The 55,394-nt window shown below is 45.8% G+C and overlaps 1 protein-coding gene across 11 annotated transcripts; it reads left to right on the forward strand.

Moving 5' to 3' along the window:
* The first annotated feature begins 12,628 nt into the window (after positions 1 to 12,628).
* Positions 12,629 to 53,264, forward strand: IRF2 (interferon regulatory factor 2). Of its 11 annotated transcripts, none has more exons than XM_084286140.1 (10): positions 12,694 to 12,820; positions 28,191 to 28,317; positions 29,265 to 29,372; positions 34,804 to 34,903; positions 35,526 to 35,702; positions 38,200 to 38,246; positions 41,837 to 41,948; positions 45,821 to 45,985; positions 50,517 to 50,563; positions 51,917 to 53,264. In XM_084286140.1, exons 3-10 carry the CDS (start codon positions 29,286 to 29,288, stop codon positions 52,226 to 52,228), a joined length of 1,047 nt encoding a protein of 348 aa, XP_084142266.1. In that variant the 5' UTR covers positions 12,694 to 12,820; positions 28,191 to 28,317; positions 29,265 to 29,285; the 3' UTR covers positions 52,229 to 53,264. The 11 variants fall into 11 exon arrangements, with proteins under 11 accessions (XP_084142269.1, XP_084142266.1, XP_084142265.1 ...); XM_084286141.1 differs by lacking the exon at positions 12,694 to 12,820 and adding an exon at positions 16,799 to 16,818; XM_084286145.1 differs by lacking the exons at positions 12,694 to 12,820; positions 28,191 to 28,317 and adding exons at positions 21,706 to 23,214; positions 23,534 to 23,590.
* The last annotated feature ends 2,130 nt before the right edge of the window (positions 53,265 to 55,394 follow it).

A 55,394-nucleotide genomic window follows, 5' to 3' on the forward strand; every position in this document is an offset into this window, starting at 1 on the left:
GGGAAAGCATCCAGCTGCAAAATGCAAACCAGGCTCTTCCCCTGCTTTCACTTCTCACTGTATTTTATGCCTGTTGCCCTCCCAAGGGCTGTATGTGATGTATAACCCCTCTCTGACTGGCACCCAGCTGTACTGGAGCATTCTGGTCCAGCTGTAGACCAGTTCTAAGAGGCAGCTCTTGCATTTCTCCAAAGGACCATGGGTTTCTAAAGCCAAGCCCAAAAGGTGCCTAGACACCACAGGGAGACAATTCATGAGCTCAGCTGGCTGGATCAGCTTTGGGACCGATGCTCTACCTCTCCCCCATCCCAGGAGCCACCACCTCCACACAGGACTGCCTGAACCCCACAGCCCTCAGCTGACGGCAACCTGCTTGCTAAGGCCAGCTGGAGTGGTATGGCTTCCTTGTGTTGTGCTGGGCTTGGTTTCTGCAGGGCTAGGGCGAGTGGCAGGGGCAGCCCAGCTATATTTGCAGCAGGGGTGGTGAGGAGGAGGGTGGCCAAAGGGACAAGGACAGTCTTTTCTGTGGCCCATGTGTAATTGTTGCTTGCCATGACAGAGATACCTTTGAGGGCCTCGGTTCCCAGTCTCACTGAGAAACAGCAGGGTTTGGGGTCGTGCTAGAACTGGCTAAAAAAGACATGCAGGGAGCTGTGAGGGCACATCGGGCTCTGCTCCTGGGTTGCCCATGCCCCCCTCGGGGACAGCATAAACACCCCTTGCTGGGGTGTATGGTGTGCAGACCATAGCGCAGGCTTGACCTGCTGGGCATGCCAGCATGGGTAATTTTAATCAGCTTTCCCTGAAGGTACCTCCTCTTTCCACAGCCCAGAGCCACCAGGGGAGATGCAGTGGGACGAGCTGGGGCAGTGAGAGGGGGGACACCGAGGGCGAGGTGGCACCTGGGGCTCCAGCAGCCGGGCACCTTGCAGCAGCTCTGCGAGCTCTCCCCAGGGGGACGGGGGGCTCTGCAGCAGCCTATGGGCTGCTCCAAGTCTTTCAGGCTGGATGCTGACCTTAGGAATGTAATCAGAGAGCTGATTATAAATAGTTTGTGCAGTTGTTGATGAGATTAAAATGTGCTGTGGCAGGCAGTTGGAGGCAGGGGGTTACTCCAGTGTGTGCCCAGGATGCTGCGTGCTCGTTAATCTCCGGGTGCACGTCAAGCCTGAAAAGGGGAAGTGGATAAAAAAATGCTTAGAAAATGCTCCCAGGGAGGGGGGGAAGGAGGAAGCAGCCTGGCTTACAAAACAGGGGGTGCGGGACAAGGGGGAAGAGGCCAGAGAGCAGGGAAAATTGAGGAGGAGGGAGGGTGGTTGCTGCAAGCCTTCAGGGTGGCGACCATCCTGCAGGTATGGGGTGGGCCGAGCTCAGAGCCAAGACACACAAACCTGCAAGGAAAAAGGAGCAAAGCCATAAAAACAGGGGAGTGCACTAAATAACAGAAGTAAAAACCTCCAGGTGTGTCCGTGCTGGTCTGTGTCCCCCTGGCGGTGTGTGATGGGGCTTGGGAGAAAGGCAGGGAAAAGGCGGAGGGGAAGGAGAAGTGCAAGAGGTGGGCGATGGAGCAGGTCAGGGCACAGTAATAGCTGTGGCAGCATGCGGGACAGGCGCAGCAGGGCTCTGGGAAGGGCTGACTGTGAGTTTGGGCAGGAGCAGAGGAAAGCTAATGCCTCCTGGAAAGGCCCAAACCTTCCCACGTTGCAGCCTCAGAGACCTCACAAGTGAGGGACTCAAGCCAGGTAGGTCCAGAGAGAAAGGAAAAGGGATCAGGGAGATGGTGCTGGGCAGTGCAAGAGGCAGTAATCTGCCATGAAGTTTTCTGTGAAGAAAACACTGAAGAGTTTTAAGGAGAAATTAGAAGGTAGCCAGGAGCTGCGCAAGATGCCTCTCCACAGCATCTTCCAAGTGCAAGTGGCAGCTGGGAACAAAGCGGAGGAGCAGAGGTGGCTTCACTGGACAACAGGCACCAGGAAAGGCCTCGAAAGCCAAGAGAGGCATCCTGTGTCAGAAAACCATATTCAGAATGGTGAAACTGGGTGCCGAAGGGCCAGAGTGGTCACTGAGCAGGCACAGAGGAAGCTCTAGAAGGAAGACAAGGACTCATATTTTATCAACATTAAGCTTTTTGCTGACAAGAGGAATCATCGGGGAGACTGCCTGTTTTATAGCATGGCAGGAGAATTACGTCTGGAGCAGACAGTGGGTCCATCAGTAGGGGATGGAGCTGAATCTGTGGTTGTGGATGAAGGAATCCTGGAGATGAGATGTGCAAGGACAACGGGAGGAGATAAGTGGCTCATTTACCATGTAAAGCCTGAGGATTTGGGGGAAAACTGCTCATCCATGTAATATATAGATGCTGGAATTCTGCTGAGAGAATAATGAAAACAAAAATATGAAGGATTAAAATGAGCACTCTGAAAAATACCACAAAGCTCATATTTTCTCCCCCTTACTTCAGAACAAAATAGCAGTTATTGGCCTTGTCCTGATGACTGAAATGCAGGTGAGGTGTGCCTTACTGCTGACCCCTGAGCACACACAACAGCAGTGACAGCAGCAAATTTCACGGACATCCAGCTCTGAAGAAATTGGCTCAAATACTGCCACGGAGCCAGCGCAGTACTCTGCTTGGAGCTGTGCCTGGGGCAGGATCTCAGTGCCCCTGATGTGAATAGATAGGGATCGGGGTTACCACGTTATAACACTGTGAGGATCAGGCTGGAAAACAACCCAGCACCTGAAGGGACCAATTTTTTTCTTTCCCAAGGCCTGAGCAGAGTGAGAAGTCGAACGCTCTCTCCTGACACGAGACATGGCAATAGAAATATTAAAAATAATGCTTCTATGAACAGTGAAACTTCAGTAGTCTAATTTCCTGTGGCTTTGTGCTTCCTGTTTATGTTCCTTTCATGCCACGTGTGGTGAGTGGTGAGCTCTGAGCAGAGCTTGCTCGGGGCTCTGCATGCTCCCTGGCTGGGCTGATGCCTGCATCCCCTCAGTGCAGAAGCTGCCCCCCACCTGTTATAAGGCGAATCACTTATAATCAGGCCTGCAGCTGAATCAAGACAGTAGAGGAATAAAACTGTTGTGTCATCAAGCTTAAATTGGGAAATTAGACTCTAATGTGGATGTGAGTGCAGGCACTGGCACGGAACAGCAACCTGTCTGTGTGCAAGGGCGCTGCACCAGACGGGAGCAAAACGGCACAGACCCCTGGAGCCCCAGGATGGGATCTGGAGAAGTGTAAAAGTAAAGAGGCAAGTTTCTGCTATCCCAGGCCTATTGTTCTGGCTGTGTCTCAATCCATGCATGACTGAAACGATAGCAGCGGAATTCACTGTTTACCTCCTTCCTGAAACAGAGGATCGTTTGTGTGGCCGCCCTGCAAAGCACTGCGGAGCACTCCAAACACCGATGGCAGACGTAAGCAGACTCGATCGCAGGTGCCGCCCATTTCCAGGCTGCTTTCACTTGAAGCCTTTGAGGTCTAGATGAAAGGCGGGCACGGCCAGAGCAGCACCAGCACAACGGGCCTGCTGACATCCCTCGGGGGTGTTAGCAGGAAAATGGAAAACCTGCAACTCAGAGCTAACGTGATTAGAGACCGACAGAGCTCCTCCGTGCTGCTGGTGAGGCAGGGAAAATATCCAAAAAAAGAGAGGAAAAGAGTTGGGTCAGGTTTGCAGAGGTGGGGAAAGGGTAGACGGACGAAGATGCTCGCCTATTTCTGGTGTTGCTATGGTTCATGTGGCTGTTTGCAATAAACACAGCAAGGGAGATGGTCCCAGGCTAAATGGAGCCCAGTGATGATGGACGCTCAGGAAGCCCTCCAAGTTCTGTGGCTTTTGTCCTCTGGGCCTTTCCTTCAAGCTAGCAAAACAAACAGCAGCCTTGCACATGAGCAGCAGCATCGGAGGGCTGGTGGGAAGCCAGAGAAGAAGGACAAGGGCTCCGCACAGGGCTCACAGGGCGCCTTTCACCAGCACCACCAATAACACAAGGAAGAGGGACAGCTCTGAGCAACCTGCCTTCTTTTGCCTTTGTCACGTCCTCAGTTAGTAGGGACAGCTTCATAAAAACCTGAAATACGGATCGGAAAGAGAAGAGGAAGCTTGCAGGAGCCTCACCGGCATAGCTGCTAATAGCTTTTGTGTAAATGTTATTTGCAAGTATTCCACAAACTATTTATGACTGTTTTATGTGCGCTAAGTGTTTGCTCGCCAAGAAATGACACATTACCCTTTCTTTGAAGTTGACTGGGAATTATTACCACCTGCTTATCAGGCTTTTACATATCTAGCCCAAGGTACAATGCTATAATGCTTTCCAGCAAAGAGAACTCTTGACTCCACAGCCAGATCCGCTCCAAAAGCGAAATGGTGGTGTGGGAGCAGAAGAAATGCAAGAAAATTATACATAATTACTTTTCCTCCAGCTCTTTTATGCAGGGAACAGGTGACTCAGCATTCCCATAAAGCTACCTTAATGGGAGAGGAGGAGCTCTGTCTTGAACTGGCAGCTGTCCGCCCTTGCCTTTGCTTCTCATATCTGCCTACTAAAACTTACCTTCAGGGCCGGTTGTTGCTTATCAGCGCAGTAACATGCATACTTGTGGAGTGCTCCTTTCTTCTTTCATTAAAAGGAGGATTTCCCACCCCACATGCAATTATTTAAAGCAAGGTGCAAATAGGCAAATAATAACCACAAGCATCTGAGCTTTTTTTTTTTTTTTTTTTTTTTTTTTTTCCCAAAAAATAATCCCATTAATTTATTCTACTAGTGATGTCTATCTGGGTTCACAGGTTCCAGCTGCTGTGCCATGTCTTACAGAGCTAAGGAAGTAAGCCTGCCCCTGTTTGCTGTCTCCTTGTTTTATGTGACTGAAGTAGCTGCTTTCTGGTTGCTGTTGTTGTTTCTCTAAGGTACTGAAAACACACGGACAAATATAACGTGACACTGGAGCACCACTGCACAGAGCAATATTGCTATTTGCAGCACTGCACAAGAGCAGGGGTCCTGAAAAAGCAGGGCACATTTGTGCCAGGCACTTTAAAACTGACCAAGACGAGACTCCTCAGCAGGTGAAGCACACCGCGAGCCTGACTTCTGCGCTGCATGGTGCTAATTAAATAGGCCCATTCAAAACAAAGCTCCCACTCATATTTGCTATTAATAGCCAACAGTTTTCCTCCTCCGTCCCCTCCCACAACCTCTCTCTCTTCCAGTGATAAAGCAACCCTACGTGGGGGGCTGAGAGCTCTCGCACACCAACAGGAGGAGTTCAGCACCTCGCCAGCTGGCTCACTGCTGCCTTCCCCAGGCTGCTTTCCCTGTAAGCCCACCCCGTCAGTGATGGCAAATTCTGGGAACAGGTGGTTTGAAGTTGGTGTTGGGTCTTGTTCATCCTCTGAGACTGGTTTTCTGCTCGCCCCTTGTATCCCTCCTCCGAAGGAGTCCCTCCTTGGCTGTGCCGGCTTAGCAAACCTGAGAACAGGGCAACGGTCAGAGCGACAGAAATGACTTGGCAAAGGAGCAGTGCAGCATGATGGGCTTCAGGAGAGATGAGTCACCAGCGATCTGCACTCCAGAAACAGCTCACCAGAGCCAGCTGCTGCGTTTCAGAAGACGATCTTACTGGACTCTGCAGGCTAGCAACAAAGGTGCAGGAGGGGAGCTCAGCCTCAGCTATTTCAGCGCATGCAGGAGCTGATGCATCTGCCTGTGCCTGGGGAAGACAGGCAGTCCGGGATGTGGAGGCTCTCCAGAGGTCAGCCTTGCTGCTTTGGAGATGCACAGGCAGTCAGCAGGCCTCGCTACTCTCCCATTGATCATTAAGCACTGACTAGAAAAGACAAAATAGCCAAAGCTTCAAAGAGGGTTCTCACTTGGAAAAGGCCCTGTAACTTTCAGTGACCATTTTTACTTAAGGTAGAAGAGCCTAAAATTAAATGTTTATAATTGGATCATTTATTTATTTATTTATTTAAGGGTCACATTCGGCCATCACCCAGTCTGTGTTGCAGTGTGGGGACCGCACCAAGGAGGAAAGACTCGAGCTGTATTTAAGCAGTCCCACAGGTGTGTGGCCTCCGAGGCCGCTGCGGGCACGGAGCACTGCCTGGTTTGCCATCAGGAGGCACCCTGAGCTGGGATGCTGCTCCATGTTGCACCCTTCTGGCACCCTTTCTCCTTTAACACAGCCTGGGCACCCACTTGTACCAGGCAGAGGCCAGAAATGAGCTAAAAAGACTTGAAAGTCTTCTCCCTGTGCTGGTGGGGTAGGAGCTGGTGGGGCGACGGCCCATGCTGCTGCTCTGTGAGGCTGGTGAGGGAATAGGTCTGGTGAGCCCTTCTGTGATGCGTGCCCCAGGAAAGACTTCCTTATACATGAAAATCCACTACAAACAGAAAGCGAAAAGAGACAAAAAAAATCTCTTCCCCATCAACAAAGAGAATTGGCCTGATTTTAATAACAAATAAGTTTTGAATCCATTAAATCAAAGCCTGTGTTTACACATGATGTGAAGCATAGCTCTTAATATCTCATCATCTTCTGGAAGAAAAGAATTTGTTCTGCTTTGTCAAACCAGCAGACAATGCATCACTTATCTTTTATTCTACCTTGGTTTCACTGGGAAAAATGCCACAAAAGCTTCCACTTGGGTGAAATGCGCTACTACAGACGGGGTGAGCGGGACCAGTTTCAGGTAGGATCTACTGAAGCAGCTTGGCTGCAGTCCATGCTTTCTCTGCCAAGCTCCGCTTCAGCCCTGAAATGTCAAGATGCTGTACCTGTTTTTAAAGAACTGCTTTCCTCCCTAAAACTTGCTCTATGAGCCAAGAGACACGAGTGAGTAAAAAAGAAAAAACTCCCTGTTTTCTCCCTTCGCCCCTGTTAAAGGAACAAAACTGGGCACAAGCTGGAATGGGAGTTTCTGTCTAAACACCAGGCAGCACTTTGGTGCTGTGCAGGTGATGGAGCACGGGCACAGGTTGCCCAAATTGTGGGGTCTCCCTCCTTGGAAATCTTCCAAAGCCACCTGGACGTGGCCCTGGGCAAGCGGCTCCGGGTGGCCCTGCCTGAGCAGAGCCAGGGGCCCTGCCAGCCTCAGCCATCCTGCGATCTTGTGAAACCTGTCAAGGGGCATTATTTTGGCTCTTTCAGACAGAATCCCCTAACGGCTAGATAAGGCAGCACCTCAGTGAGGGCACCTCAGTTACAGAAAGTGTGAGAGGCATTGTGTTGCAATGGAAAAGTTTTATTTTCACATTGGTCTATTTTTTTTCCTTTCTCCTACTTTCTCTTACGCAGTATTGGCACGCTTTGAGAACTGCACACGCTGCTGGCTAGAGAAGACTGTGTGTTTACAGTGTTGATTAAAAATATCTTACTCAGAGCACTTTCTTTAGATAATTCAGACATTCCTGTTCTGAAGTCACCCTGAAACATACTTGCGCAATCCTAAAATAGCAAAAGATTTTTCCATCTTGGAATGGTCTTCTGTAATTATGACTGTAATTATTACCAATAAAAACAAAACAATGCTCCGATCATCTACTTTCTTAGCAATCAGGAGATGAGCACAGCTGAAAAATACGAGAGCTGAGGAGCACTCCGTAATATAGACACCCTGCTAAGACTCTCGGAGCAGGTCTCCTCACCAGCATAACCTAGCTGAAGACAAAGACGTCACATGGATGAGTTTGTACAGAAATGCCTTAAAAACCTCTCTCTGTGCTGTGAATCGTGCTGGGGTGGTGTTGCTGGCACACGGTACTGCTGCTGTCAGCGGGTTCCTGCTGTAGCTGCCTGGGGGCTGCTCAAGCCAGGTGTCTGTCCCCTCAGATGGCAATGACAGAGCCCCACCAGGAACAGGCAGGGGACCACATCCCAGCTTGTGGAAGCATCCCGAGCAAGCTGCATGCCACCCCGCAGCCAGGGGAGCATGAAAAAAAATAATAATAAAAAAAAAAAATATGAGGAAAGACCACAAAAAGGCTGAGTTAAAGAATCCAGACAAAATCAAGGCAGGGAGGGTGAATGGAGAGACTTTCCTCCACCCATGTTCTTGTGTGCGCACATAACTTCAGGCATGTGAGGAATCCCTCTGAGCCCAGTAGGAACTGTTCATATCCTTACACTTAAGCCCACACTGGAGTATGTGCTCAGGTGGCACTTCAGTAAGTTAGTCTTTTTTCATGCAGTTGTTGGGCAACACAAGAAGAAAAGCAGATGTCTCTCCAGGTGCATGCTGAGCTGTGCAATGATTTCCAAAGTCTTCCTGATGGCCACTGCTGGGCCTGTCCCCCTTCTGATGCTAAGGCTGGGACTGCAACTAAATCAACCAGGGAGCACCCTGCCAGCTCCATCCTTCTGTCCCTGGTGAAACTTTATTTTCTGTTAATTTTAACACGGTCATAAACACTTGTAGAACACTGCAGAAACACCAACGACCAGACAGTCCTTTTATTTATGACAGTATAAACACCAAGTAAATAAAGAAAAAAACACCCAATGAATAAAGCTGATCTCAGAGAATAAAAGCATTACAATAAGTTATTAAACAGTTAAACAGTTAGCCAGCTTTTTTTTTTTTTTTCATTAAACTTGGAGTGATTTTATGTGTTATTATAATATACAAATACTTTTAATTCTTAACTATAATCAGAAATCTGTTGGGCTTTCTTTTATTACAAGTAAGATGGCATTGCTATGCAGTATCTAAAAATATCTGTATTACAGATTACATCAGCATCAGAATGTTTTCCACAGGACAACTTAAAAGTGCTAAGAAATTTCCCCATGCATCAAGATGAAAAATGGGTGTGGGCACTCAGGAAGGCATGGATGTGTTAAAGCAAGAATTATGGGAGACTTGCAATTAGTTTCTTCTCTTGCTAAGCACTCACCTGTACTGCAAATTACCAACACGGTTTCTGCTGCAGAGCTTTCCTACTTTAATATACCAGAACAATATGAGTACATAAGCTTGGGACCCAACTCCATGAGAAAATTCAGCTGTTCACCTGCAGGGCTCGTGATAGAAAGTCACAGTGCCCATGTGACAATGGATCTGAAAAACTGAAGTGATGCTATAGCCAGCTCCTCTTAAAGGCTGGTTTACCTTCTGGAGCTTCAGGAATTCCCATTTTCAATTTTGTGTTGGTTTTGTTGTTGCTGCTTTCTCACAGAAATGAAGGCCAGGCCAGAACAGTTAATCTTTAGTGAATGAAAGGCAGGATGCTAGTGGAATCAGCTGATTCCCTAAGGAAGATGATTAAATAGTGTGAGCTGCAAACTTTGGCAATTCTGCAGAGGAAAATATCTGGATTTTTGATGCTTCATGGTTAAATTTTCTGATTTTAAGGATGTCAGTTCTTACTGAAACAGCAAAGCTGTGAATGGTAAGTCTCTCTCTCTCTCTCTCTTTTTTTTTTTTTCTTCACATGGAATGAGTCACTGTTGACAGCTTTGTTTAAAAACCAGAAGCTGTCCATTCCCATTACCTTTCAACATCACCACAGAATCACAACAGAAGATTTAACTTCTAGTACATCCTGTAAATTTCTCATCACAGAAGACGTGGAGAGAAATGTCTTTGTTAATGCCTTGAATGAGCCCAATCTAGATCAGCTGAGGGCAGTGGGAAGAAATGGAAAGTGCGGGCCGCAAATTCTACTAAATGGCTTGGTTATTGTTTTCTCCAGTAAGCCACTTGTGTTTTCTGTGACTGAACACAATTAGTGTCATTCACAGCGTTGCCACTTTGTGAATAAGTAGTCCTCCGAGTGTGAGAGTGTGAGACTAAATCATTAATACGATTGTAAGCATTTTTCCCATAGTATATGCTAGTACCTAAACTACAGACTTTCATAGCTCACTCATTCTGTAAACGAATTAAAAGTATATTACTGGAAATGACAACAGCCACAACACTGCAAAAAGCAGCCTGGGCTGCTGTTCCCTTTGCGAAGAGTGAGCTGTGTGAGTGGCACCGGGCAACTCCCATCTCCTGAGCAATTTGCAGGCATTCACAATTAGGCCTTTTGTAACCCTCAGAACAAGGTGGTTGCAACAAAACTGTGTCTTATTAAGTTATTCCTTCCACACTGGCGTGTGCCACAGGTGTAAACCTGTGAAGCCTTTTGCAAGTCGGCAGGGTAACGTGGCAGATAAGCCTCTGGTCCCTAAGACACAGCCCGTGTTTTCAAGAGAGCATTTTGTCAGCTGCTATACATTTGCAGAGCCCTGATTTGCCAACAGGTCTGCCAAGACACGTAAGGCTACTGCTGCTTGCGTATGGTGTTGATACACAACTGTATGACCGCAACAACGACTCTGAAGTACATGAGTTAGCTCGGAGACCCATCCTGCTGTGACCGACACACGTCTATGACAGCACGTAGCATGGCACGGATGTACCGAGGCACCCACAGAACGGCTTCCAGCCTCTAGCAATCTGCTGCTTAGGGGACAGCTTGATGCAGAGGCCATGTCCTTACATTTAAAGCACCTCTTTTTTTTTTTTTTTTTCTTTTTCTTTTTCTTTTCTTCTTCTCTGAGTGTGCTCGGGTGCTTTTTTTGATTCCCTGTGAACTTTTGGCACCTTAAAGCAGGAAGTGCCACCGTTTAATTACCTGCTGTGTGAGGAACCACCTCCTCGTGTTTGCTTTAAATCTGCCACCTGCTAGTTTCACTTGATGCTCTCTAGTTCTTATATTAGAAAAGAAAGCAAATAATCCATCCCCATTCTTCTCTATTCATGACTGTGTATTTTCTCTCGCATGACTTTTTTGCATTGGCTCATTTCTACAGCCTAAAAAGTCCTGGTCTGTTGAGTCAGTCTGGGTCATTCTGTACTGTTAATTACCTTTGCTGTTCTCTGATTGTTTGCCATTTCTGCCATGCCTGCTGGGGAGTGGAAGGGCTCCTGGTCTCATTCCATCCTAACGTTTCCCAGCCGCTCTGCAGCAGTTTTGGGTCACCAACCTGACCTGTCTCAGGGAGCTGGTACTACCATCTTAATCCTTCCATCTTCCTATGGAGACCTTAAGTCTTATAAAATATTTATTTTAGCATTTAGAGTTAGCTGATCTGACAGCTTCTTTTGGAGCATATAGCCCCCTTCCCTTCAGACACAGCCCAGCCTGACCCTCCTACACAAGTGTATCTTGTTATTACAGCATCCCCCTGATCTCCTCTCCAAGCATACCCATTCTGTCGATGCGCTGATTTAAAGCTAGACACCCTGGGCCCCCTTCTCACTCCTGAGTTTGCTTATATGGCACTATCTTTTCTGACAGTTTTCCACCACTCTCTCTTTGGCTCTTGCCAACTTTCATCCTGTTCTTTACCCAAGGACACTGAATCCTTGTGATTTCCCTGCCAGGGGAAACCCAGTGTCCTTGGGTAAAGAACAGGATGAAAGTTGGGATGCACACTCCCAAGTGCTCTTCAGTACCTGTCTACTTTCCATCTCCTTGGTCTAAAACTCCCCTGTGACCTTCTCAATTTGAAGGCCAGCCACGCAGTCCCATGAGGGCTTCATGGAAGTCAGCCTGCCTGGGCTCTTTTCTCCTGGAAGTACCTGAAAGTGCCACGTGCCTCCAACCCTTCCTTCCTTGCAGCTCCTTCTCATCCCTCCTGGGACCTGTCCCTTTCCCATCGGTGCTGACCTCCCCATCCTGCTGTATTTCTGCAGGAGACACAGAAAAACCATCCTGCCTAGCACTCTAAACCTTGCTCCCTAAACCTCTCTCTTGCCCTTTCCTGCCACATATGTACAAGTGGTCCACAACCTCCTGTGAGGCCCTGGTGGTTTTCAGGAGGTGGTGGATTCCTGACAGCCTAAATGCTCCTGTGATTGCCTTCTCCTCAGTGTGAAGAGATCACACCCCGGCGAGGAGGGCTCATCGCCTACAAGGGCAGACACCTCAGGCTCCTGTGTGTGGCCAGGGCTGCGGGTCCTTGGGGCACCTGCGCGCCCAGGGAACACCTCCATCTCCTTTTGCCACCCCACTGGAGCAGGGTGTGAGCAAATGGAGGTGTCTCGGCATGCATCCACACGCGTGTGCGCCGCTTGTTCACCTGGGTAAGTGTGCAGAGGACACATGTAGGTATGAATGCATGAGGGCAATGTTTGCATACTGTAATTCTGTGGGACCAGATCTCCTATCTCCCAGTGTCCCTAACCCACGGGGCCTTCCCTCCATCACTGGGGTGGCAGCCAGCGATACCAGCCCCCTCCCCTGGGCCGCTGTGACACCCTGCAGCCCCTCAGCCTGCCCCCAGCCACCACCGCCGGGGGCGGCTCTGCAAAGCTCCGGCCGCCCCCCGGGGGCCCGCTGCGGGGCTGTGGGAGCCGAGGGCCGCCCGTGCTGGCAGCGGGGCCGCGCCGGGCCCGGTGTCGGGTCCGTGCTGGGCTGTGGGGCCGAGCCCAGCCCCGGGCCCGGCGCTGAGCCCTGCCCCGAGCCCTGCCCCCGCCGCCTGCGCGGCCGCCCCGGCCCGGCCCGGCGGGGAGGGAGGGAGGGAAGGAGGCGGGGGGATTTCCAAGCGCCGGCTGCTCGCCGCTTCCTCTCCTTGTTTTGCTTTCGATCTGGCCCTGCTCGGCGCCCGGGCGGAGGAGGAGGAGGAGGAGGAGGAGGAGGAGGGAGGCACTTTTAGTTTTGCTCCCGCGATTATTCAGCGCCTGTTTGCATTTCCAGCCCGCGTCCCCTGGCAACCGGCGGTAACCTTGCGGGAGCCGCGCCGCGAAGGGACGGGGACGGCGACGGCGACGGGGCCGGGGCCGGGGCCGCTGCCCGCACAGCGCCGGTACCGCCGCGCTCCCGGATCGCTGCGGGGCGGGGGGGGCGCTGCGGGAGGAGGAGGAGGAGGAGGAGGAGGAAGAAGGAGGACGAGGGGGGGGGGGGGAGGCCGCGGCGGCGGGGCACGGGCCGCGCTGCCGTGGGGTGTGCGTGTGCTTGTTTTATTTGGGGGGGGGGGTGCATAAACCCCTGGCACTTGTTGCGGGGCTCGGGGGGCCGCGGTGCGGGCCTGCAGCGGGCGGGCGGGGGGCGCTGGCGCTGCCCCGGCCCCGGCCCCGGCCCCGGCCCCTCCCGGCGGGCCCGCGCGTTACACAAGCGGCGGCCGCGCCTCCGCCTCCCCCCGCCCCGCGCCGCGCAGCGCCGGGCGGCGCCTCCGCCCCTGCGGCCTCCGGCAGCGCGCAGGCACCGGCACCCGGCCCCCGGAGGGCCCCGCCGCGACCCCGGGCTCGGGTGGCTCCGTCCCCGGCAGGGGGGGGGTGGTGGGGGCAGAGCCGGGGGCTGCAGCGCCCAGCCCGGCTTCACGGCACTGCCCGCAGCCCTGTGAGCAGCGAGGGAGCCGCTCCGCAGGGCTCCTGTGTTTGCACTCATGGCTCCCGTGAAGCAGGCAGCCTGCTCAGGGTTATCGGGTGGCTGTCAGGTGCTGCCCAGCCTCCTGGACGCAGGGGCGGCGTGGGCTGGGACCTCCCTTTCCCGAGATGAAGCACCCCGATTTATAGTCGCGGACCCCGCGCGGATTTGCATGCGGTGTCCTTTGCAGGGTGCCCTTGTTAGCACCATAAAAAGGGAGCTGGATGTGGCAGCAAAAATTTACATTCTCCCTAATACGGAAATGGTGACATAATTGTAAAACTAGCACGATTGATCTGTGGGGCAGATGGTTGCTGTCTGAATCACAATCTTTCCGTGCCACTGGCCTCTTCTGGGGCTCCTCTGTCCCACGCTGGTGATGCCCCGCGGGGGAATTACCCCAAGTGCCCCCTGCACGCCGTGGGCCCTTTCGGCTGTCAGAAACGCGGCGTGGTTGGTGCGGGAGCACGGAGCCCTGTGAGGTGATGGTGCCTCACAGCACAGGCAGGTAGCAAAACAGTCACAAAACAAAACAAAACAGGGATCCCAGCTGGCAGGTACGGCTGTCAGGGTGGTCAGCCGTCACGTTTGACGTTCCTCCCCGCGCGGTGTCTCTATCAGAAGGTGGCAGGCCGGGCCTTGGGAAAGGCTGCACGTCACAGGCCATGCTGCATGGGGAGAGGCAGATAAGAGGCTTGAGAAGTAAAATAGAGCTGTTGTGGGGTAGAGACCCAAATCTACATCGCATGGAGGCCTCCAGCTCTGTGGTGGGACCAGGTGGCGTTGGAGAGAGGTAGAGTCTTAATGCACAGGAGAGAAAGTGATGCAGAAGAAAGGGGCTAAGATTCAAGAGGAAATATATTTGGAGTAGAACAAGTCTACATTAAAAAAAAAAAAAGGTCTTTATCTAAATAAATTTTCCACCAGGCTATGTATACTTTAATTTAAAACATAAACTTACATTGTTTTATACATATTACATATAAATAAGTTTTAAATCAAAGCTTTAAACCTATAGGAAAGACCTACAGGCGAAGAACATGGTTTGCTGGGACACATCCTATCTTGGAGAGGATCATCCCTATTTAAAAATATTATTAAAATTACATAAACGTTGCATATTAAATATTATATAATATAAATACTGCCTATTGTCTTAATAAAGACCCCTGCCGAAACATCTCCATGGTACAATACTCGGAGTACCAGAAACTTTGCAGGAGCTCAGAGCGTGTGGTGACAGACTACAGATGGCGTGAGGAGGACCGAGTAGCTGCCACGTGCATGGAGCGGGATGCTTTTTGTTAAAGCCTGTAACTGTTTCAGGAAGTAACACAGGATCTCATGAACCGGTGCTCCAGGCCCAAATAGGAAGAGCATAGATTAGGGCTGTGTGACTGCCTGCCCAACCAAGGTGTCGACAGCGACTGTCAGACGTCAAGGGAGATCAGAGAGGATGCAAAAGTAGGAAATACAAAGGTAATGGAAGGCTTTGGTTGCCCCCATGCCAGTTGTCACGTTCCAACATGAAACTTGCCCAGGTCCTAAGTTTTTAGGGTGTTTTCTGGGTGTAGCTTGTCAGGGTACTCTGCGGGTGGCAGCTCTGGGCAAGGTCCTAGCCAGCAGGAATTAAGTTTGGGATTTTACGTTAAAAATGCTCTGATGTGACAGTGATCCTAATGTGCTGAGATTCAGTGTCATTTCAGGAGGAATAAAGCCAGGGGCTATTGTGCTGGTGGTTAATTTTCCAGAGAAAATCTTCATAAGAGGAGGGGAAAAAAATGAGTAAAATGGTGAGAAGCAGTCAGAAGTGTAAAATACGTGCAGGTGGCATGTAATGCTTCAAAGGCGTTGTAATAGGGGCTCAGAGCAATTGCATGGCATCTGTCAGAAATGCCAAAAAAGCTGAACAGGCTGAAAAGCAAAGTGAAGGAGATCAGCTGAAGTAAAAAGGCATCTTTCAACAAGCTAATGCTTTGCCTTCAAACGAGAAAGATGGAAAAGAACATAAAATCTGCGTTAAACACAATAAGGTAGGCCAAAAAGAGTCACGGAACAAGTTGCTAAAAGCATGAAAACAAACAATAAATCCCCTTTGAAGTGCATCAAAAGCAGGAAGCCTGCTGATAAATGATCCAAGTGTAGAAGGAGTGCCCAAGGAAGATAAAGTCATAACAGAAGAGTGAAACAAGTTATTTGAGTCTTGTTTCACTAAGGAAGAGTTTAGGAACATTCCCTTGCTAGAGGTTTTTTTTTCCCTTTTAAGCAGGAGTGAGCCTGTTTGAGGATTTCTCTCAAACTGACGTGTCTGTAAGAGGAGGGTATCAGAGCAAACTGAGGTGAGGGATAAAACAGATGGGAAGAGGCGATCCTTGTTCAAAACTTTTGGAAGAACTTAGACGATGAAAATTGCTGATACATCGCCTCTTGTGTAACTTGTGGCTTAGACTTGGCCTTGGTGCTCCAGGAATAGGAGGTGACAAATCAGACGCCAGTTTTTCAAGGTTTATGGGGAGACTGGGAACTTACGTGTGGTTGTTTTTGTGTTTTTTCGCCTTTTTTTGTTGTTGTTATTTGTTTGCCAGGGTTTGGTGAACGGGATTAGTGAGCAGGAGGTACAAGTGTGATACACCGACAACAGACTGGGCCTTTGAGGAGGAGAAGCTGTGCCTCACGAGGCTTCTGGGGTTGTTTCAAGGCATCGCTGAGCCGTGGTGGAGGTCTGCTTAGTACAGCCCTCCTCAGGACAGGGCTGGTTGCAAGGTCTGCTCGATGAGAGGAGGCTCAGCTCGTCCCCCAGGAGCTGGTCTAGAGTCCCTGCCACTCAGCAGGGGCAGGAAGGGATATGTGGTGATGCAACAAGTTTGCTCATGGTATTGACTCGCTGTTTGGAGTGGTAAAACCTCTGAAAGGCTGCAGAAGGACCTCATTGTGCTGAAAGTCCAGGGGTAAGATTGCAATGAGATTTGGTACAGACTGATGAAATGTAAGGCACATGGACAAGAATGTAATCTTAGTGTTATACACAAAAGTGAAGTTTGAACTATTTTTACTTGGGAACAAATCACAGAACACAGTTAGTCCTGTGAAAAAGTGAGCTCTGTGCTCAGTAGTGACTAAGAAAGCAGAGGGCAGCTTAGGAATTATCAGGAAGGAGTGCAACATGGAATAGGAAACACTGTCATGCCACCCTAAGTCCATGTTACTCCCCTCTCCTGAACAGCGTTAACAATTTCTGTTCCCCCACCTTGGAAAGGACGTAGTAAGACTTGACGGCCTGCAGAGAAGGGCATCAAGGACGATCAGGTGCATGGAGCAGCTTTTGTGAGAGAGTCAGAAGCCTTAGCTCGGAGAAGAGGTGACAGAAGAGGATGTGGGAGTGTTCCTTGAAATCATTAGCATCCTGAGGCAGTGAACAGGCAGCAGGGAACAGCACAGGTAAACACAACCCACGTAAAAGGAATGGGAGGCAGCCTCACTAGAGGAGGAGGTGTTTGTCGTGCAGTAAATAAATCGCGGCGCGCACTGCCTCACGTGTCACGCATGTCACAGGCTGACGTAGGCTGACGAGCAATTAGGCAGTGTGTGGAAGAGAAACTTGCTGCACGGCTTAGCAGTCAGTGCGGTTCAGTTTCAAACGCTGAGCACTGAGTATCCGCAGGTCACTGCAGGCCTGAGCAAGGATTCTTCCTGAAAACTGTGAGGGAATTTTCGCCACAAGAGTAAGAAGCACAGGCATAAAAAATGGTCCATAGACTGATTCCATAGACTGTGTGTTGGCCTTTGTTACGTGAGTTTTGTGCCATAAGTTCTCAGGAAACTTCTTGAGAACAAAAATGTTTTCCACGATGATCCTGTTCAGTCTACGCATGTTATCCCTGGACTTGTTAACAGACACAAGTTGCAGCCAGGTTAAATGCACCGTGTGTGCACTGACACCGTGGTATTCAGCAAAATGCTGGTTTCAAGATTAGAACCTCATTATTAGCTCATTAGAACCTCAGTTTATGTTTCGTGGATCTTAAGTATTGAAAGGCAGGATCCGTTTGTAGATAAAGGAACAGAACTAATCTCCTGTTGCTCTTTTTGTGGGACACTGACTTATCTCTGTGACTTGTTAAAGATTGACCTTGTAAAGCTCCGTTCTTCAAAGGCCTACCTACACTGATTGTGATATTGAGGATATAAGCCATAAGGTAGTGTTTACAGAAGGTTTATTACTATAAACCGTGATTAGTGTAATACATTTTCTGTTTTGCTCTTTGAGATCACAAGTGCGAAAGGAAAACAAAAAATTAGCAAACCGAAAGGATTCTGGGTACAGTTCATGAGAAGAACAGATTTATTACGTTGCATATTCCTTATGTAACAATAACATTATGGAAAAACAAACAAACAAACAAAAAAAAAACACAAAAAACAGTCAATATAGTTATATTTCCCCTTCTGTTTCAGAAGTTTTGTTGAATTATTACTTACAAACTGGCTGAAGGTTCTTCCTTGCTTTCACCATGTGAGCTCGTGTGTTAAGATTAAAATAGCCAGTAGGAAAAACGAGCACTGACTATTAGCAATTCCTGACAGGTAGAGGAAGGGAAGCATGTTAAGAGTTTAATGTCTACATTGGTATATATATAAAGTTACATGTTTTGTGTATAGCACAGTTGACACATTGTACAACACACGTTGCTCACTGATAGGCTGTAAAACACCCAACTTGCTCTTTCAGTTAGTGCTGGTTATGTTTTCAGCTTCTTGGAGCTGACGAAGAATGCTTGTTTTTTTCAAATGAGCTGGGAAGAAAATGCAGAAGTGGTGAATGAGGGAGTAATGTTCGGTTTCTTGTGTGTAATACGCTGCAAGCCGGTGTTTGTGTGTGTTGGAGATCTTCTGGCCCCGTTGTTTGCTTGGGGCAGACTACACCGAAAGTACAGCAGTCTATAGCACAAAGCAGACGTTTTATCTTGTTGCAGCTTGGACACAGGCACTCAGGAGCAAATCCACCTGCATGTGACATGTTTTTTCACCCAAGGTACAGAACTAATTCTGACTTTAAATGATTTTAGCATTCTGTTGTTGCTGTACAGGCTACTGGCTTTCATGCTGTGCTTAGAAGCACTAATTTCCCTTACAATTTCCCTTACAGAATAGGGCAGATTATGAGTTCAGAGGTGTTCAGGTAACCTTTACAGGTTTGATTTGTAGCTATATCTGGTGTTAGGAATGGAGTTAAGCTGTGGCAAGAGCATTTGCATTTGTCCCTTAGTTTGAACCGCAGTTGACAGTGGATGTTGTCTAACCATTTCCGTTCTGCTGTGATATTATTTTAAGCAGCCTTTAAAGACCTGCGTGCCTAGCACTGACATAGCACAAAAGAAGGAAGGTTTGCTTACGGTTTGTTTTAGGAAACTCTGAAAGCGTGGCTAAGTTCTGCTTTCTGATGTGTACGGAAGGGTGTCTGCGAGTGGAGGGGCTTGATGAGCACAGGGAACATGAAATCGGTATTGTAATAGTTCTGTTAATATTAGACATTGCTTGACAGTGCTACAGGCAAACCTCTTACAGCTTTATCTAAGCAAGATAATGCCCTAATTCATCAATGAGGTGAAGTAGCAGCACGTTTTGGTCTGTATGCACATTCGATGCACATATGTAACATGCATTTCTGTCCGTGTGGTGCACTGGCTGCTCCTACTTTTAAGGTGTTATTCTGAGTGGTACAGATGTGCTTTATGTTAGCGGGGAGATGAATCAAGTGGAAAGTACCGAACTATTGAATTAAATTGGATGTGGCATATGCATTTGTAAAAAATCAAAACAGTGCCCCTACCACAAGCATTCCAGAATTGTGACAGCATCTTAAAAAGTTTATCTAGAATAAAAATAATTCCAGAGAATAAAAAAAAGGGGGGGATAGGAGACAAATACTTTAAAGCTACTGAAAGCTTTCCTGCAGGATTTGAAATCCAAACATTGTTATGGTAAAAACATGAAAGCAAAACTTGAGGATAAAATTGAAACCAAATATAAACAAAAGTGAAACTGACTCCATTGGTTTTCGTTTCCCAGTTGGCAAAAATGAGAAAATAAACACAGAGCAAAGAAGCACAAGAGCTGAACTTTATGAAGAGGATTTCAGTATTATTATTTGTTTTCTCTGTTAGTAAATTTGAGCTCTACAGGGCAGCATTGCTTTAGCAGAATGCACAATAAGGAATAAGAGCAATTTTCCCAGGTTTTCCAGGTAACTCCTTTCCCGTCCAGCGGTCAGTGTGATGACCCTGCAGTGCTCTGTGCGGTGTGTGTTCGTCTTTCATGGAAGTAACATTTGGAAACGTGGCAAGAGGGTACAGAAAGAGACATACAGGTGATAACATCAATATGATGAGGGGGTCATTCAGATGGCAGGTATGCTTGAAATGTATTCGTGTTGAGATCTGAGTTGTTAATAGGATCAGGTATAAAATGTATGATTTTTTTTTTCTTTCATCTTTGGGGTCATCCACTGAGATCTGGGCCAGATCAACAGTAACACAACAATGCTATCTGCTGTCAGCTCTGCTGGTCCCCTGAAAGGGCTGGGAAGGGGACTTGCTCAGTTCCCATGGATCAGCCAGCAGTTAGAAGGTCCTGTGTGACTTTGGGAACTTGTTGGTAAATTAGTCAAAAGACGGCCACAGGAACTTGAATGAGTATCCTTCTCATATGTGGGGATGTGTTCCTGGCATGTGTTGAATAAAATGTTGTCTGGGTACTGGGGAGAAGCGTGGACCATCCCTGCCCTTCTGAAGCTGTACGAGGGTAAAAGGAAGGGCTTCAATTCCAGAGATTTAGTTCTCACACGTTTGACAAGCGTTATGTTCAGGCGTATCAGAACTAAATTCCTTGGATGCCGAAACTGTTCTGGAGGTTTGAGACTCATGGGGGAAGCTGGTGAAGACAAGCTTTGTTTAGTTTAAAACACTTACCTTTCTTAGAAGCGAAATGAAGATGAGTTCAGTGGTCTCACTCTAACTCAGTAGTATTTTAGGAAACTTCCAAGATAGAAATAGCTGCTGCGGATCAGGAATTGAGGCTGTCTTGTTGCCGTTAGCCTGTGACCAACACAAAAACATCAAACCAAGAACAAATTTTGCAAGGGAGCCTATTAACCATTCATAGCTCAACGTGAATGAATGAAGAAGTTCCTGCGTGCCCTGTGGTGGTGGGAAGTAATGGTTTTGTGAAAAGGAAGCTTACACCATACTGTTTCAACAAGTGTCAGCATTAAGCATTTAGTACTTGGTGCTCTGTAAAAGCAAACCTTTAAAGCGGGCGAACAAAAGAAAGACATTTCTCTGTTAAATTCTCGGGTTCGGGCCAATATCTCTGTAATAACTAACTCAATTTAAGTTAGTTTTTGTGCTCACACATCTGCTTCTTTCATGGTGCTATTTTTGTAGGCATAAATAAGTGCATGTGACAGACATGTTTCCAGCTTGCAGTGTGGATGATTCAGAGTATCCCAGCCCCCAAGTCTGTGCCTTCTGTGGTCTGTCTTTAAAGCAAGCATGTTAAGTGAGTGGGAGAGATTTTTTTTTTTTTTTTTTTTTCCTAAACCGAAATAGCATATACTTCTCTTTAATAATTGCACTGTCGCAGTCAGGGATTTGGGATTTGTCCCTTCTGGTGGAAGTGAGGGAGAAACTGATTTGTGGAAGGGACTGGCTTCGGTGTTCACCACAAGGTTAAGCAGAGGTGGTTTACGTCTCCTGCTCTCTGGATGCTGCTGATTAGAAGTTAGGGTAGCAAAAGTAGGTGTGGGTTAGCTATTAACTCCGGTGGTAGAAGCTGCCTTTGCCCAGACAATAAAACGAAAGCTTTGAGCAAATACTAAATTGTACTTTAGTGTAGTGTGCAAATAGTTTTTGCTGTGTGTCGCAGAACAGTATGTTATCCAAACAGAGCTGGCGGTGGGAAACAAGTCAAATCTGAGCGAGGTGGATTACATCAGGTCCAGGTCATGGCCAGTGAATGTGAGAACTCTTCCTTGAACGCGCTTCTCAGCGTTCGCTGTCCAAAATCATTTTTCTGCTTCTCCGAGTGCCTTTAAAGAGTAACCATCTTTTCTGGAGGCTTGCCACAAGCCGCCAGTGTGGGGACGTTGTGATTAAGGACTTGTGTTTTACAGTGGCTGCTTGTCTAATTCGTGGTGTCCTGTACAGCTCCGGCCGTGTACTTAGTCAGAGAAGTGCTGGGCAGGACGTGGAGATGGTGTCTGCCCAGGCTTTAGAAAGGGTTTTTACAGTTCAGGATCCCGATCTTGTAGATACTTGTATGTATGATTTTGTGTTGCTTTCAGAAAAAAACAGCTTTGTGTAGGAAACGCAGTGTGCTCGGCAGTGTTTTAGGGCTGGACGTCTACTGTAAGTCTCCACACAGCGCACTTTGAGAGAGCATTGGTCTGACAGAGCCATGGAAAGACTTTAAAAACGCTGTTGAGCTGCATTAGTATGATAAAAGAAGTGATTCTTGGTAATTGTTTGAGCCTTAACAGCCTCCTAGTTTTCATAGGCCTGGAAAATTCCTTATGAATCAGCTGTCAAACGCTGCCTTTTCCTGACAGCCCTGAGGAAGGCGCAGGGTTTGGCTGCGGCGCGTAGGGACCGGCACGGCTGAGCCGCATCAGCTATTGTATGTGGGTGTTCAGGAGTGAATCCGTGTGTGAGCAGTTAATTCCAGATTAAAATTGATTTATTTGGGGATAACTGCTCCCCAGTGCAAGGAATTAATTGCTGCCTGACAGCCGTGCCAGCGGTTTTCTTGCTGTAAACAAGCTGTTCCCAAACTCGGCTGAGCGAAGGAGGGATCCACCGCCGAAAAACGACCACCTTTTCTTCTGGCAGCCTGCGGGGGAAAAGTCCTTGGCCATCCCAGATGCTGGAAACAAACCCCCAGCCGTCACCAGACGTAAAACAAGAGCTGAAGAAGTAAATAAATCAGGTGAAGCTTGTGGCTGTATTTCCGAGGTGCCGGGGAAGGAGATTTCTGTGATCACACGCCGCTTGTTGGCTGTCGCTTGCGCAGAGCTGCTGTCATCCCGACGCCATGTGAAGCTGATCATCATCTCCATCTTGAGTCAGGGCAAGACCTGGGAAACAAAGGAGAAAAAAATCAACAGGAAACAAAGTATTCCCTTGAAGTTGGAAGTGAAGCAATCACTTTGTGTTCTCCCCAGCTTTGCAGACACCCGTGTGTGTACAGATGATCCTCGTGGCACAGATACTGCAGAGATGATCGCTAACAATCTATTTGTTGGAAGGCTGGGCCAAGTTCCCAGCTGATGTAAGTCACTGTGGTGCCAAAGAAGTGAATGGGCTCAGCAACAGACGTCGTGTTATTTAATCTTACGATAATGTTCAACATAAGAGCCAGTGGAAGGGAAATTTATTGTAGGTATTGGGAAACTGAAGTGTTATTTCATAGCAGCCCTATCCAGAGGCACTGACCAGGCTCCTGGTTCAGTTGAATTAAAATGCCGTGGCTTTTTCTCAGTGCAGCTGGAGGCTGTAGGTCCGAGGGCTACCTTCGGCGATGCCTGAGATCACTGCAAAATAACAGCTCACGTCCTTGCTGCCGAGGGAAACTCAGCTGTGCATGGAAACCAAAGGAAAGAGTCTGTTTTGATGTGTAATGTCTGAATCCCAGCCAGGACGTGTTAACACCCTTTGGGTGGAACAGAAATGCTATAGGGCTGATGAAACACACTCTCTATACAGTATGAGTTCCCATTGTACGTTTTCCTGGGCATGTTTGTCATGCAGTCTGTGATGCTGATTGCTGTACATACTGGAGGTATTTGCTGCTTTTGTTTTGTTCTTTTGCAGGGAATGGTGGGTTGGTTGGGGTGTTTTTCACCCTCCAGCCCTTGAGGACACAAGGGCTTTTTTTATCCTTCTACCTTCCTGCATCTCCCTTGTGTGCAGCAGCGTGCCGGGTTGATTCCTCTGCCCCTATTTAATGGTGTCAGTATTCGTAGGGAGCAGAAGAGGCGCCATAAATACATGAGATTAAAAGACCAAAGAAGGAAGGTTTGCTGTCTAACTATCCATGAATCTAGATAGTCTTTTCTAGGCTTCCCTGTACTTTCTTGCCTTGTATCTCTATTTTACAGCTCCAAGAGCTTCAGGGTTTTATTTGGAGCCCCTAGCCCAGGCTACTGTGAGAATGGGTATGTGCGCTTTTCCTCATTTACTAATGCTCCTTTAACTCAGTGTTCTGCTGGTGGTTCCAAGGAAGATATGTGTATTTGCATAATGTGGGGTTGTCAGAAAGCAGGCACGTTAATTCTTCCCGTGCAGTGTCAGTGGGAAGGCTTTCCTTCTGCTTTCAGAAGGTACAAAAAGCTGGGGTCTCCTGGAGGCCACAGCCAGGAAGATTTCAGGTGCACGATGTCAGAGTAGCTGCAGTTCAGTGGTGTGTGTTTCAGTTTAAACCTCAGTCACGTTTCAAAGTATTTCTGACCAGGCCACATTAGCAGGTTTTCTTACCCAGGAAAAGACACATGGTGGTCCTGTGCACAAAATCCTGTGTGAAGGCAGAGTCCAAGCTGTGACCGAGGGACAGAGTTTTGCTGTAAGTACTGTTCCTTCGAATAAGATCATGTTTCTTTGTATCCTGGAACACTCTTGGCACACGGACAAATACAGAATCCAGTTCCCTGAATCCTAAAATTAGCGTATGGTCTCATTTCAGCATATCTGTTTGGTTACACAGGGTGATTGATGCTTTTCTGAAGTGCATCAGCATTAGGAAACAAAGGGAGTAATTATCAGCAAAACACAAACACGAGATTACTTCCCTTTTTTTTTTAATATTTAGAATATTTTTTAATATTTAGAATAGTTGTCTATTCACAGATAAAAGAGAAATAGTATATTTCAATATTTTGCACAAGTCCTCTGGGGAACAGATGTTTTTTCACAGCTCTGGGGAAAGGCTGTGACCTACTTCCCAAATGCACCTCTGAGTATCTTCTCCCACCTTACCTTCTCACAGCCATGGGCTACATTTCCATCTCCAAATCTTTTAAATGGGTACTTTATAACAGGGAAAAAAGAAATGCTTTTTTTTTTTTTTTTCTTCTTCTTACTTCTACAGAAGTAAATTTCAAAAATATCCATGATGTAGGCATAGAGTAGTTTGTGGTTTTGAGATAACCTACGTGTCTTTTCAGTTATCCAGATGCTGACAGACAGAGTGAAACTGAAGGGAATGGAACATCTTGTACTGCTCAGTTTTAATACATGCTGTGCTGTTGCTTTCACTTTCTCTCTACAGCTGCCATAATTCTACTGAAGAGCCCTGCCTTCTCCAAGGCTGTACTTTCTGTATGGCAGCAGTGTTATCGAGGAAAAAACAAACTTGCTGGTACGTTTTAGCAGACAATAGGGAGGACTACAAGCTCTTTATTGAACATTATTGAGTGAAAATATTTAAAGCTATATGTTTATATAGAATCCAACCCAACCATCATTTACAGCTTTTTAAATATTTCTTTGAAGGGAAATATCTCTTGAAAATATTTTCATAACTTCTCTTTAAAAACAAACGAGTACTCTGGGTTTCCTTTTGAAGAGTTTTACGTAAAGAATCTTGGAAAAATACATTTTTCAGAGAAGCACGGAGCTAAAATTCACTATGACTTACTACGTTTTAAGGGTGGTGTAGTGACAGCTACTTGCCGAATGCCCTTTGTACTACTACTTGTAAGAATATTGTTATGCCCCTTAACATTGTTGTGACTCTTTTCCTTCAGCCGTGTCCTTTAAGAGATCGGTTTGTACGCCTGAGCCCAGGCTGCTGCTAGGATTTCAGTGCAGAGAGCTCATTTTCAAACCCAAGACGTGGCAGCAGGAGCCGTGCTCTGGCTGGCCTCCTCCAGGTTTGTGTGTCTGTAACTGGGTTGTGCTGGCCTGACTTCAGAGCTCCCGTGCTCGCTGTCTTCCACAACGCTTTTCCTCTGAGTCACGTCTGCAGGATTAGGACAGTTTATAGCTTGTCAGGGAGGAGATTCCACCGCGTTTCTGTGGTATCTATTTGCAAAAAAAAAAAAAAAAAAGACTGAGCTGACTGCAGAACTAGCTCAAACCTTCAAAAGTGGTCAAAATACTATTATCGTGCTATTGTAGTATTAATAGTGCTGTGTGGTATTTGGTACATCTACATGTCTGCTGTGCTCAACGCTTGTCCTTCAAGGGGGTGATGTCCTTCATCTCTTAGTGCCCGTCAGTGTGTTTCTGCTCCCACAGCCACTGGTTTTGACCCCAATTAAGAAGAGGTGTATGATAAAAATGGAGCAAGAGAAGGGAAATGATACTAACAGAGCTGTCAGGCTTCATACATTTCTCTATGTGTATGGTTACAAGTTGTGGTTCGTGACAACTGGCTTTCTTGCTAGGAGTGGCAAGCCTTTGCAAAGCAAATTCCTGGTAGGTGGGCCTCCCTTCATGCCTAAAGGAGTCCTCCCCTTGTAGGACAGAACAATGTTTTCTTAGGAAAATTAGCAGTTGATTGTGTTTCTTGGCGATTCTTCTTTCCCTCCCCCCACCACGGGACAATTATGAACCAGAATTGAAAACAAACAGAAATGATTCTCGACGTGGTGCCAGAAAGCTTGATTTCAGCACGGGTCTGTGGGAGCGCTGAGCATTTTCCTCCGCAAAGAGATTCTGGAGGCTGGCCTCGTGTTTTGTGTGGCTCCCCTTCGTTTCGGGCTTCATTAATGTGTGCTGATCTAGGGCGAAGATGGCTTTATGTTAAGCTATGGCCGGTGAAACTTCACGTGCCTTTGCTGCCTGCTTCGGAGAATTTCAGGGGTCTTTAAAAACTGGAATGACTTTGGATGGCAGAAGGCGTTTGTCACTGAGAGATGGGCTTGAGGTTCTCCCTGCAAAGCCAACAGTGGAGGCTACAACAAGAGAAACAGCACAGAAAGGAGCCATCAGCTCTGCCTCTTAACCACATTACGCGTACCGGGAGGCAGTACTGAAACACGGAGGCTCCTTCAAGGCCCGGCAGATCGTGGCGTTTCTTCCTTTACGAGCAAACCACAGGTTTGACAGCTCTGGAGGGAAGACGTGGCACCTTCATTTCACACAGAGGATTGCTAGAGAGAGCTGACTCGTTATTTTCGTTGCAGAGATGTTGCTGACGTGCAACTGCTAAAAACCCCGCTACGTTTTAGTGCCGTTGTGGTCGGTGCTGTCCCAGGGCACTGTGTCTGGGAGTGTCTTCTGGCTGTATTTTCTGCCTCACGTGGCCGCAGAGGAGCAGGGGCTGTGTTTGGGCTACCAGCAGCACGCTGCCTTCGCCCTTCAGCGGAGCATGGCTCCCCAGAAGAAGCCCACGCTTCCTTCCAGCTGGACATCGCGCCGGGTTTATTTTTAGCCAGGTTTGGTTTTACTTTCAGATAAACAGATCCCGGGAGCCGCTCGCAAGCCAGACGGCTTTCCTGACCACCTCTGATTAATTTGGTGCGGGGCGGGTGATGGCTGTGAAGGGGTGAGCTGACGGCTGCAGGTGCCCTGCTGCTCCCGGAGGCCTCTGAGCGCTGGGAAGGAGATGGACCCTGCCACGTCTGTGGGGAACAGCAGGGCAGCCCCTGGGGACACGGCACGGGCGAGACAAATGGCTCGACCTTGCCACCCTGGGCAGGACCTGCTTCCCTGTAGTAACGTTGGCAGCTTTCTCCTCTCCTGCAGTGCACTGCTTGTTCACAAATGCAGCTTTTACCTTTTTTTCCCGTCCCAAGTGGGATTTGCTGCCTTCAAGACGACTTCCTCGCCTTTTGCCTAATTGGTTCGTTCAGACAGGCTTGAAATTTGTCTTAGAGGCTCATTAGCCACAACACGAGACGTGTCCCGCTGCAAACGGGAGCGGTCAGACTGAGCTCTGGAGCTTGTACATGGGGTTTCCAGGAATTATCTCAAAGCTCACATATATTTAAAGAAATCTCAAGAAGCAACGCATGTTGCATCTACATGCTCCTTCCTTGGCAGATGAATAGAAATGTGCTCGCGTTTTTAGTACAGTCATTTGCATTTTTTAGCTTTGACCCCGCTTTGAGTGGGAGGGAGATGATGGTACTGTGTGATTGAGATAAGGCAGTTGGTGCTGGAAGGGCTGCTGGGGCCTGCGTGCATCTGCACTGTAAGAAGTGCCCGTACTTTTGCATATCTGAAAAGGGTATCGTGCATTTTAGGAGCATGCCGCCATCACTCAGAAAACTGCTTTGCTCCTGCACAGGCCGGGGCTTTGCAGCGGAATCCGACCATTGCTGGGCTCTGGGGCTGGCTGCTTTTTCATATCTGAAATGAATCTGAAAGGGAGCCGAGCAGTTGCAAACATTTTCTGAGCTATTTTAGACATTTTTGGTCATTGGAAAAGGCTGAGGCTGAAGCTATAGTGACCAGCTCTGCACAGCAATAAATAAAATGCCAATAAGTTTGCTAAGAGATTAGCGTGAGCGCTGCGGCTGGTAAATTCTCTGAGCATATCAGGGAGCCTTATTGTTGCTCTCAGGTTTTAATTCCCTGTTAGTTTCAGGAAATACATGTCCTCAGAGCAATGAGAGGAAACTTTGAACGTTTTTCTTCCTCTTGTGCTGGGTGTGGGCTTGGTACTGCCTAATTGTTAGTCTGCCTGATGCCTGTACTCCCATAGGAAAAAAGAACAAACCCATTTACATTTGTGTCGTTGCTGTGTGCTTTCAAATATGTAGCCTAGTCTTTTTGTTTTCTCTCCTGTGTTTTCGTTTTTTTTTTTTTAAGATCAAAGGTGACAAGAATAGCAGAGCAGAGAAGTTACGGATGATGCAGTGAGCACAGATGTAAAGAACAAAGGGGAGAGGAAGGAGCTGAGCCTGGTGTAGTGGGGGAGAGAAGAAGAAGCCTAAATGCAAGTACTTGCACGTGGAAATGATTGATCGTAGGCTGCTTAACAGGAGTTTAATGCGGTGCTTTCATCTGCATCTAGTGCTGGTTGGCACTTTCGGAGTGGTGCCTGAGATAGGTTAATGTTTTTTAAATTATCTGTCTTGGCTTCAAGACTTTGGACTCTTATGTCAATAATTTACCGTTCTAAACAGGGAAATGGCATCAGGGTCACGTGCACGTGTGTGTGAGAGAGAAAGACGTCGGTTTGAGCCCTGCTGAATAGTGTGACACGGCCTGGTGCAGCTAAGGGGCTGTGGAGCGCCCGCTTCCCAGCCAAGCAGTATCGAAATGTAGTAAAAAAATCAGTGGCAGGGTTGATCAGAGAAAGCTGGAAGGGGTTGTCCTGTGCAGCCAGAACCAAACTTGTCTGAAAATAACTGCAATGTGAATATATTTTTCATTCTCTTTATCAGGTCTACGGGACAGAAACAGCCATCTGAAAACACTCGAGTCAGTAGATACATCATTTTAGCTAGTACAGCGGTGTTTCCTGTGTTTTGTTTTGTTTTGCTTTCCTTTGGTTACTTTTTTTTTTTTTTGTAGCAAAAAAAAAGTCTTCTGCAAGTACAGGTACACGGGCCAAAAAAAGAGGGCTCTTGGAGCATAACAGATTTTCTTTGTGGCTTCTGGTGTCCTGCCTGTATAAGCAGAAGAGCTGTTGCTATTGCCTTGTGTCTTCAGGTGAAGGGTGTACTAATACAGGTGTACCGAGACTGTTTTCTTCTGAGGAGAAAGCTTTACGGTTTCTGTTACTCCGAGGGGAGGCTCCTACACAGATCCAAAGTCTGCATAATGTTTACAATTGTTCAATGCCTGCAAATCTTTAATAAGTCTGTGTTTTGTACTGGTAGATGGGGGAACCACGGTTTTGCCAGGAAAACAAGTAACGTTGTCCCTTGTTCCCTTCAGCTCCTTGCAGTGCAGGTAACAATGCCTGTCGAAAGAATGCGGATGCGCCCATGGCTGGAAGAACAAATAAATTCTAACACAATACCGGGGCTGAAATGGATAAATAAGGTAAGGTGTGTGTGCACGTGCACACGTGTGTGTGTGTGTGTGTGTGTGTGTGTGAAAAAGGTGCTTAATAGCAGTGTCAGAGGTTTGCATAAGTAAATCAGTGTTCCTGGTTTTCGAGGGGGCAACATAAGAAGGGAGGGCAAAGCTGAATGCTTCCTGCTGAACCTGTTCTTCTGGGCTCACATTCCAGATCTGAAGCTCTCTGTATTTGCCTGCTAGATTTGTGGCTTGTTTGTAAGCATTTTCCCTCCTCCAACTCTTTTGAAAAAACCGTCCCAAAGACTCCGTTAGTTTTTTTTTGTTTTTTTTTTTTTTAAGCTGGAACAAATTGCTCACCAAGTAGCATCAGAGAGATTTTGAACAAAATGCTCTTCTGAGGTGGAATAGTGTATTTTGCATTAACCTCCGAGTTGAAATGATGGCCTGTTCTTTCAGAATTGGGTGAATGCTCTTACACTTCTCAAAGCAGCGAACCTGGGAAAAAATCAGATAAGTTTTTCTGTACCAGGCCCCCAACTACTATTCCTTGTCCAGGACTCATAGTGATACTAGTTCACTAGTATCTAGTTCACTAGATACTCTGTGAACATAACTCCAAAATGTTAGGACCCAATTAGAACTCTTCTTAATTGGCTGAATAAAACGGTGTATTTGAGACTTTGAACAGTAATAAACCCCCAAAATACTACCTGTGTTCTGCAGTATGCAGAAGTGCAATTCACCATACTGAAAAGAATGGAGCAGTTTTAACTACAAAGCCCACATTATCATCAAAATGAATAGAAATGCAGTAAAGTGGGTGCAGAACCATACAAACTGCCATTCTGATTAAGACACTAGTCTAGTTTGTCTAGTATTCTCCCTGTGATAGTAGATGTTGGGCTTAGATGTTAATTTTTAACACTGGAGAATGGCAATTAATATTTTTATTTCAGCTTCCAAAGCTAAAAACACTTGTGACTATAAAATTATCAGCTGCCCTATAAGTTTCGACTGCAATTTTTTTTTTCTCAGGAACATCCTGCATCAGTAACTCTCACATGCTGTGACTGGGTAAATAAATATTGCTTTATCCATTCCCAAATTACCTGCCCTGTGAATTTGAGTAGGTCCTTGTTCTTGCATAATGGGGTCATAGTTGAAGAGGAGGAAGAGAGCAGCTTTTACTGTTGTCTTTGTAATATGAATACCGTATTCAGGTCCCTATGGATTCTTCTCTTTTACTATCTCTACTTCTGTGTCAGGTCTCTCCTGCTAATGATCCACCTCTGCTGTCCTTTCCGGAAAATCTCTGTTTGATTCCAGAATAATTTCTCCATCAGGACACAGTATTTCAGATTGGAGCAAGTTACTGTTAAATGTAGTGGTGGTGTTTGCAGGTTATGTTCGTGTAACCTTTCTCAGTACATCCTGGAAACATACTTGCTCTGCAGTGTGAAAACACAGCCTCTGTGCTAAGGGATTCACTCTTTAAGTTCAGTCCAGTAGCCTACAAAGGCGTGTTGCAAGGCATGTCATGTTGTTCAGTGCTGGCAGCTCTCTGATTGTGTTGTTGCAGCGGTTTCTGCCTTGTGCTTCTGGCGTAAGCTGTTTGCATGCAAGAGTCGGTAGGGGATTTTGTCCTTAGTTAGCATATTCTACATTGATCAATGCTTGTCTCACAAATAAAGCATTTTGAAATGGAGTTGTTTTTTTTTCTAGAGCAAAGCTCTGGCCCCTATCAGGAGGAGTGCACCAGGCTACGTGGCCTGCACTGACGTTTGTTAAACTCCGATTCCCCACTCTACCCTCAGATTTGGTATCATCCCAAGTTGCTTTTATTGTGCTCAAGCTAATTGCACTTCTGAGCGTTTCTGTTTAAAAATGCTTAAAAATCCATTCCAACAATGAATCATTAAACCAAAAATATTTCTATTTTTACTGTAAATCCTGACCGTAAACAAAGCCATGCATGGAATCTATGATAAAGTGTCATGTGTGTCACAGCACGCTTGGTACAGACAGAACTGACTCTGGAAGTTGTAGGATTTCAGGGTTTGTATATTTCAGTCAGTTTGGCAAAGGACAATTCACATTAAAGAAAAGAAGATGGGGCAGATTGCAAGAGAATGGCACTCACTTGTGTGCACAGCTCTTAAGGAAATAAGATTTAACTAGTGAAGAAATGAGTATGGCTCTATGTTTGTCATTGGCTGCCTTTTCTTGGGAATTTTTTTCCAGACCGAGGAAGGAATTAAACCTCTCTCATTTAAAAATGACAAGTCAGGTAACAGCTGACTTACCTAATTCCTTCCTCTGCTGTCAGTTAATCACATTATACCTCCTGCTTTGTTCTGCACTGCATTGTTAATGTTTTCCCCACCAGAACAAGCCCTTCTCTACAGGGCGTAAAAGATAAATCCTTGTGCACCTCCCTAGTGAACATTTTATCCTGCTGAACAGCGTAAGGGAGAAGGGGAATTTCTTTACCATCCCTGGGAGGCAAACTGGAAGGTGTGAAGGAAATTACATAGTTCAGCAGAGGGCAGAGGTGGTGTGAGGAGGGGGATAATGGGAGGTCAGCGTCCCTCATGGATCTGGAAAAGGAAATTAGAGTGAAAACATGCAGAGTAGCTGTAACGGGAGCCGAGAGGCAGCCAGCTGCTTTGATGGCTGCTTGGAGTATTACCGTCCAAACGGAGGTCACTGTTTAAAATGTGTCCTGTGACTTTCTAACTAATCTGTGATCTCATGCTCATTCACCTGCCTGGAGTGTTTTGCACTGTTAGGGTTTCAAGTGTTCAATACCGTTTTCCTCTTCCTGCTTATTTCTAAGAATGTGACACCTTTTCCCTTTCGATATCCCCACTGGATTGTGGCAGCAATTGCTGTTATGTAGCAGCAGTTTTCTGGGTTGTGCTTTTGACTTTGGGTGAGCCTAACTTTTTATACAAACTCAAGACTCCTACACAAACGTACGGTGATGAAGTGCAGCATTAGAGAGCTCTTGATTTTCCAAGTCTAAGAAAAATCAGTGCTGAGCCTTTTCCTATTAATCTCATTGTTAATAAACATTAACTGGAAAAGGATTTGTGAAATAAAAAAATAATATTTAAATAGGGGGGATCTAGGTGAACTAGAGCAGAACGCCGTGGAACCACAGCCACATGGTGTCGTTGCAGTAAGCAGTCTTGTGGGGCTTCAGAGAAAATCAGATTTTTTTCATAATTGGTCAGAAAATGTTTCTGTATGTAAAATTATTTATATTTTAAAGTTATAATACGTGTAGATTCTAAGATTTTGTTATTTGTATTACAATTTGCTGTAAGCCCTTGTGCTCCGAGACATCAGGAATTAGGAAGAACTTTCTGTAACGAACACGTAGACTGCAGTTGAGAAGGTCTTTGCACCTTTGTTGAAGCAGTGAGTACCACTGATGGTGACATGGTGCTATGTCTGTAGTCTTATTCAGTCTGCAAATTCCTAAAGAACTTCTTGGATGTCATTGCAGAATATGAAATCAATTGAATAACCTCCGTAGCATCGTGTAGCGTTGTTGAAACTTCTTCCTGTCACCAAACATGAGAAGACTTTTTAGTCTGGTCTATTCATGCAGTTCTTTGTAGATTTTTTTTAATGGGCCTGTATTTTTTTCCAGGCTAATCATTGTCTGCAGGAGAGTAAAGGCAATAGAGCTTATTCTCATGGTGATGAACACAGTAGAGCTGTGGACCACAGGAAAGTGGGGTTGAAACTTTCTTTAGACCAACTGTACTTGGGGAAAGAGGAGAGCATATCTCTAAGATGTTTTAAATATGTAGAGGGGGAAGAGATAGGAGGCAAAAGGCACGTGAGGCAAATGATGAAGAATGGATGAAAAGGAAGGAGTGTGTGAGAGTGTGCAGGAGAATGGAGAACACGTTAGATCTGTGATTTCACCAAATTAAAAGATGAAGCGAAAAGGGAAGAATGCGGTTCTGAACAAATGAATGTAAATGGGAAGGGACTGGAGAAAATAGTTGAAGGTGACAAAAAATGCAGGCTCAAAAAAGCAAAGATCACCCAGAAAGGAGAGGAAATAAGCCTTACCTTGACATTAGTGAAATATTAACCTGACAGACAAGGAAGAAAAGCTGTTGTTGGAGGAAGGGGGGAGGGCAAAGGATTTATCTCAGCCGACCTTAGACATCTACAAAGCAGTCATTTAAATAAGGGCTGCTGTCTAAAGTTGTTTGCACTTAATGGAGAGAAAGAGGCAATTTGGGGTTGTAATTCAGTTGGTGAGTTGAAGGAAATTGTGCCCTGAAAGTGCTTTTCTCTTCACTAGCTGTGAAAGAAATCTAAACCGGTAGGGGTGGCGCTTACAGTGTAAGATATCTGTATTTAAAGCCAGGTAAGGTGTATCCTGCCCAAGAGGAGGATTTTGTTTGTGGAACAAAACCCTTTTTCATGGCTTTGCAGACATGAGTGTTCTTATACAACCCCCTAGGTCATTACATAGCAATTCTTTCCTGTGTTACATGATATGAAAGCACATCTGACCCAGCATCCATCTGGCCTAGTATCCTATCTCTGATGATGGCCTGGGTGAAGTGCTCTTGGAAAGAGTACAGGAGACACCACAGGGGGAATATGATTCTTCCCACTCCCGTGCTGTTTGAGCTCTGAAAGGCATTGTGCTCCCAGAGGTGGAGTTGCATATGAGCCCATCATCTTTGACAGTCACCAGTGTACTTATCTTCCACAAGTTTTTCTGTTCCCTTTGTGAATCAGTTTATACTTCCACTACATAAGGCACACCCTGGTTTAACTATGTGTTATGTAAACAAACAAACAGGCCTTCCTTTGGATTGCTTTAAATCTACTTTTCTTCAACCTCAAGTTTCTGAGCTAAAAGAAGTGTGGCTACTTTTAATTCCACCCCTGCACATGGGTGTTCTGTATCTTTTTTTATCCCACTGCAGAGAAGTCTACATTTGATACACGTCCTGTTTGATTAGCTCATACATTTTAGATAGCCCTTTCTTTCACCATGCTAGTTTTACTGGCTGAATTCTAAATCCCTTGAATTAGCTCTGTTCCTATGGTTGTTTACTTTTGTATCTGATTTTTTTAATCATAAAAATGTCCGTGCTGCAAAAACTAGCCCTCGTTTTGAATGTTTAGAAAATGTGTAGCACTGAATGTTTTATCCATGTGTCAGCTTGGAAAGCTGCCAGTCTCGTAGTCCACGAAGGGGCATCTGAGTATTTCATATACTTGGGGCTGTATTCTGCTTTCACTGACGCCAGTGGATGTTTTCCTGTTGAGTTCAGTGACAGCAGCACTGGGTTAGAAGGAAGCAAAACATTTGCAGATGCTGGAAGTGCATTTTTAAATGGGTGACTTAAAGTCATCAGAAAATCCCTGAAGTCAATCAATATCGGCATTTCCTGTTTGTTTTCCCTTCCAGGAGAAGAAGATTTTTCAGATTCCATGGATGCATGCTGCAAGACATGGGTGGGATGTTGAAAAAGATGCTCCCTTATTTAGAAACTGGGCAATTCACACAGGTATTGGGACTCTCTTTTTGCAGGACAGGTTTTCACTTTGTTTTCCCTTTAAGAGTTGTATTTTCCTCCTTTCATGTCTTTGCTTTTACTAACACAGTAAATGAATTGAAGCTTCCAGATCTGTGGGAGGCTAAGTGCTTTTTTCAAGGTCTGCAGTACTCCCCGGCTTTATTGAATGGCCATAAGTCATTTGCATTTTAGGTACACAGTAAAACTTAATTGATTTAAACGTTAACAAGATCGGGTTCAAAATTGTTTGGAGTAGAGCATGCTCAGCACTTTGTAGACTTGGGCCCTTAGGCTTTTTATGTGTTTCTATGGATTTGAGCCAGACATAATAAAGGTAAATGCTGTGCAAGCTTTTCCACGTTGTTGTAGAGTTGCATCTGATCCGCAGTGCCCTAGGTCTCTCTTGAACAGAAACTGTTTTTAATCATGTGTTCGAGAAACATGCATGAGAATGAGGTCGCAGCATTCGCTTGCTCTTGCAACCTCAGCTGTTGTTTGAATGCCCGTCTTGAGAACCAAAGACTAATGCCTTGGAGTTAACCTGCGTTGCTATCAGTCTGCCTGGGGTATTCAGTTATGCATCGTGTGTGCCTAACTCTCTTTTCTTGCTTAGGAAAATACCAGTCGGGGGTAGATAAACCTGATCCAAAGACATGGAAAGCAAACTTCCGCTGTGCTATGAACTCTCTGCCAGATATAGAAGAAGTGAAGGACAAAAGTATAAAGAAAGGAAACAATGCCTTCAGGGTGTACCGGATGCTGCCACTATCTGAAAGACCTTCCAAAAAAGGTAGAGGAGAGAGTTTGCGAGTGTGAAATTGCTGTTGGGTGCATTGCTGCTATGGGGTCTGCATAACGTGCCATTTTACGTCTCCTGCTGTAAAGTCAGACTGTTCTATCCAGGTGTTCCCCAGAACTTAGGAACTTCTGCATGAAAAATGGGCTGTATTCAATTAAGAGAATAAGCTACTTTGAGAGAGGATCGATGAGATACAATAACTGGTGGTCTGTGTAAATGGTGATAGCTCTGTTAAAGCCGATGGAGCTGTGTTCAGATGCTAGTCCCGTGTACCTTGCTTGCTTAAATTTTGGGGCTGCCAGTAACTGCTGCCAAATGGGCCAAGCTTGATAGGGGACAGTGATACGGCATAAGCAGCTGAAGATTTGCAGAGTGACAAACACCCCTAACTTGAATCAGGAAAAATGTTTCCTGCGGGAGGTGTTAATAACAGTGCTGAACTAAAGCACAGTTTTAGGAAGCTGAGAATACCACAGGGGAGAGCCTCTATTCATTTTTCTGTGGCACCACTTTCAAAATCTCAGTCCCTGTGAGGTATCCTAGTGAGTGAAGGCAGCATAAAGCCATATCTGCTTATTCCCTACCTCTCATGAGAGAACTGGGTCTCCTTCAGTCAAGGGGGCTGAATAGAGGATGTTCGACATTTGTGCATTTGGCACAGTAAAACTCATTCAGAATATGGTGACAAGCATTTTTCTGTCTGTTTCCAAGCAAGGATAGAAATAAGCTCACACTCCTTTTAGCTGAGTGGGAGCAGTACTCTCAAGCATAGCTGTGGCCTACATAGAAAAGCTGGTTCTGTAGGCTGCAGGGACCAAACTCAGCTGTCATGTGGAACTGGGAGCTCAAATTCAGCATCTGTGTTTCCTATATAAGGAACAAACTCCCAGGTTTGACATCCTAGGATCTCTGTTCAGGATGTTAAACCATGGAGCCACTTCTTTAGTTACATAGTTAAACAAGACCATGAAAAAAAAAAAGGCTGTCCTCTTTGCCCCCAGGGCATGGTAGTGGTGACATGAGAAACTGTTTAAACTCCTCAGATTTGTCGTAGGCTTTAGGTCTCCTACATGCCAGGAGAAGATCCAACCACCAGGTCAATCTCATGAGTGGTTTCTTTTTGAGTAGAAACACCGGTTTCTTTATGGCTTTGTTATTGTCTTATGGAGTATAAGATGGGCTTCCTTTTTCCTCTGGTATCTTCTAGAGCCTAGAAGTATTGGATTAAAAGATAACCTGCAATCCCAATGTATAATGCTCCTCTAAAATCAAATCCGGTTCACCTAGTGCTCAATTTGTTATTTTCTCAAACTGAGAAGTAAAAGGCACATCTTAAGTTTAAGGTAACTGTGGTTGGAAGCATTTAACTCTGGCATTTCACGGGCAGAATCATACTATGAAATGAAGATCAGTCTGGAAAAAGTAGAATTTTTGCTTTGGAACTGTTTCCGATCTCTCATCTGTCTTGTATTTTTTACATTCAGGCATATATCCATGAACCACAATCTGTCCCATTGTGGTAGATTCCTCTCATAGCTGTAAGAGCTAGAAAAGTTCGTCATGAAAAATGAGATTCTGGAGCTCCGTGCAGGAGAAGATTCCACTACAAATCCAGTTACTATACAACTGACATACTCTGGGCCTTGTATATATTCTCACTTGCCCTTTCTACATGGCATGTGGCTATATTTATGTATGAGTGAGGGCAAAAGAATTTGTCTGCAAACATTTCTAATTCGAAGTGCTGTCTTGTAGTACGGATGGGAGAAATTCCTGGGACACGTCTGTACAAACAGCAGGGTAGAGCAGAGCTTGCATCAGCAGGTCTGAGCTTTCACATTAGGGTCCCTTCAGGACACAGCAGGGGCAGTAGTGCTGAGGTCTGCCGAGGGAGGTTTGGTGAGGGCCATACACCTTGGGTTTTTTTCTGCATTCTCAAATCCAGCATGATTACATAAACCACTTTTGCGTTAATTATAATATATAATCCTTCTCCCATGTTGCAACCATTTACAAAAATGCATTGAAGTTTACTGTGATCTCTTTTCACATGTTAAAGAATGATCTCCCTTTTCCTGTTGCTACAGTTAGAGTGTCTCAAGTGCAATTAGGAATGCATTTTGATATTTTTTTTCTTTGAGTATTTTTATCAAGTTTGCTTTTCCTTTAACAGTCCCGGGTGCTTAGTATGTCACTCTTTCATATTTTTCACCTTGCTTTTTTGAATGAGATCACTTTATTTAGTCCATTTATGGTTCTTTTTTGCAGTCCTTCAAAAATGAAACACAAAACCCAAGTGCTCAAGGTAAATTTTTGACTGCCCAGCCCTTATAGTGAGCTTAAAATTAAACAAAATGAGCTCTCCCTTTCTTAGGAGGTGCTACTATTTTGAGGCACATTTGGGGGCTATTTCTTAGTGGATATAGAAGGCATATAGGAAAAGTCATGGCACAGAGAACTTTAAGAGATCTTCTTTCTGTTGTTGCAGGAAAAAAAACAAAGTCCGAGAAGGACGACAAATTCAAACAAATTAAGGTAAGAAGCGGCTGTTAATACTGTAAGAGCTTGTGAAAACAATCTGTTGCAATATTTCTTAATAGCCCCAGTAGTATGTTGTGGATATTTGCAAATCTCCTATGCTTGTGGTTTGGTTAAGTAGCTACAGTTATTTTGAATTTTTTTTTTTTTTAAACCTGAAGCCTGTTACAGCCATGACTAACGTCATCAGTTGACACAGCCCTTGTGTTGCAATGCCTGGAGGTTGGAAAACTGGCAGCTTTGGCAATACGTTTGCCATTTGTTTGTCTGTGTAAGTAGAAATAAGGTAATTACGGAAGGAATGCTTCTGAACAATGCAACTACCTTTTGTGCAGAAGGCATTGGAAATTCATTTTCGTTTAGGCAAGGGGGAGACGTTTTATCGGAGCTGCACTATCTTGTGCACTGTAGGTTGGAGGAATTCAGTTGTAAAGCTCATCAGGTAGCATATGAGATTTCTTCTTGTTCAGAGCATGGACCCAAACTCCCATTTGCTTTCCCTACAAAGCATGGTATTTGATAGGTTTCACAGTTCTGCTGAGGCCCCTCAAAGAAGATCCTTGTTAAATAGTGGCAAGATTTGGTCCAATTTGTTTTTTTTTTCATAAAGTAAATTGCAAAGTTTCCAGACTTTCAGGCTTCACTGAAGTTTGTGTTCTTGGGTCTTTCATTGAAATCTGGGATTGGAGTAGTGAAAGCATGGCCTGCAGTAGCATGTAGCAATGTCCGTCCTCTGCTGCTTACTTCTCAGGGACTGTGGCTCTCATTCCTCAGCCAGGTGAATGCTTGAGGCCTGGTAAAAAGACTTGATTGCAATTGGATTTGGAAGGCAAAAACTCTTTTGGTGACTTGTATAATTACGTGTCAGAGCACTCCTTTATTCTGGTAAGGTCCTTTGGTCAGCGTCGGGCAGCACACAATGCCTCCCAAACCTGGCAGGAGCACTTTGCTGTTCCCCTTCTTCATAATCTTTATTTTAGTCAAAATATTAAATACCTTAAAAGCTGTAGAGGTGCTTGAACAGTCTTGTCTTCTTCATTAAGACTGATCTCACCAATACTGCTTGAGAGAGTTCCAGTGATGTCGGGGAGATTATTACACACAGCATTATGTCTGTGAGTAGGAGCCTGCAGGGAGGTGCTCACAGCTTTTGGGGGTGCCTTCTTCCAGCTTGGTTGCCCTGAACTGTGCAGAAGTGTTGGGCCACACAACGCAGCAGCAGCAGGCTGATCTGGCCGTGCTTCCAGCACATACACCTGCTGCTGATAGCTATGAATACATGTATATGGCTCGCCAGCCACTAATTATGATATGGCTGCTTACCTTTTGCAGGCTTTGATATGGGGCCAGGTCCTGACCGTTCTCCTTTATTCTGAGAAATGTGTACATGAGTTGACTTCCAAATACACCTGGCTTTATAAAATAGGTGCTCATTCAGTGCTCAGCCACTGCTAGGCAGGCTGTTGAGTGCTGAAGGCAGTAACTGTGAAGAAAGATGGTGGATGAGTTAATGCAAACGCACGTTTTTGAACACTGAAAGCCGCTTAAATTTATTTGCTTGGTGATGTGGATTCCTGAGATCTGAGCTGTGTGGTTTTTGTTGAAAGCCTTGCTGGAGCCTGGAAAACCTCTGCTTAGTGAAGATGAGCGGGAGGCTGCTCCATGACCAGCCTCTTAACTGCTGTAGGGTAACAGGGTCACCACTGCCAGACCCTGTGGGTGCCCAGAGCTCTAGGGCAACCACTGGTGGGGTGAGGAGAGCTGCCAGACCTTGCTGGAGAGACTTGGTGCCAGGCCTTGCCGGGCTGCTGAGGCCAAGCCTGAGCAGGGTGCTCAGTGAGGGTGCTTCCTTCCTCATCCCCGCTGTGGGTGTGAGGCCTGGCCTGCACCTAATCCCTGCTCCACTTCAGGCAAAGGAGCTGAGAGCGGGTCTCCACCTTGCAGATGAATCTCCTGGGTTTTTCGGCAAATGGAGGAGAGGCCATAGGTACCTGAGCAGCCCAAAGAGAAACAGGCTCTTTCCTTTGGAGACAGAGTTCAGGGCTGAGATGACTGCATAGGGCTTAATCTCTACCTTCTCTTACGTGTAGTTTTGGCTATGCATGCAGCTTCCCATTCAGACATTTGTTTAAGTCGAAGTGACACCTTTCCCTGTCCTTTCAGTTTAGCTTCCTTCAGGCATAACTGGAAAGTTAAGTGATTTAACATCGACTGTGCCAGTGTCCACGTCCCTCTGTGGATCTGGCACCGTCACCTGAGTTGTAGGATTAATATTTATTTCTGCAGCTTGATAGGGCAGCTAAATAAACGTTTCTGTAACTAAGCCTCAGCAAAGCTGAGCGAGTTACAGTGTGAGCAGCATTCCCATGGGGGCTGCTGCGTTTGCCAGGGCGTTGCACAACACCAGGGCTCCGGTGCAGAGTCCTCATCTGTCTCTGCAGTTGGTATTTGTGGATGGATCAATAGCAGCTAATTTTATTTTTTTGCTGTTTTTCCGGTCCTTTGACTTGTGGGCTGACACCACCAGTGTGGCTCATCAAAGACCGGTTGCCACTAGTGCTTTACTCTCCTCTGGTTTTTCGTCCCCACGGTAACAGTTCATACGGTTCGTACTGTGAAAGGCTGGCACCACAAGCCTTGAGGCTTGCCTTTGCCCTGTGCTTGATGAAGTGATTTGGAGTAGCAAAAATGGGCATACTGTGGCATCAGATCACACCAGCAGTTCTGCACCTCTCTGCAGATGCTGTGAGGACAGGAGCGATGCAGGACCTCACTTCTGGTGGCGGCACTGCCTGCCCAGAACGGGAGCAGAAGGCTTTAGACTTTCTATCTGCTAACCCCATAAAGGAGCCCATAACAGGGAGGAGGTTGGACTTGTAGTTAATTCTTTAAAAGAGTCTATAGCTTTTTAAAGAAATCCTGAGTTTGTGGAATTAAATTTTTGGTGTCTAGTCTGAAGGGAGGACTTTAGATTCCCATTTGAGTGTAACAGACCTACAGAGTATGCGTCTTGCGGACAGCTCAGTGTATATAGAACAGGTGGTGTTTTCCCAACGCTGTTGCCCTGTGGTAATGTTTATGATGTGATCTAAAAGGCTGTATTTAGTGTAAACATCTTGGTTTGCTTTCAGGCTTGCTGCAGAGAAAAATTAAGACTAGAATTTAGTAATTACTATGCTGGAGCTAAGGCTTCCTTTAAGAGAGCGCTAAGAGATACGGCATGTTTGGAAGGGAGCAAGGATGAATATTAAATAGAATACATTTTAAAGCAATGTTTCTTCTTTGTTTGTTCCAAATGTTAATCTCTTGTAGTAAATAGCACACTAATTTCTTGCTCTCTGAAGGCTCACTCTAAATCTGAAAATTAAAAATAGCTTTAGTTTCAAAGCTGAAGATTTGGAAGTGGAATAAACTCTGGCTGCTTCTCAGAGAGCCAAATTACTCGTTCTGAAACTGTCTAACAGAGCAGTGGCTATGCAGCAGGCAGAAGCGATTTAATTTATTACCATCTCAGAAAACAGGGATGAACTGAGTCCAGGCTCCTAAAATAAATCAAACCTGACCCAACTGTACTGTTTTCATTCTAGCAAGAGCCAGTTGAATCATCTTTTGGGATTAATGGGCTAAATGATGTCACTTCTGACTATTTCCTGCCCTCCAGTATAAAAAATGAAGTTGACAGTACAGTGAACATTGTAGGTAAGTACTACTATGCTTTTCATATATGCTAAGCATACAGGTGAATTAAAACACGATTTCATGAAATAGGTGGTACCAGAAATAAACTTCTGACTCTGCCAAACTCACCTTTCCAGCAGCATTTTGCACTTTGGAAAACAACACAGTTAAAATTGTCTACATGCTTTTTGCTAGCCCAAGACATGCAAGGTCCTGCTTGTGGGCCAGCCCCACCACCATGCCGAGACAGTGAGCAGCACTTCTGCAGCATGGTTGTTCCCCTGAGATCAAAGCTTTTACAGACTTCTTCAGGTGGCTTTTCCTAACATTAACTTACTATACAGGCTAGTCTTCAGCTATGAGGATATTGTAGCCAGTGTCTGTGGGAGTTAGACCAAAGTTGGATCACAGTTTCCCATTGCTCAAAGAACAGGTTTGTATAGGTTAACATTTTATTTGTGAATTTAAACCTACAGATGAAATAGAGGACCTCAGTTCTTTTACCTCAGTATCAGAGTCCGTTCTTAACATCACAGAGCTAACAAGAAAGATCAGTGAAGACTGTATTTAGAAACCAGTACATTAGGAATTAGATGTCATCTTTGAAGAATGTGAATAATTGGACCTTGGTAGAATAATGGGGCTGTTCTTGACAGCTCTTTTTCAGCTAAGGTTGTGACTGTAGTGAGGAATCTTAGAAATGTGAGCCGTGTAACATTTTCTCTAGAATTCCACTTTTATATATGAGGAAGAAGTGTTTGAAAAATATATTAATCTTCTGTATGCAAAGATGGCAGAAATTACATGCAGTGACTATTTTTGCTACCCAATTTTTTGGTCACACAGCTTTTCATGAAGTCATTCCTCCAAGTACTTTTATGGTCTAGAAGTACTTTTGTTCTCTTTATGGTAGTTTATTTAATCATCTCTTGCTTTGTAAAAGTATTGGGGCATGATTTTTGCTCCTACTATTACAGAGGGCTTTATAACTCAAAGGAATAGCACAGTATTGTGGTATGTTTACTGACTGACTCATAAACAAATCCGAAATACACCAAAGCTGATATGCAGCCCCAGCAAGGAAGCTTCATACACTTTTGCTTTATTTTACAACCTTAAAGTCAAACAGAGATCAATTAACAGCATTCTTTGAAATGTACCTGCTGTTCCCCCAAATCCAAGACAGTAATTTTGCTGCAACAGCTCAGTTTTGTACAGTGCAATGTATCCTGAACTCCTGTTAAATTTTATTGTGAGATGAATGCATGTTGCACCATAGCAGATCTTAGTAATTTACAGGACAGGAGCCATACTGGTAACATCAACGTAAAACTGGTAAAGGGGCTGATGTGGAAACTGAGCAAGATGTTCAGAGGAACAGAACTGAGTTTGCACCTTAAGGGCCTTCATTTTTCCTTGAGCTCACAAGGGAGATGTCTGGTTAGCCTTTTTTTTCCCTTTGCTCCTGTGGATAGACCTAGCATCCATTTTCAGAGGTGGAACAACAAGGTTTGGGTGCGTAACTGTGATCCAGTGTTGTTTAATTAATGGCTTGTGAGTGTGCTGCTTATCCAGTCTGAGGAGAGAAGTCCTTATTTAGTACTCCAGGCTGGTATTTAATGTAAACAGGGGGGAAAGGGTAAAATAGATAGAAATATTCTTCAGAATAGAAGGGAAGTCAACTGGCAGGGAGAAAAGACAAACAGCACTTGCAGTGCTTCTGACATACATGCAGCTCAAGGAAGAGTGGTGGCACATTGCCCAAGTGAGCAGTATTTTTTGCTGCACTGAAATTATCTCGTGGGGTGGGTAAGAATTCTTCAGGTCTTGAAGAGAAAGATAAAACAGTGCAGATGGCCTGTTCTTATCCCAACAGTGTTGCACAATACTGGTTTCTCCTGGATAAAAATTAACTCTGTGTGTGTGTGTTTGTGAGTGTGCACACGCATGTGCTCCTGCCCCCTCCGCCCAATAAAAAGCAGGTCCTTTCAGAACCAGGAAAACTGATAATAAAATGTCTAGAACAAAATGGTAGTAATTGTAGTGGGCCAACTGAAAAAAAAAGAAAAAAGACTATCTGGTATGTATGTAATTTTCTATATGTTGGAATTGTCTCACAGAATGCACATCCCCCAGGCTTTGGGGGAGTTGCCAGAAGTTGGCTGGCACTTCACAAAGCTTTTCCCTGGGAGAAAAACCTGTCACTTTTCTTTTCCAAAACATCGTGTTCTTACCTTGTCTAAAGATAGAAGGCAGGAATGGGTTGTGTGTGTATACATGTGCATTCATGTATATTTACCTGAATCCGTCCAGAAAAAGATACTATCTTTTGCTTTTTTTTTTTTTTTTTTTTAATTAATAATCAGATTACTTAGGTCACTTAACAGAAGAATTTCAAGATGTACTGTGCTTCACTTACCACATTTTTCTCCATTATGAACCTAGAACAAAAACGTGCTGTCTCAATTCCTAATGATACCATATAGCTCGGTGAATTAATTGTGGCTGTCCTTTGAAACTCCAGTATTGGCCAGCTCCAGAATGACATTACCAGGTGGAATGGACTACTGGGGCCTGAAAGATTTAGTAGAGTTGTTCCTATGTAAAACTTAAAATAGGCATTTATCACTGTACAGCGTGTTTAAGACTAAAAATAGTTCACAAAACACAAATAAATCTGAAACATTTCTTCCGGCACAAAATCTTTCCAAGCTCTTGTTGAATTTGGTAGGAATATATCTGTATGAAGGTTGTTTCTCTTGATGTTTTGTGGTCCAGTGAAAGAATATCTGTAGTCCTTCCCTTTCTCTTGGACAGCTGGGGTTTCAGGTTAGCCATCCCCTGAGGTCTCTCTGTCCATCCATGTTGTCCTGATCTAGCTAGTGGCTTTCAGCTGAGTGCTGGATTAATGCAGTAGTCATGTGTTCATGCTGCTGGGATCAAAAGGGGAGGTTGTACAAGACAAAGGGAATTGTTTCAAGATGCTCCAGATAACTGAGGTTTTGGCTTTTACAACAGTACTTCTTTGCTAAGTAACTTCTAAGTTTATTCCCCTGTTTCAAAAGGGTGTTCTGTAGCACACCTAGTGGCTGCAAAGTATTTTGGGACGCTTACAAAGCATCCATGGTGCTTTCACTTTGTAGAAATAAGTAATGTTTCTTTGGTATTAAATATTATGTGCATGGGGGAATAGGAAAACCATCTGTTAATAACTAACCAGACTGTAGCTGTCAGTCACAGACCACAGGGACTACAGACTAGCAGTACAACTGTGATTTTCTACATGCCACCACTGGCATTGCGAGGATCGGTGAGAACAAGCATCTGATTGGAGAGGAAATTTTTGGCAGATTCATGTCATGTATAAATCAGCTTTTTAACATATTTTACATGACCAGGTGGCTGTTTTTCCGCACGCCTGTTCTGACCCATTTGCTTTCATGATGCATAATTTACACAAGACCATCCAGAGGCTGTGGGACGTGGGCAGCTTGTTGGGTGAGGATGCTTCCCAGATTAGGAGAGATTGCCGTGGTCTGTATGCCCTGGTGAAGGGAGAGTGTGGCCGTGGTCTTCCCTGGGAAAGCGTCTGGACAGCTGGTGTGCTGGGGACGGCTTGAGGGCATTTTGAATGAGAGCCAGGAAAAAGTTAGGTATTTTCAGTTGTCACAAGTGGAAAAGAAATGTCTTTGAAGGTGATGGAAACTAAGTATGTCACACAGGTTTCCTGTAGAAGTCCCTCTGAAAGCAGGTGGTGGATGTGGAAGAAAGTGCTGAGGCTATATTAAAGACTGCATTTCACTCAAATACCAAGCAGTCTCCAAGGACAAGCTCTTAGAGATTCATCAGAGTCGACATAAAACGAGTAATCAATTTTTTCTTCTGACTCCAAGTTGTAGGACAGCCGCACCTTGATGGCAGCAGTGAGGAGCAGGTGATAGTTGCCAATCCTCCAGATGTTTGCCAGGTAGTAGAGGTGACAACGGAAAGTGATGAACAGCCCCTCAGCATGAGCCAACTGTACCCCCTACAGATCTCCCCTGTCTCGTCCTATGCAGGTAAGCATCCTGGTGTTTCTTTTTTGGAAATGTTTGGGAGATTCTCGATTTGCTCGGGAGTGTCAAGCCAAGAGGCAGGGGTCACCAGAGGGGAAAGGGTGGCTTTTCCAGGGCAGCTGGCACAGATTCAGAAATGTCTGTTCTGCTGCCTTTTGTATTTTTAACTCAAAAATTCGCAGTCCTGTATATTCATTTTACCTTGGGAAACCACTCAGCAGATCTAAGGATGGAAATGTAAGCTGCAGTGTGTAGCCTGTGATTAATGGAAAAATAACCTTTTCAGATGTTGTGCAGAGATATCTTGTCATCTTTTATTAGAGGGACATTTTCAGTGGTACAAATTGTACGTTGCCCATATATTGTGTCCCCTTTGCACCCTGACCTTTTAAAGATAAAAGGTCATTTCTGATGCATGTTTCCGTGATGCCTACCACAGTGGGTACAGAGCGCTAAGGGCTGCACTAATGATGTATAATGTAAATGTGAAGCTGAGGGCCCTGGAGGAGTGGATGTGTCTTGTTGCATATAGTCCGCAGACTACAACAGCCATGTTGTGACTGATGACAAGTGGTCTGTGGAAGTCTGGCTTCCAACGTCTGTCTCCCATCTGGATACTCTGATATCTAGTAAGCGTTGAGATAACAAGCTTTCCCCTGAGTCAGGGTGCTAATGGTTTCTCATTTTTATCTGGCCCATTATTTTCATAAAACTGGTAGGAAGTTAAGAGTCTTGGCACTTATTAATCCCTTATCTAAGACTGACAACGTATTCAGAAGTTGTAAGGGGAGAACAGATACAAATGCACACATGGGCACGCTATATAGAGTCCTTGCAATCACATAAGCCTTATTTCCGTAGGAAACAGGGCAAAACCACATTTGAAAGTAGAAAAAGTTTCATATCCAACCTGTCCTTCCTTTTTTAACATATTGCTAACTTGCAAGCCTCAGGATACTGAGGCAGAAACAGAAAAGTCATCTTTTTAGGCAAAATTGAGCATTAATTGTTCCCAGTGCAATTTATTATTTTACACATGGTTTTGTCTTTGACTCATTAGGCTGAATTAGTTCCAGACACATTTTCATAAAATATGAATGTAGGAATTTTTATCTTTGGGTCTGGGTGAATAGTTGATGTTCTTTTGAATAGCCTCCAATGTTAGTCTCACACACGTTGATATATGATCGTGCTTCCCAGCATGTTTAGTCTGTAATGGCCAGAGCATTTAGAAGGGCTTTGCACAGCACCAGGTGGGCGTGCTCTAACGTATTAGCAGTGGGAGACGCGGCCTTTGAAATGCTTGTCCTTCTTCCAAATGCTTCTTGCAAAACTTTCCCTGGCTATGTGAATGTGGCAACAATGCTTTCTTTTAACATCGGCTGAAGGATCTAAGTTCTTGGATGCAAACAAGAGTCACTGTCTAGCTCTGGAAGTCGTGGCGGTTGCTTGGGCTGTGACAATAGGGAGGGATGTATATGGTGACAAGAGAATCGTCCGGACATGAGCAAGTCCTGAGCTACCTTTCCTAAAGTCAGTGCAAGAAGTCTGCATAAATGAAGCATGTCTGAAGTTGTTCTGCTATCCCCTTATGTTGTCTTAGTGTCCTGGTGGTCTTGAGCTGACCTAACTTATATCAGGACCTGCTAACTCATAACTAGGATAGCACAGAGATGATTTCATGCCACTGACGTGCCTTTAAATGCATCTTAAGACAGCTCTTGAGGATCCTGGTTAGTCTAGCCAGAGGCCAGCAAGACATAGAGTTCTCCTAGGGTCTGTCCTGGAACAAGTCCTGATTAATATCTTCATCAGTGAGCAGAGGAGGTGGTGGCATGCACACTTGTGAAGCTTACAGCAGACACAAATAAAGGACACCGGTCGATATGGCCAAGGGCAGGGCCACAGTCCAGAAAAAAGCGGAGAGACTGCAGGAAAGTGGCCAATGGGAACCTTAGGAAATTCACAGATTCATGATAACATCTAGCTTGGAAAAACCCTTCAAGATCACCAAGTCCAGCCAGTTCAGCGAGGACGGACACAAAGTCCTGCTTTTGGAAAGGAGGAGCCCTTTGCAGCAATTCAGGCTGGGGCTGCTGAAGTGGGGAGCAGCTCTGCACAAAGGGGGGTGGGCAGGGAGCTGGACATGAGCCAGCAGAGCACCCTGGCTGCAGAGAAGGCCAACAGCCTTCAGGGCTATGGCTAGGAGATCTAGGCAAGTGATTATCCCCCTCTACTCAGCGCTCGTCACGCTGCTGCTGGAGCATGGGGCCTGGTTCTGAGTCCCCCAGGCCAAGAAAGCAACAAACAGGGGCGAGTGCAGGGAAGAGCTGCCAGGGTGGTCAGGGGCTGGGGCAGTTGTCCTGTGAGGAAGTGCTGACTGAGGGACTGTGGCTTGAAGAAAAGGTCCTGGTACCCTCACAGCAGCCCATCCACACCTACGGGGATGGTACTGAGAAGGTCGAGCACAGCTCCTCACAGTGAGGCATGGAGGGAAGATGAGAGGCAATGGGCATAAATCGAAGCGAGAGAACACGGTCCAACTGGATATAGGAACAAATGTCACATTTTTCACCACAGGGTTTGTCAGAACCCTGACGTTTGTAGGACATTCTTGTGACTATTTCAGATTTTATCTTGTTACACACAAGCCCATAAAGGAGCCCTGAACCTGCCCTCGTGGCTTTGCTGAGTGGAGTTGCCTCCTGTGTCAGGTGCTGCCACGGGTTGGCAGGGAGGAGCATGACCAGAACAGCTGTGCAAGAGCAGTTAGTTTAGCTCTTCTGAAACAACAACAACAACAACAACAAACGGTAGCTGGAGGTATCAGCTGTCCTACATAAATCTGCTTTATTTCAAAAACACCTCTAGTTCCTTTCTGAGGTTACACACGCAAGTGGTATGTCTGGCCCTTACGAGTTTCCTCAGATTTCCACTGACGTCTATGAAATCCGTTTTTTTAGTACCAAGGCTGTTCTTGTCAACCTTGTCTTGTTTGACACCGATTCAAATAACCTTCCTGATTCAAATAGCCTCTCTAACTTTCCATCCCCGAGTGGCTCGCTTCCCTGGCTATGCTAACTATAGTGCTATCTCTTGCTCAGCATTTTGTTATGTATAAACATCAAGGATAGATTCCTTTTCATCTGCATCACCCTTTTTTTGTTGCCACATGTTTCTTCATGTCAAGGAATATCTGCTTCTTGTCTCTGTGTTGATCCCTCTTATTGACTCTATCTCCAGGGCCATTTCTCCTTCTGTACAGATTACTTTCTGCCTCTCCCCCCCTCTCTCTCCCCTCAGTCTGGCTTAATGGACCAGCTTTATCACGTTGTCACATCTCTCGTTACCTGGGCCAGTGGACGAGGAGCCCTGCAGAGTGTTAACTTCACAGAGCTTCACAGTTAGATCCTCTGCTTGCCGCATGCTGGGACTGGGACTTGTGGAGTAGGTGAAGCGTCAGCTGTGGCAGTCAGAGCATTCAGTAGCTGAGCTGCCAGCTTCTTTGCTTCAGGATGCTGGGTGCAGTTTAGATCCTTACGTCTGAAGGAGCAATTCAGACCATAAGTTTATGGCTCTCTGCCCAAACCTCGTCCTTAGCCGAGCCTCAAGAGCTCTGGAGACTCGCAGGGGAGCTCCTCTGGTCCAACCACTGTTCAAGCAGGGACATCTAGAGGGCTTGAAAATACAGCTGAAAGCCCTGGGTTTCGGGCTCTTCTGCAAGCAAGGCTGAGCTGCAGGAGGATGGCCGTCCTGCTGGAGCTGCTGGCCTGTCCCTTGGTGCGGAGGGGTGGCAGCTTGTGTGTGTATTTGTGTGTTTGTGCTCTGGCTGAAATGGTGAGGGCCAGAGAGGCAGTAGGGAGGGGTGAGAGGCGATGGGGCTGTCCTGCTTTGGTGCAGAATGTCATTACATTTCTCTGTGCTGGAGTCATGGGTGGAGGGCAGAGAAACAGGCTGAAGGACTGGGCAAGGGTGGCAAGAATGAAATAAAAGCGAAGTAAACCAGCAGTAGTAAAGTGCAAGAAGTGGCAACGAGCCCTTGAGGCGGCAGATTGAGATAACAGTTTATGAAACAAAAACACACTTATCTCCTCTGGGGTGGAGTTGTAGATGGTTTTGCAGCGAGATAAAAATAAGGATTGGAAAGGACTTTGCCCATAGCTGGGCCTCAAGCTGCCCAGAGCAGGTGAGGGAGGGGGGCATTCCCTGCCAGCAGGAGTCTCCTCCCTCTGCCCAGAAGTATGTGCAGTTACACAGATCTGCTGCTTCCACCTCTGTTGCTGTCTTTCCCAGGGTGTGTCCGTATTAACCGTGATAACCATGTGAATTTGCTCCAGTCGTTCAATGATGCCTTGTGGTCTAGCCCTTCAATTACTTCGCACAGGGGGTCCGTGCTTTGCTATTGTTTCCTGCTTGTTTGGCTTGGCTCTGTTTGCTTGTACTTCTTTGAAGTGGATCGAGCCTCTTGAGCTGGATCTTGCTACTGTAGATAAAATAACACAAGTTTCATTTTTGCTTCCATTTTGTTTGACAGAAAGTGAAACGACTGACAGCGTTCCAAGCGATGAAGAAAATGCAGAGGTAAGTGCTTTCTGAAGTCTAAACATTTTGGGGCAAGATCTCAAAATAATGTCCAGAGGTATTCTTTTGTCTTCTACGTTTGCAACTGCCTACCACTGAAACATTCAGTTTTAAAAGCTGAGAGAGAAAAACAAAAACTAGAAAGGTTCAAAGGATACATATGTTTGGATGATTTCCTAGCAGAACGGATATCTCTGCAAGTTCCTTCTTCCTCATCTGTCATAACTACAAGGCGATAAATTTGCATAAGAAAATACTCTGTCGAACCATCAACAGTGCCAACTAATTTGTGAATACAGAGCAACCCAGTGGCCTTTGTCATGTGCTCTATGTGTGTGTGTGCACCATGCATTGACACTGCTGGGCAGTGAGCATTTCATCTCAGCTGGAAGCGCGCTCACTTTGTTTTCCTTAAATGGCATCTGAGCTCATACAATTGGAGGAAATGTTTACATGTATGATAGAAATGCAACTTGAACATTTGAGGTATGTGAGGCAAAAGGCTTTCCTGAGAAGTGAAGACCAAGTTAGCGCTCAGCATCAGCTACCTGCTGCCAGCGTGGTTATAACAGTGTTTCTTGCCCTGCCCTGCACCAGAGGGCTGGATGGGCTGCTATTCTTTCCTGCTTTGGTGAAGCAGGAAGCTCAGTAAAATGCCCCAGGAGGGTTTGTGTAGCCGGTAAAGGAGAAGTGTGGGAATTCACCAGCTACTTCACCAGTAGCGACTGAGGTGGGAGCTCCATGGCTCCCCAAACCCAGCGAGGACTCTCCTTTGACAGAACATGCCGTTGTGGCATGTGTGATGTGGAAGGAAAAGGATGCTCGTGTTCCCTTGGCAAACCTCATAGCTGTGATGTTGGACATGCTATCAAGGGACGTTGACTTTCCCAGCAGCCTTACCTGTGTTGACAATGTGGGCGGTGCTGTTTGAAAGGTGTTGAGTCTCTGTACCTGCCTGTTGGCAGGAGGATGCTCTCCCCAGTAATGGAGGAGACTTCCATTTGATGCTCTTGAGTTTTTGGTCTTCTGTGTCCGATTCTGTGTCTGGCACCCTGGCAGTAAGGCCTTCCTTTTCCATCAGAAGAGTGGGCAGGGTCTCCTGAGTGATGGAGAGCAAGCCACCAAGGTTCAGATACAGGACTTCCTAAAGGGAGAAATGTCAGAGAGCAAAGACATTCAAAGTCAGCAGGTAGTAAAGCTAGCAAAGACATTCAATGCCAGCAGGTAGGATTTTAGAGAGGGAGTAACTCCTGTGCAATTTGTGGATGTTTCTGTCTTCATCTTGTTCCTGTGAGCACCTTACGAAGTGCATTCACTCATGTATTCTTTCCTCATTCTTCTTCCCCTTTGTAGGGCCGACTTCATTGGCAGAAGAAAAACATTGAAGGCAAACAGTATCTCAGCAATCTGGGAATGAGGAACACTTCTCATACGCTTCCCAGCATGGCCACTTTCGTTGCCAACAAGCCTGACCTGCAGGTGACCATCAAAGAAGAAAGCTGCCCACTGCCTTACAACAGCTCCTGGCCCCCGTTCCCAGACATCCCCCTGCCACAAGTAGTGTCCACAGCCTCCACTAGCAGCAGCCGGCCAGACCGCGAGACGCGGGCAAGTGTCATCAAGAAAACGTCAGACATCACCCAGTCGAGAGTCAAGAGCTGCTAAGCCTTTGACAGTGTGTTTTTTAGCTTCGTTTTGTTTGGTTTTGTATTTTATGTTTCTCTAGGAGAGGTTCATCCCTTGACGCACATTAGACAAATCTAAGGTAAAGAAAGCCTTGGCAATATAAAACATTGCTGTGTCCGACTCCAGTGCCGGAGTGTTTTTAACTCAGGACTCCAGCCGTCAGTATGTACACCTGAACCCAGACGGACTTCCAAGGTTGCTAGGTAGGAAAAACCCAAGAACTTTGGCCCACTCGCAGGTTCCAGTGTTTCATATGAGGACCAACCGACCACAAGGGAAGTGGTGCTGCTGCGCTTCTTGCTGTCAAGGCTGTGATGGAACTGAAAGCCTCAGAATGGAAGAGAAAATGTGAACTAGCTGGAATATTTTTAAATAAAAAAATCTATTGTGAATATTGTACATAGTGCAGTACTAGCAACGTTGCAGTCTGCTTCTGCACCTTATTAAGAAAGCACTTATGAAAGGCCTTTTATTACCTTGCTCTACTTAATGGCACATTGAAGGTCCCTCCCCACCTGTATTCTTTTCCAAGGCTATTCTTGCTAAAGTGTCTTTAAAGAATAGAGGAAAGGAAAGGAAGTTAAAACTTCCCATGTGGATTTCATACATTTTAAGACTGCTTTTCTCATGTTTGTTTTCTAATCTGCTATGCTTGAATGCCGCGTGGTACAATAGGAAAAAAAAAAAAAAACTATTACAGAGATATTATGCAAATTCCCAGATTTAAAAAAGAAGAAGAAAAATACTCTAATTCTAACCAGAGCAAGCTTTTTTATTTTTTATACAGGGGAATATTTTATTCAAAATAAAATTCTAAAGTGAATATAATTTTTTTTAATCTTTTCTACAGCAAATTTATAATTTTAAGAATCAGTCCTTGGTTATCAGCAGTTATTACATCCTTGTGGCACATTTTTTTTTTTAATTTTGTAAAGGTGAAATAGCTTTTATGAGCTCATGTAGCAATCAGATTATCCTGTGGATTGATAATAAATATGGTATATAGTTAAATTTTTAATAATCCTCTTGTTTGTCTCTCTTTTTTTAATCTTGCAGAAGCCCCAGATGGGTGTTTGATAGGTGGATGTGACCTCAGAGTGAACAATTAGCATGAGCCATCTTTACAGTTTCTGCAGTGCCCATCTAACAGAGTGGGAAGTGCTGTGCTCGAGACAGCTTGAGGTGGAAAGAGGAACTAGAGCTTAATGGCAACCTACTCAAGTTTGGCCTCACGTGAACAGGTTGGGAACTGGGAAACCTCTTCTGGTGCTATTCCATGGTTGGGCTTGGAGCAAGGCACCTCATGGAAGGGATCTTGAGGAAGCCCATCTCCAGCCCAAAGCAGGCTCAGCTGTGTTTGCCCCGTTCCTGGTAGATACCTGTTTAGTTTACTCAGTTTTCTTGTCCAGAAAATTACGTTTTTGAAGAGTTTCAAGCAATAGCTCTTCATTAGTGGAATGAATCAGAAGTCAAGTAAATACACTTGAAGTAAACATCCCCCAAGGCTTTCAACATCTACTGTGTGATGACAAATTCTGATTTCTCTGGGCCTTTGAGGGAAGCTGTTGAGTGTCTAATTAAGTGTGTGCAGTGGCTTGCAGGACTGCGTGGTGGTGGTGGGCAAACCATGCTGTTGGTTCTGTGAGGTGCTATACTCTGAGCTATCACAGAGTGTTCTCCAGGTGTGCCTATCAGGCCGATACTGACTCGACAGCCGAGTGCACGTGGAGTATTGTGCATGTGTGGCTGATGAGCAGCAACAGGCACAAAATTGGCTGTGTCAAAGGGAGATGTATTAGTTGTCTATTAAAAAGGTTCAGGTTCTGGCCAGTAGGGTTTTGCTGTGTGCTTAACCTGATACCACAATTTCAAGTTTCATCACAAGCCCATCTGAAACTTGCAGTTTCGCACTCAGAGGTGTGTGAAGACGCGGGGCTAGAGCTTTGGTCAGAGCTGGGAGGAAAAGACGGCCGAGAGCAGTATTTGAAGTGAGCCTGAAAACTCGTAACAGTGAAAACTGGTGTATGTAACAGAGACTTCCTGGTCTCTGTCCTTTTTTTGGGGGTTGTGTACTCACCCTTCCAGTGGCCATTCCAAAGGCCAGAAGGTTTGATCTTCTGCAAAGAGATTGTGTGTGTTGGGGGGGTGTTACACTGAGTCTCCATTATCCTGAAGGCTTTGCCTCATTATTTTTTGTTTTCTTAACACAGTCTACTTTGTTTTTTGTAACTTCCCAGCTCAAGGTTGGAAGTTGCTCTATAGTGTTTCCCAGACACAATTAAGATAACAGGCTCCTGTTTCTAGGCAGTGGCTTTATAGGATCACAGAAGAGCTGTGTTGAAGGGCCCCTGGGGATGCACCCCTTTCCTTCTGCTGAAAGCAGGATCCTAGATTAGGTTATCCAGCGCCATGTCAAACTAAGTCTTGAGTGTTTCCAGCAAGAGAAACTGGCCACGTCTTCACTCGGCAATCTTACTGCATGGTCAGTGGTTTTCACAGCAGATTTTTTTTTGTCTTTATAACCAGATAGAGTTGCCCTTGGAGCAGCTTGGGCCCATTGCCTCTTGTACCATCACCATGTGCCTTTGTGAAGGGGCTGCCTCTGTCTTCGCTGTGACCCACCATCACCTGATGAATTTTTATGGTGGGGAAGGAAGAGCTGGGGTGCTTGCTCAAAGCTCAGCCTAGGGTTAAGGTTGCATACAAAGGCAAGCCCAGAGCTGCTGTTGACCTGGGGCTAGGAAGGGGCTGCTGAGCTCAGCAGAAGGCTGCTGCTAAAACTGTCCTCTGAGGAGGGCTTGCTGGGGAAACCACGGCTGCAGTGCTTGGGCTGAGACCCTAGGGCTAGGGTCAGGGCTGAGAGGAAGAGAAGGCCCCGTTGCATAGGGCTGGAAAGCATCAAGTAATGTAAATTCAGTGCTGGCACTCTCATTCTCTGAGGAGTATTTAGTCTGTGGATGCAGAAGTTCTGCTGCCTCTGGCTCAGCCTGGGTTTAGTGCTAGCGTTACGGCTGAAAGCCCAGACACACGGTGGCGTGGGGGCTGGAAAGCGTCTTAGAAAGTAAGCAGAGCTGACGCTGGGCTTTTGCTTTATCAAAAGCAGGGCATCTGTGTACCCCAGCGGTGGCCTGCTCTCGGGGGCCAG

The sequence above is a fragment of the Netta rufina genome (genome assembly GCF_964035555.1).
Source record: "Netta rufina genome assembly, chromosome: 4".
NCBI lineage: Eukaryota > Metazoa > Chordata > Aves > Anseriformes > Anatidae > Netta > Netta rufina.

What these genes read in the sequence shown, in the direction of transcription:
- IRF2 (XM_084286135.1), top strand. Translation starts at nt 29,148, where the DNA reads ATGTTTACAATTGTTCAATGCCTGCAAATCTTTAATAAGTCTGTGTTT. An exon ending in GGCTGAAATGGATAAATAAG is followed by an intron (nt 29,373 to 34,803) that starts GTAAGGTGTGTG and finishes TTTCCCTTCCAG; the next exon opens with GAGAAGAAGATTTTTCAGAT. An exon ending in CAGTACAGTGAACATTGTAG is followed by an intron (nt 41,949 to 45,820) that starts GTAAGTACTACT and finishes TCTGACTCCAAG; the next exon opens with TTGTAGGACAGCCGCACCTT.